Source organism: Papio anubis, chromosome 13 (genome assembly GCF_008728515.1).
Source record: "Papio anubis isolate 15944 chromosome 13, Panubis1.0, whole genome shotgun sequence".
Classification (NCBI taxonomy): Eukaryota; Metazoa; Chordata; class Mammalia; order Primates; family Cercopithecidae; genus Papio; species Papio anubis.
This window is the reverse complement of record NC_044988.1, coordinates 25,751,788-25,823,876: the sequence shown is the minus strand read 5'-3', so window position 1 is coordinate 25,823,876 and position 72,089 is coordinate 25,751,788. Positions and strand designations below refer to the sequence as shown.

The 72,089-nt window shown below is 39.5% G+C and overlaps 1 long non-coding RNA gene and 1 pseudogene across 1 annotated transcript; one reads left to right on the top strand and one right to left on the bottom strand.

The window, feature by feature from the left end:
* Positions 1–18,936: 18,936 nt before the first annotated feature.
* LOC110741441 lies at positions 18,937–53,650 on the bottom strand. The gene is made up of 3 exons (XR_002517634.2): positions 53,279–53,650; positions 21,362–21,633; positions 18,937–19,925 (listed from the first exon to the last, which is right to left on the bottom strand). It is a non-coding gene; the product is annotated as an uncharacterized LOC110741441 (long non-coding RNA).
* Positions 53,651–56,102: 2,452 nt separating this feature from the next.
* Positions 56,103–57,351, top strand: LOC116270004 (annotated as a pseudogene).
* The last annotated feature ends 14,738 nt before the right edge of the window (positions 57,352–72,089 follow it).

Genomic DNA, 72,089 nt, shown 5'->3' with positions numbered 1-72,089 from the left:
AGCAGGCCCTTTTCCTCAGCCTATTACAACCTATTATTTTGTATTCCCTCACCTTCCTGCCTTCCGAACTGGAAAAACTCACTAGTCTTATTTTAGCAAGTTAAGTTTAAAGCTTTACAAAGAAGGTAAAGGGGTCATTCCATCATTTTCTTTCCTGTATGAACATGATTTTACTTCCCTTTCAGGACCCCTTCTGCCATAACTGCCTCACATCCTAGGCATTGACCAGTAAGACTGATATCCAATTTCCTCAAGAAATATTTCAATCATCTTCCTTTGGGTTCCATCTTCCATCACTATATTAAGATTCATTGAAGAACGAAATAAGACAAAATGATTATCTGCTAGGAAGAAGGAAAAATTTGCCAATCTAATAAATAAAGACCTAACTAGATTGACAACCAAGGCCTGAGTATAATTTCTGGCAACCCACGAACAGAGATTTACCTCATGGTTCCCAAGTGGACAAAAAAGTGTATACGCTTTGGAATAAATTGGCTTAACAAGTTCGCCCGAGATCAGCACACTCATACTCCGACAGGCGCAGTCACAAATGAAGTGTCCAGGCCAGGACATCTGAGTTGCCTGACTGGACAAGATGACAGGGGCTTCCTTTCAGGAACATTTTCCAGTACAAGATTCACCCATTTGAGGAGTTACTGAGCCCATGGTGGTTCCGTGAGAGTGTGTGTGTGTGTGTGTGTGTGTGTGTGTGTGTGTGTGTGTGTAGGGGGCATGGAATTTGGAAGTGTGTGGGAGCTGTTGAGATAGTCACAGTGACGCTGAGGCCAGAGGGAAGGACAGTAAACATCACAACTGCTTCAATGCAAATGCTTCAAATTGTCTTCAAACATTTTTGCTAAATCTCATTGCTGAGTATATGTTCAAAAGAAAATAAATTATTTTTCCAAAAAGACACGTGCATTTGCATATTCATCACAGCACTGTTCACCATAGCAAAGACATGGAATCAACCACAGTACCCACCAGTGGTGAACTGGATAAAGATAATGTGGCACATACGCACCATGGAATACTACACATCCATAAAAAAGAACAAAATCATAACCTTTGCAGCAACACAGATGGAGCTGAAGGCCAACATCCTAACCAAATTAGCACAGGAAAAGAAAACCAAACACTGCAAGTTCTCACTTATAAGTAGGAACTAACATTGGGCACTCATGGATATAAAGATGGCAACAATAGTTCCCACAAAGATGGGAACTAATAGAAAGGGGAAGAAGAAAAGGGGGCAATGGTTGAAAAGCTAACTTGGGGTACTATGCTCACTATCTAGGTGATGGGATATTCATATCCCAAACCTAAGCATCACACAATATATCCAGCTAACAAACCTGAACATGTGCCCCTTCAATCTAAAAGTTAAAATTATAGAAAAAATTGCTAAAATAATTGGAAAAAGTCATGTACCACTTATGTATGTTTATGTTAACATTTTTCAGTAGTAATATGTTTAAAAGTTGCCACAGTTATAATTTAAAATGCACATGGGCTTAAAAACTTTTTTTTTTTCAATCCTAGAGCTGAAGATTTCACTCATTTGATTTAAGGAAAGTGTAATATCTGTCACGTAACCCAATTTGTAACACTGGTTCTCCTTGCCAAGCTCCTCAGACAAATCAGATTTCTTTTCCATCTCAATTCTAAGTTAGAAAGGGAGAGGGAGAAGCCACAGGACCTTACCAGTTTATTGCATGGTTGACGTGAGGTGCAGTCCCTTCACTATTTCCTACTGAAATCTTTTTTGCTTTGCTCTTACTACTTATTCCTTAAGGAGGCTTGCATGCTCAATTGTCTCTTTGTTTGGCATCTGGAAGTTTACCTAGCCTAGAGTCATTCACTATAGTAAGATTTAGGCAGGAGAAGATGTTTGCCTTCCTCTTGTAAAATAGGAAAGGGTAAGGTGACCATGCAATGCAGTTTTGTCCAAAGTACTATCAGTTCACACCGACGCCTGGGTATAAGTATTAACAGCGCCCTCATTCACTCTCAAAAGCACTGCAGTTGGATATAAACAATAGGGTAACCCTGGCCAGGCATAGTGGCTCATGTCTGTAATCCCAGCACTTTAGGAGGCCTAGATGTGAGAATTGCTTGAGTTCAAGAGTTTAAGACCAGCCTGGTCAATATAGTGAGCCCATATCTCTATAAAAAATATAATAATAGGCGGGGTACCGTGGCTCACACCTGTAATCCCAGCACTTTGGGAGGCCGAGGCAGGCGGATCGCCTGAGGTCAGGAGTTCAAGACCAGCCTGACCAATATGATGAAACCCCGCCTCTACTAAAAATACAAAATTAGCTGGGCATGGTTACATGTGCCTGTAATCCCGGCTACTCGGAAGGCTGAGACAGGAGAATCGCTTGAACCCAGGAGGAAGAGGTTGCAGTGAGCAGAGATCGCACCATTGCACTCCAACCTGGGCAACAAGAGTGAAACTCTGTCTCAAAAAATATATATATACATATATATGTATATACATTATATATGTATATATTATATATGTATATACTTTATATGTGTGTATATATTTTTACATGTGTGTGTGTATATATGTATGTATGTATGTAATAATAGGGTAACCCCAGGGAAAGGCAAGCATAGAGGGGGGAACACATCAATTTTAGGAAAAAGCATGTATGAATTAAGAGTGTGATATCTTTATGTACCCCAGGGTTTGTATGAACACCAATGAGAAGATAGCTGTCTTGGAACATTATTTTATCTGACCAGAACTTTGCTCTTAAATTTTTCTATACAGGGCCTAAAAGTACAGACAAGGCACAAGTATAACCTAAACCAATGCCAAAGCCAATTATTTATTTAGAATCACTAAGAAGGCATCTGAAAAACTTAGTTCTTATCCCCGAGATGAAATCATACCCAAAGTATTTTGCCAAAATCCAAGGATGATGGGGTCTTTCAAGACCCTAATAACATTCATCCAGCAGTGCTAGCTGGTTACTAAATAGGCATTCCCTACACGTTTGTTTTTCAACTATTTTTAGGCAGAGTCCGCTACTAAAACCCACACGGATCCACCTCCCTAAAGATCACGGCTAATAACCAGCACACGATGAAGGATAAGGCCCCTCCCGCTGTGTGGAGAGGACACAGAGCATCCCCAGCATCCCCAAGTACTGGTGCCAAAACAGAGGCCAGCAGAAAAGACAGGCTGGGAAGTCTAAGCCAAAGCTGGCAACTCTTGGTCTGGAGTGTCTTCCTTTTTTGCCACAAAGCAAAATGGTCCCCCAGATGAGATAACGACAATAAAAAGCAACTTCAGACACAGATCAGTTTTACATTACCCCGTAAGTCAGCACAACTTGTACACACATTGCCATGGGCCACATGCTCAGTCTCAGCCCAGAACACCTATCCTGCCCATGACCACAGAGTGACCAACAGATCACGACACATACGCCCTCTCCCCAATCCCCCAACACACGTACCGTATAGAGAGGGGCTACAGTGTTGAGGAAAAATAAAACATTATTAAGCTGGAATCCCAGGAAACTAGAAATGCATTCTGGCCATCCCAGTTGCTAACTGTGTGTCTTTGGGAGATGGAACCTCACTGACTGCCAGTTTTCATCATCAGGAACATGGACACAGTCGTGCCCACTTCATGGGGTACTGGATGATTTCCACAAAATGGTGTCTAGGCAAGTATTCTGCAGCCTGAGCAGGGAGGCAGAACTCCAAAGAGTTTTCTTAATCATGCATGTAACTTCCTTTTGGCTTCATGGAAAAAAAAAAAAAATGCCCTCCTGCCTTAAATGAGTGGACAGTCTCCAGTCAGTGACCTCTGTGTTAGATGGAATATGGCTCTGTGTTTTGGAACGGCTCTAACTGAAATAAGATAAACTTAAGAACACTGTACCATGGAGTAATTTACAAAAGCCACCCTGAGGACTTTCACTACATGTGCAGATTTAATGACCCTATGAGAAGTTCCTGGGATACCCCAATCTACCAGCTTGGCTTTGGTAGTGGTGAAGCTGTGTGGGAGATGCTCAGCTAGAACAATGTGCTATGGTCAAGAAATTTCACATCATAAGAAATATGACACCACAGAGCAGGTTTTTAAAAGTCCCCAGGAACCTTAGAATTTTTGATCCCACGAACATGAAATAGGCACTAGCCATTTGTATTTTTTACAGATGCCCCCTGATATTTCTAACACAAGGCTAATTGCAGATATACTGCTCTAGGGAATGGCAATTTAAAATAGCCACCCAGAAACAGGGACTTCAGATGGAACTGAAATTGGTTAATGTCAGACAGCAGCACAGAAGAGAGACAGTCAAGCCACAAACTAGTTCCCACTAAAAGGTCTAAGGTCGGCCGGGCGCGGTGGCTCACGCCTGTAATCCCAGCACTTTGGGAGGCTGAGGCAGGCAGATCACGAGGTCAGGAGATCGAGACCATCCTGGCTAACATGGTGAAACCCCGTCTCTACTAAAAACACAAAAAGTTAGCCAGGCGTGGTGGCGGGCACCTGTAGTCCCAGCTACTCGGGAGACTCTGAGGCAGGAGAATGGCCTGAACCCACGAGGCGGAGGTTGCAGTGAGCCGAGATCGAGCCACTGCACTCCAGCCTGGGCGACAGAGTGAGATTCCATCTCAAAAAAAAAAAAAAAGTCTAAGGTCATGTAACCTAGTCAACCAGGGATGAGACAGTGAAATATTGGGATGGCTGTACACATAGAGCTTCCTCTAACAGCAACTGCACATATCACTCCGGCTTAGTATTGAATACTTTTTAAAACTTCATATATATGCTGACTATACCCATATTTCAAGAACTTTATGGCTTGGGAGAGTAGGTCTCACATGTGCTGGACCCCAGGTATAGTTGTCCAAGTGATGCATTGCACAACTCTAGAGATTGACACACACTTTCTTAATGAGAATGCCCCCCGAGTTATGTGATGCAAAATCTATACCAGCTTACACAAGAACCCTGCATGGAGTGGGAGAGTACCATGAAAAACATGCCTTTCTAGAAAGACAAGAAGAGCACTCTTAATTTGTACTTACTTTTATGAAGAATATTTAACACATCATTTTCAAATATTCTTTCAAAGCTATGGAATATCAATAGAATAAAGTAAAAGTTGAAAATGTCTCCAACAATGTACCTGCTTTATTTGGATAAGGAACCAAAATAAAATTTAGAATCAGAGTTACTTAGTTAAAGACTGCATTAGTTACACAAAGGTGTCTAGATATCTATCAAATAGGAGAGCTAGAGATACAAGAATCTGTAGTCATGTCTAGCAGATAGTGGATGCTTGATTTATTCATTCAGATGCTTATAGTCTCAACAAATGATTTTTGAGCATATACTTTGTACTCCTGGCTTTCCTCCCCAATACATATTGGCTCCTCATCCCTGCTATGAAACACACAAAGAATACCTGTAGCCTTGACTCAAACCCATAGGCCTCTTTCCTTTTCTGTTCTCAGCTTTATGAGCAGCCTTCCCGTCCATCCAAGTTTCATGGGCAAGACCCCAAATAGGGCGCTATGGAAAGAGACTTGAAGCATAACACAAATAAAGATAGCCTCCAAATAAGAAATGTTAGCTACATTATAAACCACACAGGTGCAGCCATGAGAAGCAGAAGTCTATGAAATTTTAGGAAGTTGATTCTTCACACTTATTTGCAAGACTTCATTGTAATATTATAGCACCTTCTTCCATCTGCTCTTAGCATCGTAGTGTGAAAGCTTACAGAACCACAAGGAGTAGTCCCTAACAATAATCAAAGCTGTATCTGAGCTCTAAGAAAAAGGCCATGGTAACTGATTTTGCATTAAAAGTAGTAATAAGTGAAAATTGTCTGCTGATAATTCTTAGCAAACTCCCTGATTTTGTGCATGCATTTATACAATTATGCTGATTATCAATGAAAAATGTAGTTTACATGAAAATACTATTATGCCTTTTAAATGTTAGTTTAAAATGGTGATTCTACTTGGGATTAAATAAATATTTCAAAACTTTGTATTTCAAAATGTCTTTAACTCAACATAGCTTATTAATGGAACTACTAAAGCTTGATTCCATGAGATTTCTTCAATATTAGGAAATCGATTGCATTTTGAAATCGGAAAAGAACAGTCTCTCATCAACATTTGGAACACAACTAGCATACAGAGAGCAGTGTAAAGACAGGCATATATGTAAGATTGAGGTTGGGGACAATGAAAGGAAGACTGGGAATGATCAAGAAATAGAAGGCAGAATTTCTGACAAAAAATGCATGAAATCTAGCTGTGGACTCAGAACACAAAGTCATGAAGGAAAACACATTCGTAATACAACCAAATCTACAGTGCTTATTATTCATGTTATACACAAGGGAGGTGTAGATCACAGGCATGAACAGTAACAACGTGCAGCATCTGGTAGTGTTTGCATATGCTGACTGACATCATCTTAATCCCTAGTACAGGGATGACGAAACCAAAGCTTAGAAAGTCAAGTATTGATATGTTAACAGTTGAGTTTGAATCTTAACCAAGTCTGCCTGACTTCACAGCCTATGCCCAGTCCACTAGACAATACTACCTACTCAGAGGCAAGCAAATTTTAACCATGTATCAAAAGAATTAAGAAACATGATAAGCCAACAGGAGGCAGAAGAATGAACATAACGTGGAAGGATTGACTTACCTGTTACGATAGCTCAATGTATACATTTTTGGAGGTAAGAAGGAAGTAGCAGCTCACTGACTGGACTTGTTGCTACTAACACCCAGAACACACCATGTGAGTAACAGTAACTGTAGACCTGCCTATCACATACAAGTCTGGGTTGAACCTCCCACAAAGTCTGTTCATGGCTTTACTCAGCATAATACCCACGTCCTTGCCTATACACTTGGAATCACTTGGAAAGCTTTTAAAAACTATAAATGCCTGAGCAAAACATCTAAGAATTCTCAGTAAATCCATCTGGGGTGGGTCCCAGGTGCTGATAGGATTTTAAAAAATTGCTCAGATGATTCTAATATATATCCAGGGCTGAGACACACTGTACCCTAACATATTGTTTTTCAAAGCATGCTTCAAAACACTGGTGGTATTCACAAGAACAGATGAAATAGCTTTCAACCTAAACAATGTTTTTCTAACTTTCAAAGAAAAACAATGGGTTAATGTTGAAAATATGTACTAAGTCAATCTCCTAACAATTTTTTCAACCTTCCGTTGCTGTTATCACTTAATTATAAGATAATCTAGTATGAGATAATGTGTGATTGCATTCTAAATATATATTTCATAATTTCAAATTTGTTTTATCATTACTATGCTGTGCCATAAAGAACTCCCTAATGTTCAGGTTCTCAGCTATCTAAACAAGTTTGGAAATCATGGTTGCAGTGTCTCCAGGCAGCACCTGGTAGGGTGTACTTTTTCTGTGAAGAGGTGAAATTGTGGGACTGGAGAGAGGGATTGGTTTTATGTGAAACACAAATAGGAAGGACCCACAGTTAGACTGGCATACCTTATTAGTCTCAAATGATCTCTAATAACATATCAAAAGTTCAGGATGGCAGTTGGTTGCTCATCCCTCAAAAGACATTTTTCTACAAGATGCTTCACTAGTTCATTCAATCCATCAAATACTGTCAGCTCTTCCATAAGGAATTCTCATATGGGGTGAGTCAGAAAGACAATTGGATTGTGTTATTTTATGGCTTGATTGCTAAAATACTTGAAGATTTATGTGTAGAACCACCCTTAAAGGGATATATTTTGCTCTTGCTCTTACTATCTTAAAGTCAATTATAATTAATTCAGTTTCAGTAAGCATAATGCCAAAGCAATGTAGCTTAGATTATGAAGGTACATCTAGCTGATTAGAAATTTTATTCTTAATGCTAAAAATAATTTACATGAGAAAAGCACACTAAAAGCAGAAATAGCCATCAAAGCCAAGCAAAGAAATAGAGAATAATCACAAAGCTACACATTTCTTGCAAATCACCAGACCTTTTTGCCTTAGAAAGTCAGCCTTCTCCTTGTGGTTCTGTGTGATGCATATCATTGATAAATATGGAAATCATTGCTCCAATGATTGACAGACAGGGATCATCAGTCTTTCCTCTGAAGCTTGGTAAGTGTCACATGCAATGCTTGGACTGTGTTATACTCAATTAATTTTCAAGAGAGACATTTTATTTTTTCTTAATGTTCAGTTTTCTACATATAATAAGAAAGATCTCATCAGTAATGAAAGAGATGATGACAATTAAATGGTTATCTTCTAGCTCCTGCTTTCTAGAGGTTTCTACGATCTTTTTAACCATATACCTTGTACAGTAATTTTTAAAGAAAAGTAACCTTGTGATATCTCCTGTCATTCCTCTACTGTGTTTTTCAAATATTTAACATTTTTTTCTCTTACCCCAACTTCAGCTGAAATTAGACTTGCAATTTTAATATAACAACATTAGGTGGCAAGGCTGTCTGAGTCATATAATTCAAATTACATGGCAAGTGCCCTGCCGCAAATGCAAATGACTCTAGTCTGATCTACCTCAGAAAAGTATAGATTTTTCTACTTGTTAAAATGTGAAATTTGAGAAACTAAAACAAAAGTATTTATTAAATGAGCATCATGTTTAAAGTTTATGTGAGAAAGCAAACTTTTTTAACTTTAACTTTAAAGAAGTTCAATATAGGCAGGGCACAGTGGCTCACACCTGTAATCCCAGCACTTTGGGAGGCCAAGGGAGGAAGATCACAAGGTCAGGAGTTCAAGACCAGCCTGACTAACACGGTGAAACCCCCGTCTCTACTAAAAAATACAAAAATTAGCAGGGCATGGTGGCACATGCCTGTAATCCCAGCTACTCAAGAGGCAGAAAAAATAACTTGAACCTGGGAGGCAGAGATTGCAGTGAGCCAAGATCACCCCACTGCACTCCAGCCCGGCTGACAGAGTGAGGCTCCATCTGGAAAAAATAAATAAATAAATAAAAAAGCAAGAAGAAGTTAAATATGTTTCCCATTAATTCATAAGGTTTAGTTTCATAACTCAACCCAAATTTCCTTAATTTTAAGGGGAAATGCTTTCCCAGGAGGTCTGCCCTAAACTTTTAGTATGATTTAACATCAAATTGGCCTCAAGTTCCTTCCTATTTTCAGCCAGTTTTCTGTTCAATTAGCAATTAAAAGTTTAAACACCTCACCTAGCTTATTCCCTTTAAATGTGAGATCTTACCTTTTTTCTGTTTGTGAACTCTGTTTTTCTAATTATAGAAGAAATGTCCATGAAGGAAATAATTAAATACAACCAAGCAGCCAGTTCAATCAATACCACCAGCCTTCCTCAATAGAAAGACACGCAGTATTGTTAGCAGCCATACTCACTGTGTAGCCCATGTATTTTTCAGTATATGTGCTGTCAAAGCAGGCACTATCCCACGTTTTCTTAAATCTCGATCTATTATTTGAAGTACCTCTATGACATCCTTTCCCATTTACAAGAGCTTCACCTCAACACCACTCAACATCATTTCCAAGGCTATTTGCTTAAAGAATCTCTAGAACTTAAACAGAGTATATTGAACAGCATCACTGGAGGCATTTGATCAAAGCCCCATTGGGTTTCACTAAATCTATAGGATTTACATACAAAAACAGTTAGAAAACCGAGATATCCAAAACCACACACTAAAGCCAAATTCAACCAAGTGAGAAAATCATCTGAAACACACCTGATTCCCAAATCAATTATCATAAGGATCAACAACAATGACACCATGCTAACATTTCTTGAGCACATATTATCTAGAACCAGCTCAAGAGTCCTTAGTTCTGATTAATCTTCTAGAACCTCATCACACAAAGTTGAGAACTGTCTTCTTTCTCTTTTAACATGATTTGTGTGTCTAAAATGGCATTTTTCATATAGCATTGTAATTGTAGGGTTATTTGTAGTTAGTTGTGAGCTACTAAATTTAGGATCCCCAAGATCACCAAAATTTGCTTTTATCTGTCCTCCTGGAACCAATTAAACACTGTTACCTTCACGGACCACTCACTGCTTTATATACATATGCCTTAAATCATATATTTGATTGTACTGATAAATGTATTTTTTAAAAGTACCAACCCTGCAGATTTTGTAGTTTATGCTTCTCCTTCTTGTGATTACTTACCTCATTTTATTTTCTTCAGTATCATATTAAGATGAGGGATGGTATACTTACTTTTTGGATAAATATATAAACTATCCTTTTAGTTCGTGAAGATTCTCTCTGGCCAACAGTTAAATGACCAAAACTTCACTTGAAAATCATTAACACAACACAAGATCAGTCAAGATCTCCCCCACATTGTGGAAACCATTTAGACCTCCTAACTCAACTTTAAAAGCACAATGTGGCCGGGCACTGTAGTTCACACCTATAATCCCAACACTTTGAGAGGCTGAGGTGGGACATTTGCCTGAGCACAAGAATTTGAGGCCAGCCAGGGCAACAAAGTGAAACCCCATCTGTACAACAACAACAACAAAAAACCAGAAAGAAAAAAAACTTAAAAATTAGCTGGGCATGATGGTGTACGCCTGTGGTCCCAGGTATTCAGGATGGCTTGAGCATGGGAGGTAAAACCATTGGAGGTTCAACCATTATGAACCAATGGTTGGTTCAACCATTATGGAGGTTCATAACCTCCATTATGAACCAATGGAGGTTCAACCATTATGGAAAACAGTATGGCGATTCCTCAAGGATCTAGAACTAGAAGTACCATATGACCCAGCCATCCCATTACTGGGTATATACCCAAAGGATTATAAATTATGCTGCTATAAAGACACATGCACACGTATGTTTATTGCGGCACTATTCACAATAGCAAAGACTTGGAATCAACCCAAATGTCCATCAGTGACAGACTGGATTAAGAAAATGTGGCACATATACACCATGGAATACTATGCAGCCATAAAAAAGGATGAGTTTGTGTCCTTTGTAGGGACGTGGATGCAGCTGGAAACCATCATTCTCAGCAAACTATCGCAAGAACAGAAAACCAAACACCGCATGTTCTCACTCATAGTTGGGAACTGAACAATGAGATCACTTGGACTTGGGAAGGGGAACATCACACACCGAGGCCTGTCACAGGGAGGGGGGAGGGGTGAGGGATTGCATTGGGAGTTATACCTGATGTAAATGACAAGTTGATGGGTGCTGACGAGTTGATGGGTGCAGCACACCAACATGGCACAAGTGTACATATGTAACAAACCTGCACGTTATGCACATGTACCCTAGAACTTAAAGTATTAAAAAAAAAAAAAAAGCTGCAGTCAGCCATGCTCATGCATCTGTCTTACAGACTATGACTGAGCAAGACGCTGTTTCAAAAATAAATAAATAAATAAAAGCACAGTGTTTTAAATTGACATTGCTAATCATGATAATAATGACAGTGATTGACAATACTTGAAGAACTGACCTCTTATTTTTGAAACTGAGGAAATATCCTGAAGATTGTTTTCCTCCACAACTATCATGCCTATAATAATCATTTAGGGGTATTAAACAAGTTATACTACACGTCAGCTCTGCTTGAGCCTGTGGTAGCATTAAGCAAACTAGATTTCTAGACAATCCACATTGAGCCATCCAGGTTAATTTCTTCCACATGAAAACTTTTGTCAAAATTATTTGTGTGTAAGAGAGTAAAGAATGGGAGGAAGGTATGTTTCACTTCCTTTCACAGCATCTGAAACAGGAAGTGATGACTCCTGAAACACCTAAAACCTAAAGGACTCTTAAAGTTTACCTAATACTTAAATGACCATTGAAGTTTACCTGGCCGGGCACAGTGGTTCATGCCCATAATCTCAGCACTTTGGGAGGATGAGTCAAATGGATCACATGAGCTCAGGAGTTTGTGACCAGCCTGTGCAACATGCTGAAGTCCCATCCCTACAAAAAATATAAAAATTAGCCAGGCATGGTGGCGCATGCCTGTAGTCCCAGGTACTCGGGTGGGAGGTAGAAGGATCACTTGAACCCAGCAGGTGGAGGTTGCAGTGAGCCTAGATCGTGCCACTGCACTTCAGCCTAGGTGATAAAGAGTGTGATTCTGTCTAAAAACAAACAAAAAAAAGTTTACCTGTTGATGTCTATTGTAAAGGCAGATCCCAGGGTCCCACCTCCAGCAATTATGATTTTGCTCCTACTTTGATAGACAATGGAAGAGACTGCAAAATGAAATTTGAGCAGGAGGAGGCCTACATAAATCACAAATTAAAATCAGCCCAAATGGCCACTATAAAAAAAAAAAAAAGGTGAAAGTGTGTTCCAATCTTATATTCAATTTTAAAGTTTTTTATTTGGCCTAAATTCTGTAAGAGGGACAGTCATGACTGAGAAACAGTGAAAAATGAAAGGTTAGCATGGAGAAACCAGGAGCCATAGTTTGGTAGATTATGCTACACTTCTCCAAAATTTTTGCTGTAAATTAATAATTTCAAAGGCTTTTTTTCTTCAAACCCCACCAGATCAAATGGCACCCAGAAAATAGTTTGCCTGTGGCCTGTTAGCTTCTCTACAACAGTAATAATCCCCACGTTTGCCACATTTTCGATTTAGAACTGGCAAGATCTTCGAATGCTTACAGAGAAAGGTTTTGCTAGTGAATCATAACACACATCTACTGTAACCAAAGAGGCTAACAGAAATGGAATTAATCAACAAAGAATACAGAGAATGATAAAATAAATAGCCATCTCCTTAAAATTTCCAACTCAAATCTGTACATAATCTGGGGTTTTACACAATTCAAATCCTTTCAACTCTGCAAGTTGGGAAGTTTTCTCTAGGACTTTGGAGGCTTACTTAAAAGAAAAAGATATCTTTGGCTTGTGTTTTATTTTCCTGTACTAAAACCAAACTACACTGTTATTGTAGCAACTGTATTCAGATTGAAACAATTTAAAACAGTCCCTATTCTATTAGCTTCCTGAATCATCATCACTTGCAAATGTCTGTTCTTTGGATAGCTTCGCATCTGCAAATTTTCCTTTCAAAGGGATGCTTCTGGACTTTAAGGTAAAGAAACAGCACACCTGGACGCGTATGTGTGTAAGGAGTGAATACAGCAATCAAAACAATCGTGTGATAGTGCCCAAGCTGCAAAGATCCCTAGCTTTTCCACACTTACTCCAGGCCACTGCCAACAAATTGTTCTCCCACTGAGAATAGCTTAAAACAATTAAACCAGCTACTCACACCAGGCTTAAATAGTTATGGTATTTAGCCAAAGATACTCATCCTATTTGCTAGATTTGTATGATTTTAACGTCATATAAAAGTCCTAATTAAGAGCAAAGCCTCTATGGTAGTAGCCATGCCCTAAAAATTTGAAACAGGCTTATATTATTTATTTTGTTTTATCGATTACGGAATTTTTAGTAGGAAGGATTTCATGCCAAGCTGCAGAACACCTGTTGTAAATTGCCTGTGGTTTATTAGCGTGCACCTTTTAAACATATTATTTAGTAACTCCCATAAATTCTCATCTTGTATGTGAGTGCGAATTTGTCCCATGAGCCGATCCGAGGCAAGGAATGCATCTCCTAGTCCACACTCAACACAATTAATGTTGTACATTTTGGATGACAGGTTTAACGTGAAATCGATTTCCCAAACAAGGTTTTGTTCCTCAAACACTGAATGCCCCTGATTATTATGAATTCCTTTGTTTTCCTCTAAATTTTAAGGGAGAGTTTAAGGACTTTTAAAATAAAAATTTCCAAGGGACTATTTTAATCTAAAGAGAAGCTTCAAATTAATACAAAATCAAAGAGCAGTTAGCTGGGCATGGTGGTGCGTGCCTATAATCCTAGCTACTCGGGAGGCTGAGTGAGGCAGGAGAATCACTTGAGCCTAGGAGGCGGTGGTCACAGTGAGCCAAGATCACGCCACTGCGCTCCAGCCTGGGAGACAGAGTGAGACTCCATCAAAAAAAAAAAAAAAAAAAAAGCAGTAAAACCCTAGGTTTTCAAGATATGTTTCACATAATTAAATACAGAAGAAATTACCTTTATATTTACCAACAGCAAAACCAGAATTGCATTAGATAGGGTGTAGAATCTTAGTAAGCAGTTAATTCCTTAGGTGTAAGTCTTAAGAACCAGTTATTGAACCAAGAGTACCAAGATGAACTTAGACAATTTGCAAAAGCCCAATGTGTGTGCATCTTTACTGACCTAAGTTTTGAAAGTTATTTACTTTCAAAAATATCCTCCCCCTCAAATTTATTTTTATTTATAGACTCTAAAAGTCATTTCAAATACTATATGTTTCTACTTTATAGGCTCTCAAGCAAGTAATCTAATAACTTTCAGAAATTACCACGTGATTAATTTCCCTGATTCAATATTTTTAAATTTCCCAACAACTTGTGTATTTAACAGTGAATGTGTTTGTTTTATTAATTTCTATATAATTGCTCCATTACAGATACCTTTTCACAGTTATCTTTTAAACAAAGCTTTTGTATTCTTTGACCTTTTAAAACATGCACATACACACATACAAAAGCATGCAGAAATTTTTATGCACTATGAGAAAATGTTGGGTGTGTGATAAAATACTTCCTAGAGTCATAGTTACCCATAATATGACTTTTCATGTGCCTTTTCCTGATCCTTTTTTAAAAAATATAATAGATGAAGTCACCAATGACAAGTAGAAAACAGAGCTACAAAGAAAAGCCTTTAAAACTGAAATTTATTTGAAACAACTAGGAAAGGCATAATGATGTAGAGAATGCCTTCAGCCCATCTTCCGATGACTTAAAACCTGCTGATGCCTCAAAGAAATATTTAGAACAATATTGTGCTTGGAGGGGGTTTTATTTTATTTTTCATTTTGTACTGCATTCATCTGGAACAAATCTCCCTGGGTGTGTTACATCTTAAAAACACAATTAAAAACATTAATCGGATCTGGCCCACCAGATCACATAACCTTGATTGCCCGGCACACTATGACATTCTCTCACCAGAGCAAGAAGGAAATGATTGAGATTAAGAGTTGTTTCAGGTGTAGCTTCTGGTGCCACTATTCCAGGAAGGGAGAAAATCTGGTTGACCAAGCAATCCTGTTCTCCTCGCCACCATACTTAGCCAACTTGTACATGACAAGCCAAAATATGGCGGTCATCGAGACGAGACTTCAAAAGGAACATAGAACTGTTGGCATCTCTTATCAGACACCCTCACAAATTTGGAAAAAGTAACAGAGAGGCAGGAAAGATTTCAATTACATTGTTAGTGCACAAATAAATATAAAACTTATTTTTGTTATTTTTATTTTCTTACCTAAGGATAACCTTTACATTTCTGATTATAAAAATATTATGTGCAGATTATTTTTTAAATAAAAAAGTAAAATCAAAATTACTCATGATCCCACAATTATACTATCCAGAGAATGGCCAGATTGTCTTCCCTCCAGTATTCTTAAAATGTGTGTTATTTCGTGGAATTGTACTCGATCTCAATAAGAAGAGTTTAGCCAGGTGTTTGCCAACAGACAAGGAGGTATTAAGAATTTCTCTTGGCCTCACTGTTGGTCCAGTTGGGGGCTGGACACATCCCCTTCTCAGATCTGCTGCTGGGAGGTAGACTGATTTGCACAGCCCTGGCACCAATTTCTAGGGTCTAGCAGTATTCCCTCCTGCCCCCCACCCCATGGTTCTGCTGGCCTTGGTGAGTATTACTTGCACGTACATGGTCTGAGTTTCCTGTGCCCTAAAAGACAAGGAGCTTTGTATGAGGCACGCACACAAACACACATACACACACAAATTTCAAAAAGGAGATTCTTTTTGAAAGAGCCGCATCGGCCCTGTTTGTTTGAGGCAGAGCACAAACTGGACAGCCCTAACTCAGGTAGCCCTGACTGAAGAAACAGAATACATTAAATCCCTTAATCCCATATGCACTGCTCTTAAATTCTTCTGTCTCTATGCCTGACTGCAGAGCCTACAAAGGTGCGTGGGGCACTATCAGCTTTGTTTATCTTCCATCCTCTTTCCCTGCAATTGTCTTCTATCTCTGATGGTTTTAGAAAGAGAAATGCTAATATCTAGGAGAAGCAGGTAGAGAAAGTACTTTGGCTTCCTCAAAAGCGGCACCAGGTTAAGGGGTGAAGATTCAGTTCCTTTTTTTATATAGACTGTGAGGTTGTAAATTAGGAGTTAATAACAAGAAAGGTACAAAGTGTATTTTTTTTCTATTTTCTGATCACATTGAGACTTAAATCACTGCTATGTTCTAGTCCAGGGAAATTTCTCCTAGATACTGGCAATAGTTCAACTATCAGTGTTGGTCTTTGAAAGTATTATAAATTCATTTTTTAAAACACATTCCTAGGAGTTTAGTGGAAAGTGCGGAACTGTTGAGTTAAGGACTGCTAGCCAGATGCTATTTTAAGCTAGTAGCTGATAATTAGTTTTTAAAAATCCATTGCCCCCTACTAATTTCATAATCCATCTGAAACCACAGTCCTCAGTTGACACTACTACTGTTATATTAGAGGTAGTAGTAGTAGTATCAAAAGTACTTTGAGAATTTTAATAAAGCCAAATATCCTATTTGCTTGCAAATATACTAGTATGATGGTACTCTTTGGGGAGAAAAATGTTTGAAATGATTTTGAAAGGAGAATCTTTACAAGGTGCTCCCTTGGTGTATTAATGGCTTATCAAGTCTTTTTAAATGAATCTTGTAGAACTCAGTCAACATTAGCCATAATAAAAGATGTTTGCAATGCTTATCAAATTAAAATGAAGGAGTATAAATCACTTTAAGAGTCTCTCTTACCCATTTCCATAATGAAGTATTCCATTTTGGGGAATTGAAAATATCCAGACTTGGAGAATATAAAAGAGCCAGTGTTTTGAATATCTAAAACACATTGTACCAAGAAATTGGGTTGTATCCTCTTAATAGAAAATGAACTTTTAAATATCAACAAAGGAATTTTTAAAGTTATGGTTTATCTGGACACAAAAAGGGGAAACATAGACACCACGTGAGAATGGAGGGTAGGAAGAGGGCGAGAGTCAAAAAAACACCTAGTGGGTACTATGCTCACTACCTGGGTGATGAAATCATTTGTACATCAAACCCCAGTGACACACAATTTACCCATGTAACAAACCTGCACATATACCCCCGAATTTAAACGTTGAAAAAGAAAAACTAAATGAATAAAACGAAATTATGGTTTATCCACTTTGTAGAATATTATACAGTTACTAAAAATAGCCCAGAATGCTTTAAAGTAGTTAATGTTTTATGGGGGGAAAAAGCAGAATAGAGTTTGCATACAGTATAATTCCAATTTTAAAAATATATATGTATTTTATACTAGCAAATATACCATGATATTTAATAGTTGTTTGTGCCTGTTGAGACTGGGTGGTTTTTATAAACATTTCTGTACTTTTCTGTATCTTCTCATTTCTCTACAATAAACACATTTCATGTTTAAGATTGTTTTTCAAATGTCACATGTATTAATATTTTGCTTTGAATTTAAAAGCAACTACCTGACAAAGTTTTCAACTCTTATGCCCATGTTCCTTGTGAAAAATAAACCTCAGTCAAATGTCCAGTGAAATTTATTTTTAAACATTAGAAGCTCTATTTTAGAAACTGAATGGCTTTATTCTAAAATATATAAATTAGAAAATAAAAACTTTAATTATGCCAAATTAATAGAAATGGAGGAATTTAGTACGCAAGGTAGAAGACGGACAATCATACTCCTTTCCAACAGTCAAAACATATTCCAATGACCAAATGAAAGTGTTTGTAAATAAATCGTCATATTTGAGGGGAAACAAAAATGACTTTTTTGGTGAATGACTATAAACTTTTTAAAGTTTTATTTCCAGAGATTCTATACACGTCATTTAAAAACTAGATAGATACAAGTAATCAGTTGCTTTCCACTTGAGAACAAACCAATGCCACATCTCAGTAATTTGACAAGACAGGGTACCCAACCCGCACCTCATTTGGAATTCTTCTGGTAAGCTGCCTGGTATGAAGCTGAAATAAAAACCTACCTTTGGGGGATCCTGTCCTCAAACCTACCTTTTATGGAGCTAACATCCCAGAGGCTAAGAAAATGAAAATCAGGTCAACAGAAGAACAAATATGACAAGGAGGTTAAGATTTATTAGAGAAAGAGACCAATGTCCATAGTCAGCTGCAATTTAGAATTATGATGATGACAGTCACGAGTGTTTGATGTTTAACCTTTATACATTTTTAATTCAAGAGCCTCTTCCACACTCAGTTTCTCTTTCCCCCTCCTAAGCCCCTTAAATGCTGTCAAAATAAGATTCAAATTTGACTAAATAACTAAGTATTAAACAGTTCTCAAAGTTATGGATTAAAACAATCCCAGATGGAAAATAATTTTTTAGATACATTATTGTAGCCAGGAAAAAACAAATAGTTAATTGAAAGCAACTAATTGAGCCTGAAGAACAAATAGGGGGAAAAAAAAATCTCAGAATAACCGAAATAGATTTTATCACAAATACAAAAATTATAAACAACAATACAACAAAAATATACTAGTGAGCACATTTGCTTTAGTTCTATTTATATAGCATTTAAAATTTTTCTGCTACTAAGTAGAGGAGCAAAATGGATCAAGAAGTCGTTTAAAACATGTTCAAAGTAAAGAAAATGACTTTAAAGTACATACGATTTACATACTAGCCTACTAACTAATTCTGACCAAAGTAAAACTGAAATTGTGACTTTAAATATATGTTTAAGATTTTTATGTTCAGAAAATTATAATATTCAAATACTATTTTTTCTATTGTAACCCACAATGAAAATTAATTTTACATTATTTTAAAAGTAAAATGCTAAGAAAATTAACAACAGCTAAGGCACCAATACAAAATAATACACATTTTGTTTGCCCCAATTATTTGAAGTGTAAGCTATTTAAAATATTGCAATGTACACTGAAAATAATATGCCAGTTATTTTACCTACATAATGCCTTGATATTTTTAAGAGACAACCTCAAACTTGGGAGTTAAGATTCAATTTCATTTTACTCAAAGTACTGAAATTATTGAATGCTTCAGAATATATTTCTCTCTAATAGACAATTCACAGGCAATAGTCATAGTAACTTATTTCTCTATTAAAGAAATGTTTTTCTACTTTGCACTTGAGTCCAATCACCCAAAACACAACCTCTGAGCTCACTACACTATCACATTCTCCACAGAAATCTGCAATGAACACACAATGAGCTTTACAAAGAACTTTTCACAACTCAGACGAGTTTGATACACCTAATCCTCTTCTGTAACTTCCTTCTAAAGTTTGCTAACAAATCTCCACCAAGGATCAAACCAGCAAGAAGAACACTTTGGTGTCTTGAATTTAAAAGGCTCCTTTGATCTCCTACACAACTTAGCAGCTGCATTTCTGTACACTTAAAAGAAACACGAAACTCACCAGATTTGTTTGTTTGTTTTTCATTTGGGCAACCTTCAAACAGATGAACTATAATGACTCCAGCTGTCTCCTCATTTCATTCTGCCAAACCCGGGAGGTGCGACAGGTGCGGGGAAAGCTGCAGCCAGCCACGTCGCTGTGCAGGATTGAGGGGGAGGGATCTCACTCCAAGGGCAGTGGGAGAGCCTGGGCAGGGGAGGCTGCCACAGGTTGCAGTGGTTGGCTTTGGCAGCCCGTCTTCTAGCTTTGCTTCCAGTCGGTGGTGAGTTTGCAAATGACAGCTAACCCCTGTGCTCCAAGGACTGACTCCTAGAGTAAGCGCCAGTGCCTGTGTCAACGGTGGAGCTAAATCAATGCAAGGGGGGGAAATTAAATTAATCAAGAATCCTCCATCCGGTCACACCAACTGCCACCAAAAGCAAAGGAAATCACTTCTTGGTTTCCTCAGGATTTCATTGATTTTCCTAACTGGATAATAATTACCCCAACCCTTACCTTATACTGTCTGTGTAGTGCATTGATTATTAATACTTGCAGAAAACGTTTCCTGACCCAGGTCCTATTTATAGCCAAAGTCTCCTTTGTTGACAGCGCCTTGTGGGATCAGGAGGGAATATACCATTTACCCTGCACAGCATGGAGCTTTGCCTCACCGAGGCTCATTACTTGCACTGACTATGAAATATGATGGTTCATAATAATGACAAAACACAATAAAACAGCTGGTGACTTCTTCATTGCTCACTTTACTTGTTTACGCATAAGAAAGTGCACACCGTTAAGGTGAATCAGCTGAACCCCCAGCATCCTGATGGTGATGAGAAGGTGCTGCCTTCTGATGTAAAAATCTCACCTTGGGAGTGTACTCAGTTCTCGCCAAGAGTTTGCTCCATTTTTCTCCATTATGTAATGCTCCAGAAATAGGGGCAGGAATCTCATCTAACTCGTCTTTCACATTCCTAAGAAAGTAAAATTCCCATCTTCTTTTTGAAACAGAGTTTCACTCTATCTTGCCCAGGCTGGAGTGCAATGGCACAATCTTGGCTCACTGCAGCCTCTGCCTCCCAACTTCAAGCAAAGTGATTGTCCTGCCTCAGCCTCCCGAGTAGCCGGGATTACAGGCACCCACCACCACGCCAGGCTAATTTTTGTATTTCAGGGTTCCACCATGTTGGGCAGGTTGGTCTTGAACTCCTGACCTCAGGTGATCCGCCCTCCTCGGCCTCCCAAACTGCTGGGGATTACAGGCATGAGCCACCGCACCTGGCCAGATCACCATACAATTTTTCTTAAGCACCTTCTGAACTGATCCTTAGACCTCTTCCTGCCTTTTTAAATCAAAATCCAAGAATGCTGATTTTAATGAACTATTTAGAGTGTTCGGAGAACGATGACAAAAAATCAAGAGTAGACCAGACTAAAGCATATGGCAATAATATGCAGTATATTTGGTATGGCTAACAATCCTATAGCAATTCATTTCAACATTAGTCAAATGATTGTAGTAGCAAGACCATAAAGAGATCTTAAAAAGGCCCACATTTCCCATACCAGGTCACCAAAGCTCCCAAAGGCTGAGGGACTTGCTTGATGCTCCATAGCAAGTCACTGGGACAAAAGGGGTGAGCCTATGTCTCCTATGTTCCAGAACTGTGTTCTTCCTATGACCTCATGCTTTGTGCTTACTAAATATTATGCTTCTTTTATAATAATTTAGTGGCTTAAAAGATAGGTGACTTATCTCATAGTTTCCATGGGTCAGGAGTCCAGGCATGGCCTACCTGGATCGCCTGCTCAGAGTCTCACAAGGCTGCAATCAAGGTGTTGGTCAGACAGCATTCCTTTTTGGAGCTCAAGGTCTTCTCCAAAACCCGTGTGGCTGTTGGCAGAATTTAGATCCTTGAGATTGTACGACTGATGTCATTTTTCTTGCTGGCTGCCAGCAGGTAACATTCTCAGTTGCTAGAGGCTACGCACATATCCTTGCTGTATGATCCCCTCACTACGTGGCAGCTTATTTCCTGTAGAACAATGGAGAGTCTCTCTCTCCAGTCTGCTAAAAAAGAAAAAAGAAGAAAAATGGCTTATATATCATAATTGTGTCATGGGTGTGACTATCCCATCACCTTTACCATATTCCAATGACTAGAAGCAAGTCCAAATTTTTGCCTGGATTCAAGGGAATGGGATTATACAAGGCCATCACTCATTGGAGGTCATCTTATAATTGTCTACCACAAATATTATTTAAGAAAACAAAAAAGCACAGACATATATGTGCAATAGTCCTACCACTTCTTAAAAGCCAAAGCTAAAAGGCTAGTTGTGTCAATTATTTCTGTTCAGCGGTTGTACCTTATATTTTGGTTCTTTTTCTGTTTTTGTTTGTTTTCATTATAGTAGCCTTCTTACTTATGTAGGGCCCTTGTATTCATTCTGGGTTGTTGTCGTTGTTGTTGTTGTTGTTAGCACTCAGGTCAAGAAAACCCTGGCCATGGTCTAGCTTAAGGATCAGGCTATTTTGCTTGAAACAGAAGGGACAAGTCTTTTTTTGATGCCATGCTGAGGAACCCAAATGTTTTCACAAATGGGTAGGATTTAGCCACGCGGAGAGGAGAGGGCATCGGAGATGGAAAAAAATGGCAAATAAACGAAAATTTCACTGTGTGACCTGAGCAGCTTTATGCCCATCCATGCTCATCCATGGGTGAGTGCTGGGTTTTAGAAGAAGATAGGAAAACACCTGCTTAGTAGCACTTGTGATATAATTAAAAGAAAAATAAATGAAATTTGAGATCTGAGTTTAGCTTTACGAACTTTGGAAAGTCAATGAAGCCTTTTGATTCCCTCCTTCATATATGTAAATATGGGATTAATAACTTCTCAGGCTGCTGGTGAGAAGTAGAGGAGGAAGTTAATGGCGTCTTAGCTATCACTTAGCATAAAGAAAGTACATTTCACTTTGGGACAAAGTCAGAGTCTGGCTTAGGTAATGTTGGCCGTAGCCGCCAGGGTTGGTATATTATTTGATTGAATCAACATCTTTATGGAGTATGGAAGTTATACATATGTAAGGTAGTATCACTTAAGTTCACTTGTTGTGTTATAAATTACAAAGTTAACACAAGCTTCGTGTAACAAGTAAAACAACGCATAATGAAAACAAAGATCTCATCCTGTGCTTGCTGTACATTCCTACTGCCTAAAGTATATGACATTAAGTCTAGCATATACTTTTCCACACCCTTGCACATATGTGTGTGCATCAATATATACACATATATGTAGAAATGTATATACACACATATAGGTGATTCTTTGTCTTAATAAAGTTAAAATTACACTGCACAAACCACTCTACAAACTGAAACTTGCCAAAATATCATAGGCCATTCACATAGGTTTATACATACAGAGCTAGATTTATCTTTTCCCCCTAATTTGTGAGTGTGCATGTTTGGGGATCATACATCTGTTTTTTAGTCCAGATATTTTTCACTTGCTTTCCATCCATCAACTTTCCTTTGCCCTCATCCTCATCACCACCACCCCCACCCCCCTGCCCACGTAACCCATGTTAAAACCTAGTATGTATCTCTCTAGTCACATATGCATACCTACACACAGGCTCTTCCATGGCAGAGTTGCTATTATTTTATAAAAACTGGATCCTATTATGCACATTTCTCCAAATCTTTGAACAGTCAATAGTATTTCATGGAAATCCCACCAAGCTAAGACTAATAGAGCTCTAATTCATTCCTTTTAATAGATGTATAACTTTCCACGCTATGAATGTGTCATAATCTATTTAACTATCACAATGTGGTAATAACCGTCCTTGTATATATTTCCATTTGTAGTTAACTCTTTATTTCTATGGAATATATTTCTATAAGTGAACTTGCTAGGCCAACAAATATGTGTGTTTACTTTTAATTTTAATAGATATTGCCACCTCTCTTTCTAAATATTGTAACAAACTCTATCATGGGGACATGAATGTACTCTTTTAGGTGTTTGTCCCATAAGACAGGCCTTTAAATTGTGTGTCTGTTTAATTTTGCCAGTCTAATGCCAATAAATTGACATATCATGTCAGCTTTTCATGTGTTTATTGAACATATACATTTTTCATATTTCTAGTGACTTGTCCTTTTCAAGTTTTAATTGCCCTATGTAAGAGTATGTTTATAAATCCTTTGCCATTTGTATTACCAACACTTTTTCCAAACCCATCACCTGTTTTTTACTTTGTTCATGATATTACATATTATAATTGTTTTTTAACTTTTAATAAATACATCTCTATTTTTCTTCTATATGTTCTGAGTTTCTAGTCCTGATTATAAAGCTCTCTTCTACCCCTATATATTGTCTGGGTTTTCCCGCAATTTTTTATTTGTGTATTTATTTGCATTTCCATCTTTAATCATGGTGCAGAAACATACATAGCTTTAAGCTCTAAGCTCATTCTAGCTTCATATTTATAAACTCATTCCAATTACTAGAGTGAATTCCTAAAGCCATTCAAATATTCTGTGTTGGACTGATTCCTTTTTCCTTCTAACTACTAGCCTCATAGAAATATTACAACTCTGATTAAATCTGATATTTTATGCTCATTTTAAAGATTATCAACATATTCATTCCTAAAACTCTTTCATTAAACTTAGGTAAAATAAGTGAAATGTAATTCAAAATACTTTATTGTTTCATTGTATTATGGCATAATTATAACTGCTCCCATTTATTTAATGCATAGCAAGATAATTTCTTAAGATGCTAAGGTATGTTTTGATTTTGCTGCAGCAGGCCTTTGCTTAAACACAAGAGGCATTCCGCAGAAAGCAGAAAGTTGCCAACATCAATCTTCCTTACTGGTTTTTGTTTCCAGAGTGTGATCTCCTACAGGAGATAATGTTGAGTTGGCCCAGAGGAAAAGGGAGGGAGTGTTTTTGGGCGGGAGACAGAGACATGAGAGACATCTGTACGGCTGTAGGTTTAGGGAAGGTTGGAACTGCTCCCTCCTCCCTGCCTCCCACATAGGAAAGCTGGGCTAGAAATTCTGAGGTTCCCAGCATTGGCCAACGAAGTCTCAAAGCCCTGCCTAGCCTAGAGGCAGCACAGGGTCATGTGGAATGACGATAGAGAGAGACACACACATGAACTGTCAAATATGTTAGCAATTAAAGACCTCCATATTCTTTACTCAACTCTAGACACAGGGAAGGAAACCCATGACAGAGGTTGGAGCTTAAATAATTTAACAGAAGGCAGGCTCCAAAGAGATGAATACTGCTTAGAAAACTATAGTGTGGCTTACATATATGCTTCTATTTCTTGAAGTAAAAGTCATGCCAAATATAAATAATGTGTACCGGGCATTATGCTAATATCTTTATATGGATGAAGTTTTATTTAACACTGATTACAGCTTTATGAGTATGGTACTGTTATAATGTCCTTTTTTCTGCATGCTACAGACGAAGAAAGTTAAATTAGCTCATCCAACATCACATCACTGGTGAGCGGCTGAACCATGATCACTTTTAATCATTATTCTATACTGCTTCAAGACGACATAAACAAAAGCCCTTTGTCTACTATGAAGCTTTATAGAACATAAATGCCATGTAAGTTATTGCTGCAAATGGAGTAGGATAATATTTGGGGCTGTGAAATTTTCTTCCTTGCCTGCCCTCACCCACCTGTCTTCTTTGAACTTGTTATCCTTTCCACTAGTAAAGCTGAGCCATGAACAGGAGGCTCAGTTCCCTGGTTAAGGAGAGGGCAGATACCTCCTTTAACAAAGAAGTCATTACTTGGCTTTGAGTTTCAAATAAAATGTTTTTATACCCAAAGGAAAAATTATTCTCCAAAAGCCAAAACACTTTTGACTATTCAGAGCTAGGCACTAAGGTGAAAAAGAGTTATATTTTCAATTGGAAAAAAAAAATTTAAGAAAAGCTTAGAAGACTGAGCTCAGAGAGTTTATAAAATGAAGTCATAAAGTATAGAAGAGAGAGAAGGGTTTAGAAGATGCAAGACCAGGGTTAACATGCTATGTAGGTCACTAAGACAGTTTCCAATATCCCATTTCACTGGGTCTTGGCTATGGGGAATATAAAATAATAGGACCCCCAAGGAGGCTTAGTGGAATAACAGAGAAAGTCAGCTGGGCCTGGCTTTCCAGGGAATATCTTGGAAAGAGTGTAAGCTGCCTCAAGGGAGCCTGGCCTTTAGCCTGGCAATGTAAAAACATGGTGCTTACGTGATAAAAATAGCACATGTGCATGGACCCACGGGATCCTGAGAGACCTGCACACTCTGAGATGGTGCAGAGAAGGCAGCTCAGGTTTCTTGGTTTCTTGGGCTTTCTTTCTTTTTTTTTTTCTTTTTTCTGTTTATGGAGTTTTGCTCTTATTGCCCAGGTTGAAGTGTAATGGTGTGATCTCGGCTCACCACAACCTCCACCTCCCAGGTTCAAGTGATTCTCCTGCCTCAGCCTCCCGAGTAGCTGGGATTACAGGCAGACACCACCACGCCTGGCTAATTTTGTATTTTTAGTAGAGATGGGGTTTCTCCATGTTGGTCAGGCTGGTCTCAAACTCCCGACTTCAGGTGATCCACCCGCCTCTGCTTCCCAAAGTGCTGGGATTACAGGTGTGAGCCACCGCACCCGGCTCTTGAGCTTTCTAGAGGCTAAGAGATATTGTGAACCAGAAAAGATATAAATTTGAGAGGAGCGACATGCAAAATATAAGGCCCTCAGGATCATACGCATGTCAGGACCTGGACACCATCAGAGATGCCAGCTGATGGCCAGTAACCAGGCAGGTACCAGTACAAGATGCCCAGTGGCCAAGCAGGACAAATAGCACCATAGCAGGAGCCAAGGGTCACAAGATGACTGCAGAGCAGATGCTCCCCTTCTAATGGCAAAGGTACTTAAACCACCCCAACTGAGTGGACTGCCCCCCTCCCTGCAGAAGAACAGCTTTTCCTTCCCCAAAGAGATTGAGCTAAAATGGAAGAGACAAAGTCATAAACTGGAAATTGCTGAGTGACCATGAAAAGACAAGTAAGGGCACAAGAGTCCACTATATATAAAGTTTCACTTATGCATATTTTAGTCATAATATCAATACATAGATCTTATTAAACAAGATTTCCTATTGAAGTACTAGGTCCTGTTTTAGTGTCTGAGGACTATAACCGGATATTTTGTCACTGATGGAAGCATCTGCCTTAGGCTCATTGGAGTGAAAGCTGTGGCCCCTCTTTTTAAATCTGATTTCAAATCATGCTTTAAATAGTTATCGAGCACCTGTGTGTTGGACTCTGTAGTAGGTACTGAAGATAGCGTGGTGACATGACAGAAATTTCCTTCCCTCATGGAGCTTACATACCAGTAAGGAAGAAAGACATAGAGCTGCTTTGTGGCCCAGCATGGGAGTTACAATAATGAGAGGGCACCAGCAGCTATGGAAGAACACAGACGGACCACTGAAGCGTCTTAGAGACAAACGAAGCCTTCCTGGAGTACGTGAGCCCTTGCTAAACCCCAAAGGGAAAATCAGCCCTTCGGTGGAGGTGGACAGGTGGAGAGAGGAGAAAGACTGCTCTGGAAGTAAGAACAGCAGGTGCAAAGGCTGGGGCTGCACATGAGCTTGCCATATGTAAGCAGCTGAGAGTTTCAGTTTGGCTAAAGTGTTCAGTTTGGCTACTGCATACATACATATACACTCCTCCAGATTTCTCCTCCTTTCAAACAGCGGCCTTCGCAAATGAATCACTAAAATCTGAACGCACCACTCTCCAGGATCTACAAATGTTATTTTGAGTTTCTTAGGAAAGATTTCTCCTATTCTCTTTGCATTCTCCTCACTGCCCAATTCTCATAGCCCAAACTTGAGTTCAGTAATTCTTAGGTAAAATGCGATGATGGCGGGCAGGAAGTTAGCTGCCAAGACACTGAAGAATTAACCTCCCTAGGTATTCTCTATCTATAAGGCCACAGTGGGTACTAATATCAATAAGGCTTAATATTAGAGGTTCTCAAACTTTCTCAGTTCACTTAGTGTCTTAGAAATTTTTTCACAGCTCCTCTAGACACAGATATACCCCACATTCACTAAAGTGGTTAGGTCACAGCAAGTGCAAGACATCAAAAAGGAATGTAGCACATCTAATGTTAAATCTGTAAACTACCACAAGCTAATATTTCATGTGGTAGCCAACTGATTTTTTTTTTTTTTCCTAACAGAGTCTCGCTATGTTGCCCAGGCTGGAGTGCAATGGCATGATCTAGGCTCACTGCCAACTCTGCCTCCCAGGTTCACGCCATTCTCCTGCCTCAGCCTCCCGAATAGCTGGGACTACAGGTGCACACCACCACGCCAGGCTAATTTTTTGTGTGTGTGTATTTTTAGTAGAGACAGGGTTTCACCGTGTTAGCCAGGATGGTCTCGATCTCCTGAGCTCATGATCTGCCCACCTCGGCCTCCCAAAGTGCTGGGATTACAGGCGTGAGCCACTACGCCTGGCTGTATCCAACTGATAATAAGTATCACTGCATTAACCTCAAAAAGTGTAAAATCTCCTGTGGCATCTCTGTAAGCTCACTACAGCACTCTAGGACCCCTTGCTGCAGATCTTATGCAATACATATTAACATATACCAGTGCTAGGGAACTGCTTGCCCTCAAATCCATTACTTGCTTTTCTCCCACTCTGCTCAGTCTTGTAGGAGGGCTGACTCTTACAGGCTCCCTTGTCAACTGACTTCCAGCAAGAGAAATTGGACTGTCTACTTTGGCGTAGGGCAAGGTGGGGAGGAAACCAGGTTTTTCTCCCATTTTCTCTCTGCTCATGTAGCATTTCTGGCAGCAAGTAAGCCTTTCCATGGCTCTAGCCCCCGCCAGACAGCCTACCATGGACCAGCTTCCGTCAGTCACCCCATTCACTAGGCTCTTTAACGTTGTCTCCTCCCATTGTCTTCCAGACTAACGGCGTATGGGAGTCAGCCTCGAAGATGGCCTCTAATGATGTGCATGGTTCTAAATTGTGTCCCCCACAAAAAAAAAAAAAGAAAAAATTTATACTGAAGTCCTAACCCTCAGTCCTGTGAATGTGACCTTATTTGAAAATAGGGTCTTTTCAGATGTAGTCAAGATGAGGTCACTCAAGTGGGCCCTAATCCAGTATGACGGTCATCCTTATAAAAAGAGGAAATTTGGACACAGAGACAAACACACTCACAGGGAGAGTGCCAAGTGAAGATGAAGGCAGAGAACAGGGCAATGCATCTGCAAGCCAAGGAAGGCCAAAAATCACCAGCAAATCACCAGAAGCTCAGAGAGAGGCATGAAACAGATCCTTCCTCACACCCCACAGAAGGAGTCAACCCTGCCAAGACCCTGGTCTTACTTCTAGGCTCCAGAACGGAGACAATAACTTTCTTTTACACCACCCAGTGTGTGACACTTTGTAACAGCAGCCCTAGCAAGCTAATAGTCCCGTCTTCTGGTATCCCCACCCTTGTGGAATCCAGTCTGTGTGGACTGGACTTTGGGACTGACTTATAACAAATAAAAAACGAAGTGAGGGGATATTGCTTCAGATATTAAAATATGAGAATATGTCTTGAGCGTCTCCCTTACTCTCTTAAACTAGTTGTTTTGGGAAGCCAATTGCCATGACATCAGCCTACCCTGTGGAGAGGCTCACATCGCAAGGGACCAAAGCTTACCAACCATCACCTAAGTGAGCTTGGAAGCGGATCCCTCGCCCAGTCAAGCACCAGTAGGTGAGGCTGCAGCCCCAGTCAGTAGCTTGATTACAACTTCATAAAAGACTTCGAGCCACAGAAACCCACCTAACCTACACTCAGATTCTTGACCCTCAGAACCTTTGTGAGATAGTATTTTGTTGTCTGAAGCCAGTAAGTTTCGGATCATTTGTTACACAGTAATAGATAACTAATATCAGGTAGCAATGGCTTCCTGCTGTTATCAACCTTTAGATTGATAAGGATTTTGTTTCTCAGTTTTCCTGTCACCTGTGTAGCCAATCTGGCATTATATTTCCTCTACTTTAAACTCACAGTAGTTTCTATTTGGAGTTTGGCTGGTATTTATGTGCAATTATCATCTACTCTAAAGTGTAGGAATAATATAGCTGCTAAATTGCATCCATACCTATTTTAGATATACAAAGGCAAGCCTCTTCTGAGAATTTTAATAAACCCTCCAAATAATCAGAATAGCATTCCTACCTTTCTTTTCTTATAGCCAAGGAAAAATGTCATGAACTTGGTGTCTTATTAAGTGAACTTAGTGGCATGAACTTAGTGTCTCCTAGAAGCAATGTTCATTTCCACTTTGATTGGTCAGAAAAAATCTTCAAATAACTGCGAATGAGAGCCAACATTTCTAAGATCATTTCAGCATCTCAGGCTTTTAGATATAAAATGAAGCAAACATTAATAATTTATGTACTGTCACAGTTATGTATGGTCATAAACAATAGCTGACATTCCACAAGGTCTTTTCCAAATTCCAAAGAGCTCTATGAAAAAATTACATCTAGTGCCAACTCTAATGTCTTTGTTTTTTTAGACTAGTAGTTTCTATCTGGCCAGCTTCACACCAATTTGAAATGAAGAAGGAAGAAGTTGTTTTGTTTTTATTATTAATCTAAAAAGGTATTTGGGGACATTTGTCTCCTCTTTGAATTCCTTATAACTGGGAGTTTGCAAAGGAACTTTGGGACTGCATGTCAATATATTACTTTCTGAGATATTTCCACAGGCTATTAATCTGCCCATAATCACTCTTTTTCATTTTTCCAGGCCTCAAACCAGTGCGCTTCAATTTCTGGGGAGCCGAATTACTAATCTGAACATCGCATTTCACATGCAGGAGCCGCATTTTAGATTTTTCCTCATTTTTTTCTTCTTCTCACAGAATTCTTCAGCTTCTGCTATTTTTCCAGTGATTCCCTTTTCTTAGGTACCTTGTTATACAACCCCATTTTACAGGCATGGCAGTCTGAAAAAAATTAGACTTTGCCAGAAAGGTGACAACAGCATTCAAAGCATTGAGACATATTTTTTGCATTAGGACTGAATTTTTCCATCATTATCTGTTTGCATTTCATTATTAGAAACCTCCAGACTACATTCTTGATTCTATAGGTCAATATATAGTAGCTCATTAAAACTGCATGTTTTGGAAGGCGGTTGGAAATGAAGAGTTCTGAAGACTAGGCAGTGGTTGTGATGGTGATTTTTTTTTTTTCAGGATAATTAATACATCCTAGAAAGTTGAAATTATCTCCAGCTGTGGCGTATTTGTGGGCAAACCTCAGAAGCAAAGAATCTTCTGCTAGTTTCTTCTTTACATAAATGTCATCCTTTCTCATTGAACCACAAGTACAAAGTGGTGCTCTGAAATGTTCAAAAGCTGAGCCACCTAAGAACGAAATAAACTAGAGGTAAAACAGCCTCTGGTGAAGAAATTAACATGAGTCAAGCCTCAGAAAATCCACAAGGGAAAAGAAGCTGCTCCCATATCTTTATGTTTGCTCCTTTTTCACTGAGAATGGCTTCTGGTGCTATTTGTGTTCCTTTGGTTCCCTGGGATTCAAAATCACCCTCCACAGTCTGGAAAGCCCATATCTAGCAGCAGCACCTTGACAAAGGTGAAGACTACTAGTTCATGTGGCTTGTTCGTGAGATCTTTTTCACCTCTTTTGTGATCACCAAAGAGATTAAAATGATTTGATTGTGAATCATTCTCAAAAGGTAAATATTAACATTCTCAGGCCATTTGGCCATGTGTCATCCCAGACCAGCTCCCAAGGGAGGCCAGGGGATATCCTGCACACTCTTCACAAGTACTCTGAAACAAAAAGATGGTGAATTTTAACAAGTAAGTAGCCTCTCATAGATCTGAGGTATCACTCAAATACAAGTGGTTTCCAAGTACAGAACTCCAGAGTGGTTTCTTTAAGGAGAAGTCATATGTTGGAAATAAATAAATGTAACTCAAGGGCTATGTATAATATCTTTGTTTATCACAAAACTTTTTACTAGTGGCCAAAGTTATGATTGCTTTTACATGGCTCATGCCATCATTATGTATTCTGTATATAATAAAGGAAATCAAGAACATATTGAATTTGGAGCACAATTCTGGTTAATGTATCAGGATCAAAAGTTGTAAATTTTTAAAACGCTAATTTTAAAATCTTTGATGTTCACCTGAGCTTTTCCAATACTTTGAAGGCAAAAGGAAGATGACCTGTACTTAAACGAACGTAAAGCAATTGTGCTTATGAATTTTGTTTCTCAAGTAAAGCAAGAGCTAAGGATATGTAAAAGTAATTACCACTCTGCCCCAGCAAAGTTGTTAGGCCAGCAAGGTAGAAGAGGTTAGAATTGCTATATGTGGACTCTTTTTTATCAGTCTCAGGAGTAATGCTCCAAGTTCCATAAGAAGGGAGAATAAGGAAATGAAAAAGTCTCACCTCTAAAATTTATATTACTCCCAGTTGGAAATAATACTATGGATTTCCAGAACACATGGCCACACCCCATATGAACAAGATCTTGGAAGTCAGACCAACTGGATTTCTAATGTGCATTGTATCTTTTTTTTTTTTTTTTGTCTGTTTTTCAGCAATTTCTCTCAGCCACAGTTTCTTCATCTGTAAAATGGTGATAATATAATTCCAAGAAAATTTCCAAAATGAAATTAAATCATACATACACAATGTTTAATTCTGGTACCTAAAAACCATTGTTTGTCTGATAGATAAGTTTATTTTCCAGTAGAAATATAAAACAAAAGTGCAACAGCATATATTATGTTTATATTACTCAATATTTGGATATTATCACACTTTTTCTCATCTCCATTAATATTGATAATTAACAGTTAACTTTAAAGTATAACAGCCTTAGAGATTTTGCCATTTTAAAATCCTCTTTGGATTCAAAGTGAGTCAAATTGTTTACTTTCTTTTTGAAATAAGGAACTTGCTCTGCATCTCACTGATCAATATTTTTATGGATGTAATAACCAAGTCACACCAGCTACATAAATAGTCTCACAGTTAACATGATACAGGTCATTCATATGAAATCAGAAAAAAATCTAATTAAATTCATAGGTTAGTGAAAGGAAAATAAAAAAGAACACTAATTCCCTGTGCCAAAAAGAAAAAAAAAATAAAGCTGAAAGCTGAGTCATGCAAGAAACTGCCTTTCCCTTTGTTCCTAGGCAGATAACTACAGATAAAAGGTTAAAGATCTCTACAGATAGCCACTTTATGTTCACCTTGTCTTATGTGAAGTGCTGATTTACCGAGCATGAGACAAACACATAATTCACTATTCCCCTACCCCTTCTCTCTTGCAACATGTGGATTCAGTAATGTGACCATACCCTCCCTCTTTCCTCCCTAGCCTGCTTTTCTCCTTTAAATACTGAAGCCCTCAAAATCATCTTTGGAGAAAAACACAGTCCACAGGACTGTTTCTGTGGTTTTGTATTCCTTTCTTCCAGGCATGTCCTCAACCTTGGCAAAACAAACTTCTAAGTTCATTGAGATCTGTCTCGGGTATTTTTTGGTTTATATGTTACTGCCATTTAAAAATATATTATATTGTATGTCATCAAAGTGTTACTTCTGATGTGATACTTCTGAAAAGAGGGAAAATAGGCCTGGGAAAGCAGGTCCTTTTTCCTCTAGCCATAAACTGGATTTATAAATAAAACACCTGCATCTTTCATGCTTCAAAAATATATAATCAGCTATGGGGTGATACAAAGGTCAAAATTCCTCTCCCCACTCCACCCACTGTCCCAAATAAAATAAGATCAAAACTGGAAAAAAATTATTCAAAACAATTACTTTGGGGCTCTGGCAATCAGTCAAAGACAGACAACAAATTGAGAAGCATTTATTCATTGAAATCTGCTTAACTTTGGGTAAGAACAGTAGAATTCCATCATTTTTTTGTCTAGGGCTGCTCCCATAACACCTCCCAGCCACCATCCCCCCCCCCCGCCCCCCTCCACATGCACACACACTTTACCCATGAAGTTGTTTTACAAGAGCTGAGTTGGCCAAGAAAACCAGCAGCTTTCTTCCAAAGGAGAAAGACTTGATTTGGGGTAGGAGGTGAAAAGCCACACCCAGTGAACCAAAATCATCTTTGGAGAAAAACGTGCTAGTAAAAGAGCCAAATTCAGCAGAAAATAAATGGAGCAAATCCATAGTTCTGCTAGCTTAAGATTGAAGTTAGAGCAAATGGTAAGCCAACCACAGAGTTAACAGGAAGAGCCTGGAAATGAGAGAGACATACAAGGGCTAGATAAGCAAGCTATACATCCTATATGACTGGTAACCTAAATATGCATGCGAGGGAAATTTGAAGTGGCTTGGTAGAAAGTAAAAGCTAAAGCAAAAGAATTACCTGAACTTTGGATATGCTCCCAAGCCCACAAACAGATCTACCAGCAGTAGATGGGAGATCATGGGTGCGAGATTTTTTAATACAACTTAAGCTCAAATCATTGGTTGGCAACTAAACTAAACAGACACAGGAACAACCATTAGGAAGCCAGACAAGAAATAAAAATAGAGTTTACAAACTGAGTGGAAACATTTGTGACCATATACAGGAGAAATTCTGCATTTCAAGTTCAAAAAAGTTACAAAATACAAAATAAAACCCTCAAAGGGAAAAATGAAAATTCAGGAGTACTATGATACACCATCTAAAATGTCAAGTTTTCAACCAAAAATTACAAGACATGCGAAGAAACAGGTACATGTGACTCATACCCAAGGGGGTCAGGGGAGGACAGGAAAAAAGAAATACTAACTAACTTTGAGTCAGTCCACATGCTGGATTTAGCTGACTATAATTTCAAAGCAGCTAATAAAATTATGTTTGAAGAATTGAAGAAACCACGTTTGAAGAATTAAAGGAAAATATGATGAGAATGAATCAACAAATTAGAAACTTCAATGGAGAAACAGAAATAAGAAAAAAGAAACAAATAGACACTTTAGACTTGAACAATGATCAAAATGAAACATTTAGTAGAAAGGCTGAATGGCATATTTGAAATGTCAGGGAAAAAAAATTAATGAACTTGACAATAGGTCAATAGAAATTATCTAATCTAAAACAAATTAATCTAAAGAATAGAAAGAAAAAGTTTAAAGAAAAATGACCAGAATCTCAGAGACTTATGGGACAACACCAAGTGTACCCAACATATGTGTAAGGGACGTTACAGAATGAGAAGAGGGAAAGAATGAGTAGAAAAACTACTTGAAAAAAATGGGTAAAAACTTCCTAAATTTGATTTTAAAATAACATTATTCTAACAATTCAAGAAACTCAACAAACACCAATTACTATAAACACAGAGATTCACACCTAGACACCTCACAGTTAAAAACCTGAAAGTCAAAGACAAATGTCAAAATCTCAAAAACAGTAAGAGAAAAATGACTTATCACTTACAAGGGACAGCAGTACAATTAATGGTTGACTTCATGTCAGAAATAATAAAATCCACAGGGCAATAGAATAACATATGCAAAATACTGAAAAAATAAACCCTGTCAACCAAGAAATCTGTATTTAGCAAAACCCTCCTTCAAAAATAAACAGGAAATAAAGATATTCCAAGATAAATTAAGACAGAAAAATCATTACTAGTAGACCTGCCTCATAAGAAATACTAAAGAAAATCCTTCATGCTGAAGGAAAATGATACCAGAGTTAACTCAGATACATAGAAAGAAATAAAGAGTACCAGAGTTGGTAAATATGCATGTAGGAATAAAAGGCTATATAAATATACATTTTTTTCTTTTCCTTTCTTGACTTATTTTAAAAACATAAGATTATATAAAACAGTAATTATAACACTGGATTATAAGGGGTTTATATATATATATATTGTATTTTTTATATACATATATAATAATAATAATACAAAGGAGTGGGGAGAAAAAGGAGTGGGAATAAAGTTACTATTTTGCACCTGAATTGAGCCAGTATTCACCTGAGTAGATTGTGATGAATTAAAAGTTCCTTCTGCCTGGCAGCTATGGCTGTGTGACCCCAGACCCAACTGTTTGAACCAGGGGTGGACAACTGTATTAGAGGTGATCCCTATATTGTCTAACTGTCACTTAAAGTTTTGCACAGAAAAAAGAAGATCTGGCCCATTTAGACCCTCTTTCAGGTATTTGAATTGGGAAACATAAATGTGATCAACTGCAGAAGTTGAAGAGGAGAATAAATGAGGGTAAATAGGAGCTGGAGTTGGCATCATTCAAGCCCAACTTATGGACAAGACAAAGTTATGGTGTGTAACACTGTTACACAGGGTGACAGAATTCTGAGTAAGCAGAGCAAGCCAACTGGAGGAAAGTGAGAAGGAGAAAAATGGAATGGGAATGCTGTGAGAAGCAAGCATGAGATACCAGGTGTTGTGGGTTGAATGCTGTACATCAAAAACACACGTTCAAATCCTAGCCTCCAGTACCCCTGAATGTGACCTTATTTGGAAATAGGGTCATCGCAGATGTAATCAAATTAAGATGAGATCGTACTGGATTACAGTGGATCCTAATCCATAATCCAATGATGGGTGTCCTTAAAGGAAGAGGTAAATGTGGACACAGAGAAACACAGAGAAGAAGGCCATGCAAAAGCAAAGACAGAGATTGGTGTCCCTTGCCACATGCCAAGGGATACCAAGGATGGCCAGCAACCACCAGAAGCTAGAAGAAGCAAGGAAAGATTCTTTCTGGAGCCTTTAGGGGAGCATGACCCTGCCAACACTTTGACTTCAGACTTTTAAGTCTCCAGATCTGTGAGAAAATAAATTTCTATGTTTTTAAGCCACTAAGTTTGTGATACTTGGTTATAGCAACCCTAGGAAACTAATATACCAGGTAATGCTTGAATGAAGAAGAGAACAGCTTCTATTCTTTAATCCAGCTCCCATGTAACCTGGCTGAGGCCACTCACCCTTAGAATCTCATGAGAGCTCCCTAAATCCTAAAAATAGGCTTGTCGTGTGAATATGAGTGGGCCTCTGCTTCTTGCATCAAAAAGAGCCAAAAGAAATATGGATGGCAACACAAGAAGAAATAAGCTTCTATTTCCAAGTCTAGCAGTACCAGTGATCGTGCTTTCCACAGTTTATAATTTATTTAAAATATAAAGTAGTTAAGGGGATAGAGATGTCCCTAGAAAAGGTATAGAAAGAAAGAAATCTACTTATAGCAAGTAAGCTGGCAAAGTCTCAAATATTGCCCAACTATATATTTTCATTGCTGAGGGAAAATCTATAAGAAACAGGACATTAAGACATCAACTAAGAAGCGCTTTCTCTTTGTTTTTCATGCTTCTCTAGCAAATTGGTTACTGATAATAAATTGAGACTGGGTTTATGGTCTGCTAATGGATGACTCAATAATCCACTCCTGCACAGGGATAATATAAATGTGTGAATTCACATCTATTAGGCACTGTTAATTATGTGTATAAATTTCTCTGGGCCACAGTGCCTAGATATTTGATCAAACGTTTTTCTGGGCATTTCTGTGAGGGTACTTTTCGATGAGATTTACTTTAAATCCATGAATTTTTTAGTAAATTCGGTTGCCCTCCATAATGTGGGTAAACCTCATCCAATCAGCTGATGGCCTGAGGACAATAAAAGACTGACTTCCCCCAAGCAAAAGTAAATTCTGCTAGTGTGACAGGAATTCAGACTCAAACTCTAACACTGGCTATTCTCTAGGCCTTTAGTCTACTGGCCTGCCCTGCAAATTTTGGACTTGCTACCCTCCAAAATTATGTAAGTCAATTCCTTAAAATATCTTTCTCTCTCTCATATAGATAGATACATACATACATATAATATACATGTAATATATGTGCGTACATATATATATACATATTATACAAATGTGTGTATACACACACACACACACACACACATCCTGTTGGTTCCATTTCCCTGAAAAACCCTAATACAGGCACTTTCTATGTGTAAGTAGCTTTTACTTAAAAATTCACTAATCCAAATTTTAACAAATGTTAACTAAGCATTTACTAGACACTGTACTAGGAGCTGAAAATGCAAGAAAGAGAAAATGAAGTTCAGAGAGGAAACAAAGAAAAGAAAAGAAAAAGGAAAAGGAAAAAGCCTCTGACCTCAAGAAACATGATCTCACCAAAATCTCACAATTGCTCTGTTATTATCCTTATTTCACGTAACAACACTTAGCTTTGGAGAGCATAATAACTTGGCAGACTCTAAGCACCCAAGCTAGGCTTTCAAAACTAGCACTGTAACTCCAAACCCTGGACTCTTTTAATTACTCTCCATTGCTTCCCTTGGATAAATTGAATAAACAAATAAATCCACAGACCCATTGCTAGATTCAATTCCAACTTAACTATTTCTGTGATTGAACTTTTTAAAAATTTGATAACAACATTCACTCTTCTTGGCCTCATTTGTCTTGAAAATGCTAGGGTAGAGAGGACAGGTGAAATAACATAAAATTATACAAGATACCAGTCTATTCTTACCGGGCTCGTCAGCCCCTAGAAAATTGTGAGTGATGAGGAGGACTCTCTTAGTCAATTTAGGTTGCTATAACAAAATACTATAGACTAGATGACTTTGACAACAAATCTTTTTTTTTCATAGTTGTAGAGGCTGTGAGGCCCACGATCAAGATGCTGGCAGATTCATTTATTGGCGTGGGACCTCTTCTTGGCTTGCAAACAGCTGTCTTCTCACTGTATCCTCACACGGCGGAGAGAGAGAGCACATTCTGGTGTCTCTTCCTCTTCTTATGAGGAAACTAAGCCAACCACAAGGGCCCCACCCTCAAAACTTCATCTCAACCTAAATACCTGCCAAAGACCCCATCTCCAAATGCCATCATGCTGAGGGTTATGGTTTCAACATGAATGTTCATATGTTGAAAATAACAAGTCCATAACAAGTACCCTCTACTGCTGTTTATTCAAAAAGAGAAAGTCAGGAACTATTACAAACTCACAATTAATTTACACTTTCCAGTCTTATTAATTCTTCCTATGTCACATTTATTTACTGTTCCTTCATTGCCCTTGGCTCAATAAAAACATAACTAAAAAAACCATGGCCAGAGAATTTAACTAGTTGCGGAGTGGGTTGGTTTATTTATTTATTTATTTATTTATTTATTTATTTATTTATTTATTTGTCATTTTGTGCAGTTTGCCACAAGGATAAATATTTCTTTTCAGTCAAAAATCAACTCACCTGATAGATTAAAAAACCCTACTCAATGGAAAGCTGTTCAAGCAAACACAAAAATCATTTCACCCTGAGTTTCATCCTGGTGGTATTCCAAGAAACTTTATCCCACAAATCTTATAAATGAAATTGGTAAGAGCATCCTAAGCCTCCAAGGAAGTGCTCAGAAACTTCTGAAATCGCTTTCTTCTATGAAGCTTTTTCTGCACACATATCTGCTCCTGTCTTGTGCAGACATAATTAAAACCTGCCACAGGGCATAGTACACACTGACGTGTAACACAAAATGGCAACTAATGTATTAGACATGCCTTTTCCCACTGATTTCATTTTCTAAACTTTTGTTGATTCATTTGCTTCATGTTTTTTGAAATATCTCTTCCATTGTCTATCTCCTGATGATCTGCCCACATAAACAAGCTCTGCCCTTGGACTACGCACTCCTAAAATGTCAATCAGAGCACCAACGAAGAAAGACATTGGCTATCCACATTCTATGCATTTTTCAAAGTCTAGCTCAAATCCTGCATCTTCACAGACTCTTCCTCTGACAACTCACCCATAACCATTTATTCTCTTTGAACACCTATCTACAACTTCTGTCACTTTGTGACTCACTCCAGCTATTAAACATATTTGTTTGTGCAGTGGCTCACACCTGCAATTCCAGCACTTTGGGAGGTCGAGGTGAGCAGATGGCTTGAGCTCACAAGTTTGGGACCAGTCTGGGCAACATGGTGAATCCCTGTCTCTACTAGAAAATACAAAAATTAGCCGGGCTTGGTGGTACATGCCTGTGATCCCAGCTACTTGGGAGACTGAGGTGGGAGAATGGCTTGAGCCTGGGAGGCGGAGGTCGCAGTGAGCTGAGATCATACCACTTCACTCTAGCCTCGGCAACAGAGTCAGGCCCCTTGTCTCATAAATATATATATATATTCACACACATATATATACACACACAAACAAACACACACATATAAACATATATATACACACATATGTATATATGTGTGTGTGTATATATATTTGTTTTTGGAGAGGGCCTCAGAATGGAAGACCAAGCTGAGAATGGCCATTGCATTTAGTGGAGTGTATGAAATTTGCCATTCGAGAGAGCTTAGAGGAAAGAATTTATATTAAGAGAAGGAGAATTGAGGTGGTACGTTTGGTTCAAGATCATTGGGTTTCTCCTGAGGGAGGGATGATTATATGTTTGTGTCTAACCCTCAAATTATTCACAGTACAGTTTTCAAGGTTCAGTTCCTGAGTCCTGGGGTGAGGAATGGAACTGCAATAAACATTACATTAAAATGAAACAACTGTATCATCTATTTGATAAGAAACTTTGGAGATTGAACTGCTTTTCAGCAGAGGGTAAAAATGAAGCAAAAGACATTTTCAGCATACCAGTAACATGATATTCAGGATTTTCCCTTAGAAACAACAGAGGATAAGGCCAGGCATGGTAGCTCATGCCTATAACTCCCTCAGGAGACCAAGACAGGAGAATCACTTAAGACCGGGAGTTTGAGACCAGCCTAGGCAACATAACAAGACCTCATCTCTGCAAAAAATAGGAAAATTAAAATAGTTGGGTGTGGTGGTGTGCATCTGTAGTCCCAGCTACTCAGGAGGCTGAGGTGGGAGGATCCCTTGAGCCTCAGAGGTAGAGGCTGCAGTGAGCTATGATTGTACCGCTGCACTCCAGCCTGGACAACAGAGCAAGACACTGTCTCCAAATAATAATGATAGTAATAAATTGAATTAAAAAGAAATAACAGAGGATATACAATCAGACGCTCCCAGCCTCAGGGTATTGTCCACACCCAGAAGTCAGGCTAGCAGGGTCTTCGGTGTTATGACCTCAGACAAGCTCAACAAGCTGTAGCAAAAATTTCGTGGTGTTAAGATGGAACTACAAAAGGGAGTATGTGTGAGAAATTCTTCATCAGCCTAGGGGGTTAAGAACTTCAGAGAAGCTGAAGCTTTTTAAATGATACAGCCCTGGAGGGAGAAAAATAAAGAAGGCATATAGGATATTTTTGTCGACCAATTCTGTTACCCTCTTGGACAGGTTGGGTGGCATAGTTACTCCTTTTTATTTTTATTTAAATATATTTGGGAGTATTCTTTAATTGTAAATTCTCTGAAGGTATATGCTTTATTGCACAGTCCTCCCTCAGTATCCAGGGATTGGTTCCAGGACCCCCAAGGATGCAAAATCTGTAGATATTCAAGTCCCTAGTATAAAATAGCATAGTATTTGCATATAGCTTGCTCACATATAACTTACTCCCATATACTTTTAATCATCTCCAGATTACTTAGAATACTTAACACAATGTAAGTCCTATGTAAATAGTTGTCATACTGTATCAGTTTTTTATTTATATTATTTTTATTGTTGTATTGTTACATTTTTTTCTAAATGTTTTAGATCTGTGGTTGGCTGGTATGCAGATGCACAACCTGTGGATACAGAAGGTGAACAGTACAGGCTTTTAGTACGTCACATACAACAGTGGTGGCTATTGAAAAACATGTGCACACATGCTCATTATTGGTTAAATTGAATTAAGAAATGCTTTATTATGATAGTGAGAATGCTGAGTTCTTCTGCTTGTCTACTTCTAATATAAGCTTCTACTGGTCTTGCTTTTGCATATACAGGATGTATAAGATTTGTGAGAAAATAAGCAAGTGGCAGAAAATTGATACAGCAGACAAAGCTAAGGGAAATTAGTTGGGCATCTTATGTAAAGCCTGCATTTTGGCTGATGTTCAACCCCATTTATTTTTTTTTCTCTTATTCATCTGGGTCTAAAATGTGTGTTCTCTCATTTCAAGAGTAAGAAAGCAAGAGCAAACAGAGAGATTGTTTGAGTCACAGCAAATATCTTTTCCAAAGAAAATTATATATGTCACTCACAAGTTAGATTTGAAGTGAATAGTGAAGGGAAGGGATTAGGAATTACATTACAAAACTACGAAGAGAAAAGATGAATTAAATAATGTGGAGGAGAGTAGTGAAATATTGAATCTATAAATTCTGACCAGTCTTATCCACATTTTATATTCTCGACTCTATAAATTGAAGATATTGCCACTTGAGTGGGGAAGGGGTATGAAAGGTTAGACCATGATATTTTAAAACAAAGTGGAAATGCAACAGAGGCTGTGATTTGCCTCATGAAAAGGTATTGAATCCTAGTTAGTTTGGAAACTATGAGAGAAGGAAAGAGCTAGGACACTTTCAAGCAGTGTTGGTAAACTATAGCCCATGGCTCAAATCCAGTCTACGCCTGATTTTGTTTAGCCCATAAACCCAAGAATCATTCTTACATTTTTAAATAGCTGAAAAAAATCAAAAGAGAAATAATATGTGTGACACATGAAATTATAAGAAATTTAAATTCCAGATTCCATAAATAAAATGTCATAGGAACATAGGCATACTCGTTTGTTTCTATAAGTGCTTTTGAACTATAATGGCAGACTTGAGCAGTTGCGCTAGAGACCATAGGATGTGCAAAGCCCTAACTATTCACTCTCTAGTTCTTTACAGAAAGTTGAATGACTCTCACTTTAGAGAATTTGGTTGGATAGCAAGTTTGCTTGATTTTAATCTTCACAACTTAACGAGGGCTTTATCCATCAGTACTTTTGTCAAATTAGAGTGGTTGCAGGAGGATCTTATTCCAGTAAACCAATCTGCCTGTTTCTGTATGAGTATTTGCCCTTTTGAGGAAAACTCAGTCCTCCTAAAGACCAAAGTGGTTATTTACAGTGATTTCTCTTCCTCCTACTAAGTATAAAAAGCATGATTTATTTTGATACCTCTCACCTACAACCATGTTGTCAAATAAAATTATCCCTGTTCTATAACATAATTATGTCATTACTTTTCACATACAACTATAACATCTTTCTGGGATGCAACAGACCTTCCAGACAAGAGAGTCGATGTGGATGTAGTTCATAACATAAATTAGTAAAATAGATGATGATAGAGTAGATTATTGATATTTTTTAACTCTTTGCCCATGTTTAAACTTCTGCATTTTCCTTCCAAGGTCCAAATAAATCCAAATATTTTACCACATTTAATATACCAACCTCAAACTTTTTAAATCTGGCAGTATATAATTAAGAAAATCTTTCTACTATTCTTGCCTCTCAATATGATGAGGTTTTTATGTAATATCCCTCCTTGCTTGTATCTTGCTTCTTATAGATTCCTTTTATTACCTATCAACTTTGATATTTCCCATGAGCATTTTTCTCCTCCTCCAAAGTTCAAATAACAGTAAACATTAAAGATAATTGTTGCTCCCGACACTACTTACTAATTCAGAGCAAATACCCAGTTGTACTTGTTAAAATTCAGGTTTCCAAACAAAAACTCCAAAGGAGTTTCAGAATTCTTTATTAAATTTAAAACAGTTACATTTTTCTCTGGGGATGGGTGCTATAATTTTGGGCTAAATATCTAGTCTCCCCACACTTGAATCCCAAATATTCAAATTATTAAGTTATAGAAACACAAAGCTATATAAGGCTTTTATCAGTTATTTAGCTCTAACTGAGAGAGATTTATCTTAATTTACCATGAGCTCTGCTCCTTAATATAAGGAATAAAACTAACTTGAATAGAGTTTGGCACAGTACCTAGCATAAAATAGATATATAATATATATACGAGTTATTTTTTCAAATGAGCAAAAGTAATTGCAATGAATGATTATGTAGTGCTGTTTTAACTTTCCAAAGCATTTTTCCATTTTTATACTTCACTGTCTCAGACATACGTAGATAGGTGTTCTCAAAGTAAAGCCCCAAAGGGTTGTTTCATTAGGCACAGTTTGGTGAACATTAGGAGTTACAATTTCAGATGTCCAGCTAAGGAGGTGGCTCAGATTTGTTCATTGTCTAAGCAAGAAAAGGAATTGAACCTTCTAGAAAATGTCTGGGATCACAGAGCTACCAAATGCCCCAGAGTAACCACTAGTGTCCCAGCAAAGCTAAATAAACCTAGAAATGCACTAATGTAATCAATGGCAAGTTAGCAAGTAATCTGAGATGGGTAGTGCAAGACACAAGTCACCCAAAGAACCACAAGGTACCCGTGTCACCTCAGGATACCAATCATGAGCTGGCATGAGAAAAAGAGATGGAATTACCTAGCCACAATTCCACACTTTCCTTTCTTCAGGGTGTGTGTATAGAAATGGAGTCTCTCACCTTGTTGCCCAGGCTGGTCTTGAACTCCCAGGCCCAAGTGATCCTCCCACCTCAGCCTTCCAAAGTCCTAGGATTACAGGTGTGAACCATCACATCCGGCCACACTTCCTTTTCTTAGAGAAGAATCTACCAGCCCACAGCCCTGGAATGCTCAGCCCTGTAAATAAACACATCTTGCCTCACTGGCCATACTCAGCTGGTCTACAGCTGAATGCCTGACTCAAAACAGATTGCTCGCTTTCATTCAGGTCTGAGGAAATAGGTTATTTAGTATAGTCACCTTTTGTTTTTGTTTTGGAATTTTGTTTTTTGTGTTTTTGTTTTTTGACTGCCAGGAATCTAAACCCTGTTGAGTTTGAGAAATTTCCTACCTCATGAGACATAGTGGGAAGCATATCCCTCTTTCCACAGTGGAACCTGAATTGCCCAATAATTGCTTTCCCAGCCTCCCTTGCAGCCAGGGAACTGGCACATGACCTAGGCTTGATCAATCAGAAATATCTGCCCTGAACTTTGGATTGGAACCTAGTGACGCACAGTGTGGGAATGCTAGAGAATTGTGTTTCAAGAGCACTGAAGAGGACAGCAGTGGAAGCAGCAATAGCAGAGCTCAGTGCCTTCAGTGTCAAAGGTGCAAACTCTGGGTACCTGACGCTCAACAGGCGGGGAGACTTCCCAGGACGTGACCTTAGCTGTCCTTCTGGTTGAGCAGTCTCCCTTGTTTCCTGCCTATTTTCCAAGCCTTCTCAACAATTCTAGGAGCTTTCCAATATCACCCAGTAAGTTCCTTTTTTGCTTAAATTAGCCATGATAGTTTCTGTTGCCTGCAACTAAGAAGAGTAACTGAGACACAGAGTCTAAGTCAGTTGGCTGCCAGCAACAGACCATAAGATAGGAAATGTGGGAGCCGAAGTTGTCATTTGAAAATGGGCACAACAGGCCATGCAAATAGCAAAAGACAATCTACAGGTGCTCCAAGAAAAGCAGACGCCAAAGACAGTGAGATATTGGAAAGAAAAAGTAAGAGAGTGTTCGCACCCTGCCTTAGTATTCTCAAGTCTCAATCCCACAACAACAGGCCACACTTCATTTCTTACCTGTGGATTGCCTTAAAATTACCTGTTGTATCCTTAAAATAAATCTCTCATTTTATAAAATTGAATTCATTTTTAAAAAGACTTGTATTCCTTGCAACCAAGTATGTCCTGATTAAGTCAACCAGAGAAGTAGAAAACCATAATTATCTGAGAATACACAAAACATCAAGATTAGGACACAGAGGGATTTAGGGTAGGTACAAACCATGAGAGGACCCTCTCTACCCTCCTTCTCATTTGGTGATGACTCTCCTTTCAGTTCATGGGTGCTAGAAACATATGCATCTGCTATTGTATTGAAACTTATTAATTAGTAAGTTATTTCTACTACTAGGTACATATGAAAATCATTAGGTCATATCTATATACTGCCCAATATAACCACTACTGTGATCTGGTTTTCACTTCAAACACCACTTCTGACATCAAATGTGTGGGAGACTTTTCCCACGCCAATCAATTGTCCAACTCTTGAAACACCAACTGGGTGTCCTACAATTCAATTCAATTATGATACTAACTACCTGGAGTTAGCACAAGACTGCCCCAACTTCAGATGACAATCACAAGCCTGAACCACCTGTACTTCTGACCAATGAGCTATAAGTCACGGGTTCCCATGATCCCCTCCTCAGTTTTGATAATTTGCTAGAACGATTCACAGAAGTCAGGGAAACATTTTACTTACATATATCAAACTTTTAAATAAAAGATAGAGCTCAGGAACAGCCAAATGAAAGAAACACATCGAGCAAGTTATGGGGGAAGAGTGTGCCACGCTTCCCACCCTGTCTGGGTGTGCCATTCGCTCAGCACCTTGATGTGTTCATCAACCCAGAAGCTTTTCAAACCCCACTGGTCAGAGGTTTTCTGGAAGCCCTATTATATTGACATGATTGATCAAATCATTGATCATTAACTCATTCTCTAGCCCCTCTCCCCTTCCTGAAGGTTGAGTTGGGGCAACAGCAATGAACATTCCAACCCTTAATTACATGGTTGATTCCTCTGGCTTCCAGCCCCCATCCTGAAGCCTAAAGGCCCACCAAGAGTCACCTCCTTAGCATAAACTCAGGTATGGTTGAAAGGGGCTTGCTATGAATAACAAAGAAATGCTTCCATCACTCAGAAAATTCCAAGGGTTTTAGGAAATCTGTGCCAGGAACTGGGAACAAATACCAAATACATATACATATATTTTTCATTATATCACAAAATCACAATAATAGAGAAAGATTTAGCTAAAACGTTAACTCTGAGTTGAAGGCTAAGAAGGCTCCCTGGAACACAAAAACAATTATAATACCACGTAAGAACCATCTGTCAAGATAGGCTCTGGATTACAGAGAAGATGGTGGTGAAGCCTACTGACAGATGGAGCCTCAGATCTACTCTAGGAGGAGCCATGGACAGCTGGCTCCTATGGCCCAGGCTTCTGGCCATTTTTTTCACACTCATGACTACTTCATGTCTACTCCCAAATGTGGACAAAAAGCTCTGAGCAAGCCACCCCAAAGTGGGCTGACAACAGCTGGGAACCCTACAAGGCCAGCACCACAGTCCACTCATGGCCCGTGAACCCAGAAAGTGCTCAGGTCTGTCCTGGAAGCGTGTCAGAAACCAAAGACAGATCATCTGCTCTTCCCTCTCTCTTCTGAGCCTTTCTGTCCTCTTTTGTTCTTTTCATTTTCCAGGTTAGTCAAGATGGAAAATAATGAAAACCCTTTAGAGAAGCCACTTTGCCTCTGCTTTTGCTCTTAAAGTATTCCTGAGTAACCTCTCAGCAAGGCTGCTTCTTATCAAAAGAAGCTAAGGAATGATAGTTTTGAAGATGAAGAAAGCTACAAACCTCTGTAAGTTCGTTTAAAAAAAAAATCTGTAAAATATTTCCAATATGAAAATGCTAAGAATCCAAGATTTTCTGCAGAAACTAGAAAATCCCACAAGGTCTCATAATATAAAAATAGCCCTATTTACCTCAATGATTTGTTGCAGGAATCAAGTGAATAAATGTGAGAGCAATTTGAAAGGTGCATAGTACTAAATAGTGACAAAAAAAGTACTAAAAAGTCATCATGGGGTAATGCTCATACTAGCAGACACAGTTATAGCCATTGAAATTAGCAAATTATCAGGATCCAGAAGTTGATCTTAGAAGATCATTGTCAAATGAATCCATTTATGGGATGCACTTAGAACAGTGCTCCATGGTAAGCACTTTCTAAATATTCGCTATTTTATTATGATGATTACTGGGAGTAACAGTGGGGGTGCTGCTGAAGATAGTGGTATATATTATATATTGATACCTTTATTCTTATCCATTTTTTTCAGTAATAGGATGGGGTCTTGGACTGTATTACACTATGTAACTTTCTCATCATTGAGACTTTGGGAATTATCAATCCCTTGTGCTATGATTACATTTACCAGTATTTTATACCCAAGGAAGCACTGTCTCACTACCACCCAGAGATCCCAAATTCAACATAACTGCTGCCAACAGACCAGTGATTACTGTTGCGTTTGGTTACGATCCCTTCCCAAAGCCTATTTTTGCCCCAGCTCCTCATAAAATCCCCAAAGCCATGCATTTCTTTTTAATTAAAATGAAAGAAAATTTTGTTCGGAGAATTTCACAATAGCCCTAAGGCATCATAAAACCCAACTGGAAGAATCACTGCCTAATAGCTAAATAGTCTTGAAGACAGCCAGAAATCTTTCTTACGTCGTTCTAGAGTGTCTCAAGACATAGTTAAAATACATGACAACTGACAAATTTTATGCACTATCATAGCCATAAAACCAACCTACATCACAACCTGCTACAGCAAAAGGTCACTTCATGGGTGGCCCAGGGCCCAGCCATTGAAATGAGCCTTCAAGTTAGTTTTACCCATTGGCAATACTAGCATTCAACTGTCACCTTCTCCTTACATTAGCATGCTGCGATTATTCCCAGCAGTGGAGCTGGGCCTCCATGGTAACGCTCTTCAGGGAGCTGGGGAAGCTCTTTAATTATTAAAATGAATAATTCTTACCAACACACTTAATTGGGAAATATTACATGTTAAAGGGGCACTAATGGAACAGCACTGAGAACCGAGCAGTGAAATAGAGTATGCTTTTTGATGTGAATTTTAGCAATAGTCTCCTCATCCCATCACATCATGCATTATTTAGTTGCTTTAAAAAAAAAACTATCATTTCATTTCTAAGTGGAGATGGAATTATTGAACCTGCAAAAGCAAAGCTTTGAATTACTCCCATGCATTTGAACCATAACCAGCCCACAAAAAAACAAATTCAGTGAATCATCATATTATCTCTGACTGCTAGGAAGTCAACCCAAAAAGACCCTGAATATTAACATCAACCAGTTGACACAGAGAGTTGAGATAGCCTTACAGAGAGGTAGCTGCAGTATTCCCCCTCTATTGGAAACAAAAATGTGTATATTGAAAGTATTTGTCTAACTTCACCCGCGAAAATTCTTTTTTTTTTTTTTTGAGATGGAGTCTCACTTTGTCGCCCAGGCTGGAGCGCAGTGGTGCCATCTCGGCTCACTGCAAGCTCCGCCTCCTGGGTTCACGCCATTCTCCTGACTCAGCTTCCCAAGTAGCTGGGACTACAGGCGCCCACCACCACACCAGGCTAATTTTTTGTATTTTTTAATAGGGACGGGGTTTCACCATGTTAGCCAGGATGGTCTCGATCTCCTGACCTTGTGATCCGCCCGCCTCAGCCTCCCAAAGTGCTGGGATTACAGGCGTGAGCCACCGTGCCAGGCCAAAAATTCTTAAACGTATTTGCCATAAGTGTGTATTTCTCTGCATTATGTTATGTATTCTCAGAGAAATAAGACTTATTCCAGAGGCAGATAAAAGAACTTAATCTTTTCATGAACATGTCACCCACAAATATAAATAATTTAAGTGCTGTGGCATGGTTCTCTTAATGTTCTTTAAAAAGACATTTTCCATCATTAAAGAAGAAAAAAAATCCAAGGGTGGTGTTCTTATTCATGATCACAAAATGAACTGAGATTACAAAATAAATTTCTATGACAGAGAAAATGATAGAAACACAGGGCATAAAAATACTGGGAAACTAAAGAATGAAAAGCAAACACTTAATACATTGACAAGAGCTTTTTGTGCATTCAGTTTAATTAACATAAGATTTCATAAGCATTGAGTGATCATTAACATCTCACATGCTGCCCACAGGAAAGATGATACCATACATCTTCTAAAAAATTCTCCAACGGTCACTGGCACTCCACCCACAGGCTCTTTGAGCGCTAGAAGGATCCCATAGGGAAACTGAAAGAGCTTGCAGCCCGTTAGTTTTTCCCTGACCTTGGCTGGTCCCCTGTCCACCAGTACAAATCCTCAGCATTGACTACGTCTGTGTTTCCCGGGATTCTTGATCCTTGCCTTCACCCCTCACTCACCCCTACCAGTTTGCCCCCATTGAATGTCGGTTTAGCAATTAAAAAGAATGACCAGTGTGCCCCTCAGATAATGCAAATGTCAAATTACACTGCTAACTCCAAATTCCCTAGCTGGCTTTCTAGATCCTCCGGCTTTCTGAATCACCCTCTTGTTTCACTGTATCTGTCAGGCTGCCTGGTCTCCAAATGCTGGAGGAAAATCAAAGAGTCGCTTGACTGGAAAGGGGTAATTACTATCAGTGACATTTCCATTAGGAAGTTTCCTACTGAGCTGCTCTCATCTTAATAACGAATACTCATATTAATGTCCCTCCCCAACTCAGGTCCCTATACTAATTTTTAAAATTAAAATTCGAATGATTTATAATGAATGACTGCTCACTGTCAGGCTGCAAAACCAATGACTCCGGGGTACCCACCTAGACTTCCATGTGCCTGATCTCTACTGTGTGTTTTATGTCATACCTCTCACTGTTTGGGAGATATCATATGATAAGCTTGCACAGTTTTTAGTTGTTTAACAGCGCATGCAACACAGAATACATGTAAACAAACAGAGCAGAGGTTTGCAAACCTGCTTTAGCAGCGGCTCTACTCTCAAGTGAATTTTTACAATAATCAAATATAAACACATTATTTATGATCATGTATTTATTAAATGTATGCGTTCATATATGTAACAATTATATTAAGTCAATAAGTTTGTTTTAATGAAAGAAAAAAGTGCAGAAATCAGAGATTTACATAAAAATTATGTAAATCTTTGCATCCAAGTTATTTGCATATTTTTTGTTTGTTTGCACAGATAACCTGTTCTGACAGCTTGTCTGTATTCTCAAGCTATTCTTTAATTAGTCAGAAATGGCAGCGGTTTTATTCCAAAGCCTAAAGAAAATCAAGATAACGTGGCACAATAAATTGTCATATATGTGGTCCCGAATGTGTAAAATTTGGTACACAACACACTTGAGTTATTTCACATATCATGTTTTAATAGTTGAAATATATTAAATATATATCACACATTTAGGAATCACTAAAATACAACCATGAAACACTAAGGCTCTGGAGAACACAATTTGAAAACCCAACTGATGCAGATTCCATTGATGTTTAGGGAAATGTAAGCAGCTGAAGAGATAAGGAAAAGGCTGTGGCCGTTACCCTTGGTAACTTCTTAATTCCCTGAGTACTTGGTTGTATCCACACTCCACACTCCAGCACTGATTACATTCTTCCATGCGTTGTAGGAAGGTGAGCATGTGGCTGTCCCCTCTAGGAGATCATATGCAACTCGAGACATTGTTGCATATCATCGCTATAGACTGAATTGTGTCTTCCCCAGCCCCACAGATTCGTACATCGAAGCACTAACCCCTACGTGACTCTAGAGATGGGACCCTTAAGAAGGTAATGAAGGTTAAGTCTAATACAATAGGACAGATGTCCTATAAGAAGAAGCGACACCAGAGAGCTCTCTCTCAACATGTGTGCCCCAGAGAGATGGGCAATGAGAGGACAGAGCAAGGAGGAGCTTGCGAGCTGAGGAGAAAGGCCTCACCAGAAACCAAGCCTGCTGGGACCTTGACCTTGGACTTCCAGATTTCCAATCTCCAGAACTTTGACAAAATATATGTCTGCCTTTTAAGTCACCCAGCCTGTAGTAGCATGTTATGGCAGCCCAGGCAGACTAATACAATCATGAAATGAATATTTCAGAAAACATTTTCAAAATGAACACCACAAAAGCAATTTCTTCTTTTATCATTGTGAGGTAACCTGAATATGATGCACTACAAAATGTTCAGTAGGATTACTTTGTAATGACTGTCATTATTCTTCTGTTTGAATAAAGGCAAAGGTTTTGGCAGTTAGGCTTGAAACATGGTTGTTCATGGGTTTGATGTGATCTCAGCTCTATCTAACAGCCCCATAGATCACTGTACAGGGCTTTACATACACTGTTAGACTGGTAACGTGCTAAATTGAGGAAAGTCATCTTTGATTTTGTTGAGGCTAATCCATTTGGTTTTTATAGTTTCTTTTTCTCGATTTATGGTTTTCTTGATTTATGTTTTTCCCATATTTTACACTAAGGATAACAAAAGCACTCCACAGGTATTGCCACTCCACTGCCAGTGCCTGTGACAACCAGGAACAATTGATCCTGACCCCTTCTCTCCTCTAGGTTTAAATATAGACTCAGAATCCTTTTTAACACAGTTCTTCAGGTAGCCACTATCAGTCATCAGTCATGGGAAAGGAAAATTATTTACCAACCCTGTGTTATGTCTTTTTGTTCAAATGTGGCTTTAGATCTCAATATTTGATAAAATTTCAATCTTTAATTATGGGTATGGCATTTACTCACTGGATGAGGTGACTTTAGTCTGATCAGAGCTGCTGACTTAACTCCAAGGGCATCATTCATCCCCCGGAGTTGTGTGATCCACAGATATGTGGCAGGTTTACCCCTCATTATTCACATTTTCATTTTATTTATCAGTTTTAACTCTTTTTAAACAAAATTCTTTTTTTTTTTTTTTTTTTGAGATGGAGTCTCACTCTATCACCCAGGCTGGAATGCAATGGCATGATCTCAGCTCACTGCAACCTCCGCTCCCAGGTTCAAGTGATTCTTCTGCTTCAGCCTCCAAGTAGCTGGGACTACAAGCACACACCACCACACCTGGCTATTTTTGTATTTTTAGTAGAGACGGAGTTTCACCGTATTGGCCAGGCTGGTCTCGATCTCCTGACCTCATGATCCGCCCGCCTCGGCCTCCCAAAGTGCTGGGATTACAGGCATGAGCCACTGTGCCAGGCTAAACAAAATTCTGAAATAGGAGATCTTACCCAGTAATGTTAACTTCTTGCTTATAAAAACAATTAATTTGTTTTTAAATACTTTCAATGAATTTAGTAATTTTTGAATAAACAAAATTTTTTACCATTATTAACTATTATTAAAAAGAACTTAAGATGAGCCCTTCAGTTTGGAATGGCAGCCCCAGCATAGACCCTCCAAGTTTTTCAACAAAATATCATTGTAAGTGGAAAAGATAAAAACATAATCTATTTCTAAAATCAAAGGCAGCTATAACACACTGCCAAGCCTGGACCATATTTGCTTTATCATTATAATTAATAAGAGAGATTAAAAATCATATTGATACCCAGAAACAGAGAAAATCTTGGAGGCCAAGAAGCTAGAAACAAACACCTCAACTTGCCCCCCAGCAGTGACACTAAAAGGGACATAAATGGCACTTAAGTGGACAGAACGGAGGCAAGGCCATCTGCATTTTCTCTTTCTTCAAGTATAACTAAGTAAGGACAGACACTAGGAGGTCTGGTCCTTTTGAAATATATTTTTTCTTCATGCAATCCTTTGAGAATAACATTTTTTCTCTGGATGATACTGTGGATTATTTTTCAAAGTTCTGCTCTTCCTCTGAGTCTGCCAGATATACTTGCCTCTCCCTTGTACTACAGGCTTCTTCCTTAACCTTAGATAGGCTAATTGTCATTACTCACCCTCAATCCAGGGATGATTTGCCTGGGCTCAGCAGCGCTTGCCAATGGACAAGCTGTGTAAATGACTGGTGGTCCTGCTCTCCATCCACTCATGCCCGGCCCCAGTCCAGATGCCGCGCTCATCCTGGCAAGTAGAAGGGAGCAACATTTTCACACTTACTGTTCTGGGCTTTTTAGCAAATTATTTATTTTTATTGTGTTCTATGTATTTAAGGTATACAACATGTTTTGATATACATATACATAGTGGAATCATTACTACAGCTAGCAAATTTATATCCATCTCCTCACAGAGTTACCTTTTTGTTTCCTTTTTCTTTGTGAGTAGGGGTGTGTGCGTGTGTGTGTGAGCGTGCACATACTGAGAACACCTAAAATCTACTCTAACTGCAAACCTCTGCCTCCCAGGTTCAAGTGATTCTCCTGCCTCAGCCCCTGGAGTAGCTGGGACTATAGGTGCCTGCTACCACACCTGGCTAATTTTTGTATTTTTAGTAGAGATGGGGTTTCACTATGTTGGCCAGGCTGGTCTGGAACACCTGACCTCAGGTGATCCACCCTCCTCGGCCTTCCAAAGTGCTGGGATTACAGGTGTGAGCCACCACACCTGGTCAGGGCCTAGTCCCTTTTAAGGACTCATCTGAGTAGGTCATATGCACCTAGAATATATTTCCCTTTCTTGAAGTCAACTGTGCCATACAAGATAACCTTGTCATGGAATGATATCTCATCATATTCATCTACTCACAGAGAGAGGAGATTATACAAGCACAAGGGTCACTGGGGTCATCTTAGAATTCTGCCTACCATACCTCCTTTCCCCAAGTGTATCAAAAGTCACAAAGAGATGCCTGATGAGGGCAAGGCCCCAACACCTCACCAGACATATCCAGACAGTCTCACTCGAGGTTCTTCAGTATTAATCAATATCTTTGATATGTTCATGCATTCCTCCTCATGGAAAAAATATTCATAGAAGTTGTATTGCAAGCCTGGCACTGTGTTAAGTGCTGGAGACACACAATGACAAGAGGTATGACCCTTGCCCTTGTTCAGTGGTGCAAAGTTAATCAAATAAACATATTATGTAAAATTGTATCTTCGATTAGTACAAGGGATATGAGGTATATGGTGCTATAAGATCCTATAAGGGGAAGATTTGACCTCATCAGAATAAAAGAACAGGAGCAGAGGCTGCTGGCTGCCCACCAAAACCCACTCTCAACTTCCATTAGAGAAGAAGGCACAGGGCTGCCCATCTGCACTGCACTTCCCAGCTTCTTTTGACTTTGGGAGTGGCTATGTAAAGAAATCCTCTCCAATGAATAGAAGTCAATAGTGCCACTTCCAGGCCTGGGCCATTAAACTCACTGTCACTCCTGTGAGTGACAAAGGCATTGCCCACAGCAACCATGAGTCACAAGTTAAGGATGGCAGAGCTTCAGTCAACTTAAGTCCTTCAACGACTCTATGGAGCAGAATCCTCAGCCACCACCAGACTACCAGTGCTCTCACCACCAAAACCAGTCTGGACTGTGATGTGAATAGGAATGAAACTCCTCTTTCATTGAAGACATTACTTTTTAGGTCCGTTTCAGCAATGTAGGCTTCCCCAAGTAACACAGAACTACATGCTGGCAAGCAAAAAAAAAAAAAAATGCTTTCTTATATTATGTTTATGTAATGTGTCTCTGAAAGGCTTTCACATCTACCAGGAGATGGAATTCTCTCAATAACCCTGTGAGACAGATAGTAGGCCATCTATTATAGGACCCATGCACCCATGCAGACGAGGCTCAGAGGAATTCAGTGACTCGGGGAGGGCCTCACAGCTCAGTAGTCATTCTGGAGTCTCCATCACTGATTCATCATTTGAATTTACACGGGTCACCTCTCTCTTTCATCACTGATAGGATATGGTCATCCCTGTCTTTCCACCTAAGAGAGAAAAATGCTACGGGGGCTGTTCTGTGAATCCCTTAGTAAAAAATGACACAAATGTGATATTCAGTTCCATAAGTTACACATGTAGGACAGATTAGCTATATTATTTGGCAATGCCTTCTTAATTCTTTACTCTTCAGTATCTTAGCTCCATTGGAAACAGACTGATAGGCAAAACCAAATATAGGCTGCTAAGCTACTATTGGTCTTAGATCTCTTAAATTGTAACATCTGAGGTAATGTCATTCTTGATCTCATTCTTGATGGAGATCTTTTGACTGTGTTTACTTACCTGTGTATGTTATCAGAAAATGTACCATTTCAAAATTTTTTATTCACTCATGTGTTCACCAAAAGTTATGAGCATTTTACTCTATTTAAAGTCATTATGTTAGGCCCTGGGTATCCAGTAGTAAACAATGTGGGCATAGTCCCTGCCCTCAAGAAGATTATAGTCTGATCAGAAAAGAGGACAACAAACAAGAAAATATGCAATCTTATTTAATTACAAATAGTGATTGATGGAAAGAAGGAATGAAGAAATGAAGATGATGAGAACTAAGACACACTTTTTATCTCTCTCTCTTTAAATCTTCTAAAATACATTCTGCAGGATTAGAATTACTGACAAATGTATTATTTCCAGCTTGCTAAGATAGTCCATTTTCTACAGTTGGACTGCTTAAGTAGTTTTGCTTCACTTCTAAGAAATGAAGAGGTACATTTGGCACTTAGCAATAGAAATGGCTGAACTTATGTTCCTAACTCAGCTATCTTTCTACTTCTTCCAAATTGTTTCTGCTTTATATTCTTTTTCAGGTGAGAAAAATACATATTTTGATCTCACTCTTTCATTTCAATCCCCTACTCATGCAGCGTTCCCATTTTTAAGCCTAGAAGATATCGTTCTGATGTTCCTTCCTTTATTTTGTTTTTCAGGTGAGAAAGGAAGGGAGGGAAGGAAGGAGGGCGGGGAACAAACACTGTAATAAATGAGGGCCTTGCTCTTTTGCACACAACATCCCAATGATCTGTCCTTGGGCCTTGACGGGGTGGCCTGATGTGACATGTGTGAGGAAACCCAGGCACTTCCGGTGGCTGAGGAAAAGAGAAATCCCAACTTAACACTCACAGACGACGGCTGAAGCAGACACAACCACAAGGGCAGAAATCTGACTGCGAGGAACCTGACTCTGACTCAAACACCTGCGAAGGACAGGGTTTGGGACCCTTACTTACATTACTGTATACCCAGGAGTTACAAACATTGCTCTTCCCGCCATCTTGGCTCCTGTAGAGGCCTGCAGGGAACAGGACTTCTAAAAGGAACTATGTCTGGAAGGCTGTGGTCCAAGGTCATTTTTGCCAGCTATAAGCGGAGTCTCCGGAACCAAAGGGAGAACACAGCTCTTCTAAAAATTGAAGGTGTTTATGCCCGAGATGAAACAGAATTCTATTTGGGCAAGAGATGCGCTTATGTATACAAAGCAAAGAACAACACAGTGACTCCTGGCAGCAAACCAAACAAAACCAGAGTCATCTGGGGAAAGGTAACTCGGGTCCACGGAAACAGTGGCCTGGTTCGTGCCAAATTCCGAAGCAATCTTCCTGCTAATGCTATTGGACACAGAATCCGAGTGATGCTGGACCCCTCAAGGATTTAAACTAATGAAAAGTCAATAAATAAACGTGGATTTGTGCTCTTGGGAAAAAAAAAAAAATCACTGACACTCTGAGTTGTGACTTTTCTGGCACCCCATTCAGATGTTCTATATGATGGATATAGTTTTTATTTGCTCTGTGGCCTTGGATGAGCCACTGAAAGGCCTTCATGGTTAAATTTCTATCCTGTCTCACAATGGCATCTTAACCCCTCAATAAAGTATTATATTTTTAAAATTAAAAAAAAAAAAATCTGAGAGATACTTCTGTTCAGGTTTAAAATACTCTAGAACCATCATTTAGTTTGAGAAAACTATGTCCTTGCCCTGAAGCCGGAGTAGAAACTGTGGCCCTGTTATCATAGTCCTGTTTCCACAAAGCCTGTTCTATATCCCCAAACAGGTTGGCAGAAGAGTTGGAAGGATCTGAGGGCCAGGGTGATGAGGGAAAAGATTTTAGGAAACAGAAAAAGAAAAACATTTATTGAGCGTTTATTATATATTCTAAGTGCTCTCATAGCATTCTCTCGTTAAATGCTCACAACTCTACAGTTCTAGCCTTCTCAGAGATTCCCCTAGCCTATACCACGTGGCCCGGAGAGGTAAGGTCTTATGTCATGTTCTCCCTTAAACTTCTCTGCATCTCTAAGCCCACGGGACAGAGGTGAGCCCTTCATGTAGGTAGCCTGGTGTCATTTTACATGTACTAATTTCCACATTTAACTAATAAAAAACTTGCCAGAAATTGGATTGGGATGTTTTTCTTCTTCTTCTTTTGACACAGAGTTTCACTCTGTTGCCTGGGCTGGAGTGCAATGGCACAATCTTGACTCACTGCAACCTCCGCCTCCCACATTCAAGCAATTCTCCTGCCTCAGCCTCCAAAGTAGCTGGGATTACAGGCAAGGACCACCACGCCCAGCTAATTTTTTGTATTTAATAGAGACATGGTTTCACCATGTTGGTCCGGCTGGTCTCAAACTCCTGACCTCAGGTGATCTACCCGCCTGGGTTTCCCAAAGTGCTGGGATTACAGGCATGAGCCACTCGGATTTTCAGCAGATTATAGGCTCAGGGCCATATGACAATGAGAATAAAACTTTAGGGTTATCTATTTTAAACTCAGTCTTTTGTTTCAATCCCTTGCTCATGCAATGTTCCCCATTTTTAAGCCAAGGAAATATCACTCTGATGTCCCTGGCTCCCTACACAACAATGAGACGTACCACCTCAGAGCTGAAACCTTGGGGGAACTCAGGCCCCAAACATTCAAGAATAGAATGTATGGCTTCGCTGAAGCGGAGTGGTACAATGACATGTGTCTTTACAAATTTAACAGGCTATAATCAGCTACAGCTGCCATGCGATGGTCTGTCTTGGCATCCACCAGCCTCTGTCCATAACAGAGCTTCTCATATGGTTTACGTATGGGAACCACACAGCTTCTAAAGTGAAGGAGGTTTCTCCTGCAGAATTGAATGGCATATTCAGATGTTGGGTGAGGATTCATAATATTTAGCTATTTTTTTGATTAATATAACAGTAATTTCTTTATTCAGTCACAGAAACATCAATGTATCTATGCTGAGGCATCATAACTTTATAAGCACAGTTATTGGGGGGGAAATGTTACCTTTTTGTCCTAAGAAGACTCTCCAGGTACATAGCTAGGGAAAGGTAAGGTCAGCGGCAGAGTTATATGCACACCTCCACCACCACCATCACCACTACCTCCTCCTTCATCTCTCATCCAGGTCTGTCTTAGGTCCTTTTTTTCCTTTCCTTTTTTTTTTTCCTTTTTCCAAGACAGGGTCTCACTCTGTCACCCAGGCTGGAGTGTGGTCGCACAATCTTGACTCACTGCAACCTCTGCCGCCCCGCCTCAAGTGATCCTCCCACCACCTCAGCCTCCCAAGTAGCTAGGACTACAGGCATGTACCACCAAACCTGGCCACTTTTCATATTTCTTTTTGTAGAAATGGGGCTTTACTATGTTGTCCAGTCTGGTCTCAAGCAATCCACCTGTCTCAGCCTCCCAAAGTGCTGGGATTACAGGAGTAAGCCACCACACCCGGCCTGTCTGAGACCCTTTAACCCATTTATGCCTGAGGTTGCACTTTTTTTAATTTTCGCAATCAGACCTTGGCAATAATCTTGAGCAGTAGGATATAAATAACTCCCACATATGGGAGGTCGAGGTGGGCAGATGAGGTCAGGAGTTGGAGACCAGCCTGGCCAACGTGGTAAAACTCCATCTCTATTAAAAATACAAAAATTAGCCAGGTGTGGTGGTGCGCATCTGTAATCCCAGCTACTCAAGAAGCTGAGGCGGGAGAATTGCTGGAACGTGGGAGGCAGAGGGAGGTTGCAGTGAGCTGAGATCATGCCATTGCACTCCAGCCTGGGCAACAAAGCAAGACTCCATCTAAAAAAAAAAAAAAAAAAAACACAACTCCCACATACTTAGAGTTCCAATAATGGAACACTAGGCATAAATGGGTTTAACCTTGGGGGTTTTAAGTGCTCCCATGGCAATGATCCATCAGAGCATTTATCATTCTGTTGTGACTCTATTTTCACTTGCCCATATCCTCCCTAATACAGAAGGTTGTTGAGGACAGAAACCACATTAATATTGTTGACCATTGCATTCCCAATACCTCACTTAGAACCTGACACATAACAGGCACTTATTAAGTATTTGCTGAATGAACAAATACATTTCTTCTGCTGTTAGTCCCTCCAGGTTTCATCTCCCCTTTGCCCCTACCTCCTTGAGGTATGCTTCCTGACCTCAGACTTTACTTTCCGCCAGATGGCTTCTCACGTGGATCGATAGCTTGATCTGTGATTCCTCACTTCGTGAATTTTTTCGGAATCCATATTTGCTACATACATGTGTTGATTGCCAAAGAAGTGCAATTAATGTACATGCAGTTGAGGAGTGGGTTTATTCATCACAACCTGGGTTGGAAGGGAGATTTACCTTTCCTTAAGGTCATAGGGAGATAGCAATATTTTAGGATCACCTAACATCTTAAACAATTATTCCAAAGGGTTTTTCCTCTGCCTGATTCATGCTGCTCAGCTCTTTTTCCATCTGACTTTTTCCTAAGTCCCTTTTTATTATTATGAAATTATTATTGCTCCTTGTTAAAATGATTTTTTTAAGTATAAAAAGTGAAAACAAGAGGAGTAATAAATCTCCCATGGTGTCCATGTCTACAGTCCCTATGAGCATGTTTCCATCAGACTTTCTACCCTAACTCTTCTTTCACAGTGGAGTCCTATGATCCAGTGCCTACTCCTTGAATGTGGGTTTTTTTTCTGAGGATTCTGTCATCTTTTTTTCATCTTTTCTCATTTTCTGTGGTCTCCCTGGGTATCATATTTACTTCCAAGGCTTTAGGTAACCTATGTGTTATTTTAGTGGCAGTAGAGGTTTGAACTGCCACTCTCCTCTCTCCAATTTCAAGGCCATGGCCAATGGAGTATGCCTACGAGGATCACTAGCCAAATAAAACACACTGTTTATTAATGGCATTAACAGAGCAGAGCTCTGGTAGAAGCTGGATTGAAAAAAAGAGCTTAGGCTCAGGATCATGGTGACACCTCCTGCTTCTCAGCCCTGAGACTCAGCTATGCCTGGAGTAGTTGAGCAACCAAGGCCAGCACTGCATGGCAACCCCGGTCCACTTACACAGCTACCCAAGTGGATGAGAATCAGAGGTCTACCCCCAGGTGCACTTACACAGCTACCCATGTGGATGAGAATCAGAGGTCTACCTTGCCAGCCCAGACACAGGAACAGAGAGACCACCCCAGAAAGAACATGCTTCCCTCCAAAGCTTTACTCTGAGCTGATGTTGCTTTGCAGTTTACAACTGGCCCAGCCAATCTGTTCGATGGGGGAAGACAGAGCAGAGAAAGGGAAGGACCACCCTTCACACAGGTAAAAGTCCTTGACACTCTAACCTGCCAGCAGCATAGGTCCAGAAAGTGGGAGGAAGAAGAGGGCATGCCACTAATGACACTCACCATTAATACAGTGGCCCTACCCACAGTAAAATGCTGCCCATTAATTTCAAATTTAGATTAACCTTTTCTCTGTCTTTTAGTAAGGAGTGAATGAGCGGTTGGTGAGAAGAGACAAAGCACCCTCCCTAGCACTCCCCCAGTAAGTCCAATTATCTATGGGCTAAAGCTGCAGTGAAAGGAGAACACTGCTCCCCTAAAATGTGCTGAGCACATAGAAAGAACTCCGTAGGCATTTGTTGAGTAAATCAATACATAAATACATAAATTCTGACTCTTGAATCTGTTTCTCTAGCTCAGCCCCCGTCACAAACTTCAGATGTATATATTTCTACTTCTCCCATGCTTGCTTTCTATAAACAAAAAATAAAATTCTAAGCCCCCTAACTGACCAATAGATCCCCCTTCTCAGCCAAGGGCATTCCAAAATAAACCTGAAAATCTAGTTCAGGTCATGATAGGAAGGTGGGGTCAGACATGCCTCATCATTCTACCCTCTCCTCTTGGGAATGTAGGCCCAACTGACCAGCATTAACATTAAAACAGAAATCTTAGAAATGAAAAACAAAAAGAGACTTTTTGTAGCAATAAAACACCAAATTCCAGCCTGACTGCATTATAGCATCAAATGACAAATAGCAGGCCCTGGAAGAAATTGAAGTATTTTACCTCAAAATATATTTCTTTGACATACTTTAAAATGGCACTATAAAGCTGCCTCTTATGGGGATAATCTCGATTCTGCAGAGAATCCCCTTTCCTTTCCAGGTCTTTCCTCAAATCAGTGAGAGAATTAACCAAGAGTCTGGCACCTTTTTAGGTCTAATAAGAGCTCTGAAGCCTGCTACTTGGGGGTTTCATCTGCATGATAAAACCTTGGTCTCCACCACCCCTTATCTTAACCCAGACATTCCATTCTATTGATTCCAGGTCTCTTTAGATGGTAACTCTTTCAACCAACTGCCAATCAGAAAATCTTTGAATCTGCCTGTGACTTAGAAACCCTCCCCCTAGGTTGTCTTGCCTTTCCAAACTGAACCAATATACATCTTAAATGTATTGACTGATGTCTTATGTCTCCCTAAAATGTATAAAACCAAGCAGTAGTCCGACCACTTGAAACTATGTTCTCAGGATCTTCTGAGGCTGTGTCACAGGCCACTGGTAACTCATACTTGCTTCAGAATAAATATCTTAAAATATTTTACAGAGTTCCACTGTTTTCATCAACATTTCTATTTCCCATCTTAGTAAATGGAACCATTATCCATGTAGTTATTCATATCATAATATTCATCCAGCTCTATATAACTCTCTACTAAATGCAGACCCCTCCAAAAAGAACTGGTTTATTACCCAGTAGTCAGAGTCTTTCTTTCTTTCTCTCTCTCTCTCTGCACTCTCCTTCTCTCTCACTCTCTCTTTTCCAAAGAAATGCAGGAGGAATGCACCACAGGCCATACATTTCAATCCCTGTATCTTTAACTTCCTTGTTAAGTTTGTCTCTTCCAGAATTGAAGCTGTAAAACTACAAATGGTTCTTCAAATGGAGCCCCAGATGCCGTCCATGACTAAGATCTACTGTGGACCTCTGAACCAGCCTGCTAGCCCATGCTCCGATGTTAATGACATCTAAGGCACCCCTTCTGAGGAAATCTCAACTGCACAACCTCTACTACACCCCAATTCAGCAGGAAGCAGTTACAGCGGTCATCAGCCAACCTCCCCAACAGCACTTGGGTTTTCCTGTTGAGAGTGGTGACTGAGAGACAGGACTAGCTGGATTTCCTAGGCCGACTAAAGATCCCTAAGCCTAGCTGGGAAGGTGACCACGTCCACCTTTAAACACATGGCTTGCAACTTAGCTCACACCCGACCAATCAGATAGTAAAGAGAGCTCACTAAAATGCTAATTAGGCAAAAACAGGAGGTAAAGAAATAGTCAATTACCTATCGCGTGAGAGCACAGTGGGAGGGACAATGATCAGGATACAAACCCAGGCATTCAAGCCAGCAGTGGTTACCCCCTTTGGGTCCCCTCCCTTTGTATGGGAGCTCTGTCTTCACTCTATTAAATCTTGCAACTGCATTTAAAAAAAAAAAAAAAAAAAGGATATGCAGGAGGAAAAAATTGTCTTATTCAAAGCAATTTATCTAGCCTCTTGATATCCAAGAAACATTCCTGGAAGACAACAAAGGTTGGACTTATTTCTTATATATTACCTCACTGTATTCCCTTACTTGATGGATAATTGACTGTAAACTTTCTTTCTTATATCTTAGAAATTATCTCTTTCAGAAAATATGTAAGGGCGGTTCCATCATGGCCGAATAGGAACAGTTCCAGTCTACAGCTCCCAGCATGAGTGACGCAGAAGGCGGGTGATTTATGCATTTCCAACTGAGGTACTGGGTTCATCTCACTGGGGCTTGTTAGACAGTGGGTGCAGCCCACAGAGTGTGAGCTGAAGCAGGGCAGGGCATTGCTTCACCTGGGAAGCACAAGGGGTCCAGGGATTCCCTTTGCTAGCCAAGGGAAGCTGTGACAGACAGTAACTGGAAAATCAGCACACTCCCACCCTAATACTGCATTTTTCCAATGGTCTTAGCAAACAGTACACCAGGAGATTATATCTCACGCATGGCTCAGAGGGTCCCATGCCCACGTAGCCTCGCTCACTGCTAGCATGCTAGCACAGCAGTCTAAGATCGAACTGCAAGGTGGCAGCGAGGCTAGGGGAGGGGCATCCACCATTGCTGAGGCTTGAGTAAGTAAACAAAGTGGCCGGGAAGCTCAAACTGGGTGGAGTCCACCGCAACTCAAGGAAGCCTGCTTGCCTCTGTAGACTTCACCTCTAGGAGCAGGGCATAGCTGCACAAAAGGCAAAAGAAACTTCTGCAGACTTAAATATCCCTGTCTGACAGCGCTGAAGAGAGTAGTGGTTCTCCCAGCATGGAGTTTGAGATCTGAGAATGGACAGACTGCCTCCTCAAGTGGGTCCCTGACCTCCGAGTAGCCTAACTGGGAGACACCTCCCAGTAGGGACCAACTGACACCTCATACAGCCAGGTGCCCCTCTGAGATGAAGCTTCCAGAGGGAGGATCAGGCAGCAACATCTACCATTCTGCAATATTTGCTGTTCTGCAGGCTCCGCTGATGATACCCAGGCAAAAAGGGTCTGGAGTGGACCTCCAGCAAACTCCAACAGACCTGCAACTGAGGGTCCTGACTGTTAGAAGGAAAACTAACAAACAGAAAGGACATCCACACCAAAACCCCATCTGTACATCACCATCATCAAAGACCAAAGGTGGATAAAAACCACAAAGATGGGGAGAAACCAGAGCAGAAAAGCTGAAAATTCTAAAAATCAGAGCACCTCTTCTCCTCCAAAGGATTGCAGCTCATCACCAGCAATGGAACAAAGCTGGATGGAGAATGATTTTGACAAGTTGACAGAAGAAGGCTTCAGATGATCAGTAATAACAAACTACTCCAAGCTAAAGGAGGATGTTCAAACCCATCGCAAAGAAGCTAAAACCCTTGGAAAAAGATTAGATGAATGACAAACTAGAATAAACAGTGTAAAGAAGACCTTAAATGACCTAATGGAGCTGAAAACCTTGGCACGAGAACTACGTGATGCATGCACAAGCTTCAGTGGCCAATTTAATCAAGTGGAAGAAAGGGTATCAGTGATTGAAGATCAAATGAATGAAATGAAGCGAGAAGAGAAGTTTAGAGAAAAAAGAGTAAAAAGAAATGAACAAAGCCTCCAAGAAATATGGGACCATGTGAAAAGACCAAATCTACGTCTGATTGGTGTACCTGAGAGTGACGGAGAGAATGGAACCAAGTTGGAAAACACTCTTCAGGATATCATCCAGGAGAACTTCCCCAACCTAGCAAGGCAGGCCAACTTTCAAATTCAGGAAATACAGAGAATGCCACAAAGATACTCCTCGAGAAGATCAACTCCAAGACACATAATTGTCAGATTCACCAAAGTTGAAATGAAGGAAAAAATGTTAAGAGCAGCCAGAGGGAAAGGCTGGATTACCCTTAAAGGAAAGCCCGTCAGACTAACAGCAGATCTCTCAGCAGAAACTCTACAAGCCAGAAGAGAGTGGGGGCCAATATTCAACATTCTTAAAGAAAGTAATTTTCAACCCAGAATTTCATATCCAGCCAAACTAAGCTTCATAACTGAAGGAGATATAAAATCCTTTACAGACAAGCAAATGCTGAGAGATTTTGTCACCACCAGGCCTGCCTTACAAGAACTCCTAAAGGAAGCACTAAACTTGGAAAGGAACAACTGGTACCAGCCACTGCAAAAACATGCCAAATTGTAAAGACCGTCGATGCTAGGAAGAAACTGCATCAACTAATGAGCAAAATAACCAGCTAACATCATAATAACAGGATCAAATTCACACATAACAATATTAACCTTAAATGTAAATGGGCTAAATGTTCCAATTAAAAGACTCAGACTGGCAAATTGGATAAAGAGTCAAGACTCATCAGTGTGCTATATTCAGGAGACCCATTTCACATGCAGACACACATAGGCTCAAAATAAAGGGATGGAGGAAGATCTACCAAGCAAATGGAAAACAAAAAAAGCAGGGGTTGCAATCCTAGTCTCTGATAAAACAGACTTTAAACCAACAAAGATCAAAAGAGACAAAGAAGGGCATTACATAATGGTAAAGGGATCAATTCAACAAGAAGAGCTAACTATCCTAAATATATATGCACCCAATACAGGAGCACCCAGATTCAAAAAGCAAGTCTTTAGAGACATACAAAGAGAACTAGACTCCCATACAATAATAATGGGAGACTTTAACACCCCACTGTCAACATTAGACAGATCAACCAGCCAGAAAGTTAACAATGATATCCAGCAATTGAACTCAGCTCTGCACCAAGCAGACCTAATAGACGTCTACAGAACTCTCCACCCCAAATCAACAGAATGTGCATTCTTCTCAGCACCACATCGCACTTATTCCAAAACTGACCACATAGTTCGAAGTAAAGCACTCTTCAGCAAATGTAAAAGAACAGAAATTATAACAAACTGTCTCTCAGACCACAATGCAATCAAATTAAAACTCAGGATTAAGAAACTCACTCAAAACCACTCAACTACATGGAAACTGAACAACTTGCTCCTGAATGACTACTGGCTACATAACGAAATGAAGACAGAAATAAAACAAAGACACAACATAACAGAATCTCTGGGACACATTTAAAGCAGTGTGTAGAGGGAAATTCATAGCACTAAATGCCCACAAGAGAAAGCAGGAAAGATCTAAAATTGACACCCTAACATCACAATTAAAAGAACTAGAGAAGCAAGAGCAAACATGAAAGGGTGGCCTGCCCCTCCACACCTGTGGGCATTTCTCGTTAGGTGGAACGAGAGACTTGAGAAAAGAAATGAGACACAGAGACAAAGTATAGAGAAAGAAAAAGTGGGCCCAGGGGACCAGCGCTCAGCATACAGAGGGCCTGCCAGCACTGGTCTCTGAGTTCCCTCAGTATTTATTGATCGTTATCTTTACCATCTTAGAGAAACGGAAGTGACAGGATAATAGGATCATCGTAGGGAGAAGATCAGCAGTAAAACATGTGAGTAAAGATCTCTGTGACATAAGTTTAAGGAAAAGTGCTGTGCCTTGATATGCATATGCAAACATCTCCATAAACCTTTTTAGTGCATAAAGAGCAGCATTGCACTAGGAAGTCCCACCTTTCGCCCTAAGGCGGTTTTCTCCTTTCTCAGTAAACAGAACATACAATCGGGTTTTACACCGAGATGTTCCATTGCCCAGGGATGGGCAGGAGACAGATGCTTTTCTCTATCTCAACTGCCAAGAGGCCTTCTTTCCTCTTGTATTAGTCCTCCTCAGCACAGCCCCTTCACGGGTGTCAGGCTGGGGGACGATCAGGTCTTTCCCTTCCCATGAGGCCATATTTCAGACTATCACATGGGGAGAAACCTTGGACAATACCTAGCTTTCCCAGGCAGAGGTCCCTGCGACCTTTGGCAGTGTGCTATCCCTGGGTACTTGAGATTAAGAGAATGGTGATGACTTTTAACCAGCAAGCTGCCTTCAGGCACTTGTTTAACAAAGCACACCCTGCACAGCCCAAAATCCTTTAAACCTTGAGTCACCATAGCACATGTCTCTTGCAAGGACAAGGTTGGGAGTAGGGTCACAGATTAACAGCATCTCAAATACAGAACAAAATGGAGTCTCTTATGTCTACTTCTTTCTATATAGACACAGTAACAGTCTGATCTTTCTTCAGTTCTTCTTTTTTTTTTTTTTTTTTTTTTTTTGACAGGGTCTTACTCTGTTTCCCAGGCTGGAGCACAGTGGCACCATCACTGCTCACTGCAGCCTCAGACTCCTGGACTCAAGGGATCCTCCCACCTCAGTCTCCTGAGTAGCTGGGACTAAAGTCATGTAACATGCAGCCCGCTAATTTTTGTATTTTGTAGAGATAGGGTTTCACCATGTTGGCCCAGGCTAGTCTTGAACTCCCGGGCTCATGTGATCTGCTCACCTCTATCTCCCAAAGTGCTGGGATTACAGGCATGAGCCACTGTGCCCAGCAGCAGTTTTGTATTGTGGGCTTCTACAAAAGATTTCTTGTAAAGCTCCCTTAAGCTAAACAAGAACCAAATACCAGGAAACAGGAAAAAGAAAAGCTGTATTTGGGGTAGAGTTAGGGAATAGGAAGTTAATTCTTTGCTTTCTTACTTCTATGATTATTTCTCAGTAACCTGTCTGAACTAAGTGAGTGAGTCAGCCCTGAAGTCATAGACACTCAGCTTTCTCTAATATAGAACCTGAGGAGGACCATAAGAGAAGGAGGAGTTTATCCTTTAACTATTTCTGAAAATAACCTTTAAAGGTAATACTATGTTAGGAAATGTTCATTCTAATCATTTTATATTTCAATATTAGAGAATTTGAATCAAATGCAAGTCTTGTTAACATATGCAAAATCTTTCCTGAAAAATACTTACTTTTAGAGATCAAATTGGCATCGTTAGCAGGGAAGCTATTAGAAAAACAATAGTACCCAAGATTTAAACAATAAAAAATTGTTTGGCTTCTTACCAGTTGTCCACTGTTGACTGTTAAAATGAACAGCTGTGAGCTCTGTGCTCACAGTTTTCACATGGCCTACATGTCCTTGGGGGAATCCTACAGTTGTCATTTAAACAAACATATCTTTGTCATGTTTGGAGAGGCATCTAATTTAATTCTGTTGGGGTAGTGTGAGCCTGGGTTTGAACTAGGTAATTGGAAGCATTCAGTAAAGCTCAGAGCACTGTAGGAATTGAGGTACTCCTTGTCCTCGACATCTACTACCTGAACTCCCTGAACATACTAAGTGCTAAGTACCATCATGGGGGAGAGGGGTGATTTTAAAGAAATATGAGGTGTGTTCCTGTTGCCTTCTTCCTACAGTCAAACTTGCTATAAGAGAAGTTTATTTTTTGGACTACTTTGATAAACACTGGCTCCTCAACTCCAACCCTGCCTCAATAGTGTTTATGTTCTTCAGGAGCTGCCCTATTGTTTTCAGGATCTACTCATTTTTCTGTATTCTGTACAAACCTTCAACATATCACTAGAAATAAATTTGAAGAAAATTGGATTTGGAGTCAGAAGACCTGGACTCTGGCTGGGCACAGTGGCTTATGCCTGCAATTCCAGCACTTTGGGAGGCTGAGGCAGGCGGATCACTCAAGGTCAGGAGTACAAGACCAGCCTGGCCAACATGGTGAAACCCTGTCTCTACTCAAAAACAAAGGGTGTGGGCCTGTGCCTTTAGTCCCAGCTACTGGGGAGGCTGAGGTAGGACAATCGCTTGAACCTGGGAGGCAGAGTTTGCAGCGAGCTGAGGATGCGCCACTGCACTTCAGCCTGGGCGACAGAGCGAGACTCTACCTCAAAAAAAAAAAGAAGACCTGGACTCTAGGTCTGACTTAAGGCTTATTCTATTGACAAATACAGATGTTCCTGGACTTACAGTGGGGTTATGTCCTGATAAACCAATCGTAAGTTGAAAATAGTGTGTATCAAAAATGCATTTGAGCCGGGCACGGTGGCTCAAGCCTGTAATCCCAGCACTTTGGGAGGCCGAGGCGGGTGGATCACGAGGTCAGGAGATCGAGACCATCCTGGCTAACATGGTGAAACCCCGTCTCTACTAAAAATACAAAAAAAACTAGCCGGGCGTGGTGGCGGGCGCCTGTAGTCCCAGCTACTCGGAGGCTGAGGCAGGAGAATGGCGTGAACCTGGGAGGCGGAGCTTGCAGTGAGCCAAGATCGGCCACTGCACTCCAGCCTGGGTGACACAGCGCGAGATTCCGTCTCAAAAAAAAAAAAAAAAATGCATTTGATATTGTCTAAGTCAATCATAATGACATAAAAAAAATAAGAAAAATACATTTAATAGACCTAACTAGGTATGGTTACTAAACACCATTGCTTAACCTAGCCTATCTTAAGTGTGTTCAGAACTCTTAAATTAGTCTACGGTTAGACAAAATAATCTGGCAACACAGTACACTGTAGAGTTGATTGTTTACTCTTGTGATTATGTGGCAGACTGGGAGTTGTGGCTCTCTGGCACTGCCTGGTATTGCATAACTTAGCATACTGCTTTCTGTTGAACGTGTATTGCTTTTGCACCATCATAAAGCCCAAAAACCCTAAGTAGAACCATTGTTAGTCAGGGACCATCTGTAGTAATAACACAACCACCATAGAATTGTGTTGGGGACCAAGTGAGATCACACCCTCCCAAGACTAAACCAGGAAGAAGGTTGAATCCCTGAATAGACCAATAACAGACTCTGAAATTGAGGCAATAATTAATAGCCTACCAACTGAAAAAAGTCCAGGACCAGACGGACTCACAGCTGAATTCTACCAGAGGTACAAAGAGGAGCTGGTACCATTCCTTCTGAAACTATTCCACTCAATAGAAAAAGAGGGAATCCTCCCTAACTCATTTTATGAGGCCAGCATCACCCTGATACCAAAGCCTGGCAGAGACACAACAAAAAAAGATAATTTTAGACCAATATCCCTGATGAACATTAATGCAAAAATCCTCAATAAAATACTGGCAAACCAAATCCAGCAGCACATCAAAAAGCGTATCCACCGTGATCAAGTTGGCTTCATCCCTGGGATGCAAGGCTGGTTCAACACATGCAAATCAATAAACGTAATCCATCATATAAACAGAACCAAAGACAAAACCACATGATTATCTCAACAGATGCAGAAAAGGCCTTCGACAAAATTCAACAGCTTCATGCTAAAAACTCTTAATAAACTAGGTATTGACGGGATATATCTCAAAATAATAAGAACTATATAAGACAAACCCACAGCCAGTATCATACTGAATGGGTCAAAACTGGAAGCATTCCCTTTGAAAACTGGCAGAAGACAGGGATGTCCTCTCTCACCACTCCTGTTCAACATAGTGTTGGAAGTTCTGGCCAGGGCAATCAGGCAGGAGAAAGAAATAAAGGGTATTCAATTAGGAAAAGAGGAAGTCAAATTGTCCCTGTTTGCAGATGACATCCTTGTATATTTAGAAAACCCCATCAGCTCAGCCCAAAATCTCCTTCAGCTGATAAGCAACTTCAGCAAAGTCTCAGGATACAAAATCAGTGTGCAAAAATCACAAGCATTACTATACAGCAAGAATAGACAGAGAGCCAAATCATGAGTGAACTCCCATTCACAATTGCTTCACAGAGAATAAAATACCTAGGAATCCAACTTACAAGGGATGTGAAGGACCTCTTCAAGGAGAACTACAAACCACTGCTCAACAAAATAAAAGAGGACACAAACAAATGGAAGAACATACCATGCTCATGGATAGGAAGAATCAATATCATGAAAATGGCCATACTGCCCAGGGTAATTTATAGATTCATTGCCATCCCCATTAAGCTACCAACGACTTTCTTCACAGAATTGGAAAAAAACTACTTTAAATTTCATATGGAACCAAAAAAGAGCCTGCATTGCCAAGACAATCCTAAGTCAAAAGAACAAAGCTGGAGTCATCAGGCTACTTGACTTCAAACTGTACTACAAGGCTACAGTAACCAAAGCAGCATGGTACTGTACCAAAACAGAGATATAGACCAATGGAACAGAATAGAGCCCTCAAAAATAATACCACACATCTACAACCATCTGATCTTTGACAAACCTGACAAAAACAAGACATGGGAAAAGGATGCCCTATTTAATAAATGGTGCTGGGAAAACAGGCTAGCCATAAGTAGAAAGCTGAAACTGGATCCCTTCCTTACACCTTATACAAACATTAATTCAAGATGGATTAAAGGCTTAAATGTTAGACCTAAAACCATAAAAACCCTAGAAGAAAACCTAGGCAATACCATTCAGGACATAGGCATGGGCAAGGACTTCATGACTAAAACACCAACAGCAATGGCAACAAAAGCCAAAATTGACAAACGGGATCTAATTAAACTAAAAAGCTTCTGCACAGCAAAAGAAACTACCATCAGAGTGAACAGGCAACCTACAGAATGGGAGAACATTTTGACAATCTACCCATCTGACAAAAGGCTAACACCCAGAATCTACAAAGAACTTAAACAAATTTACAAGAAAAAAATCAAACAACCCCATCAAAAAGTGGGTGAAGGATATGAATAGATACTTCTCAAAAGAAGACATTTATGCAGCCAACAGACACATGAAAAAATGCTCATCATCACTCGCCATCAGAGAAATGCAAATCAAAACCACAATGAGATACCATCTCACACCAGTTAGAATGACAATCATTAAAAAGTCAGGAAACAACAGGTGCTAGAGAGGATGTGGAGAAATAGGAACACTCTCACACTGTTGGTGGGACTGTAAACTAGTTCAACCATTGTGGAAAACAGTGTGGCGATTCCTCAAGGATCTAGAACTAGAAATACCATTTGACCCAGCCATCCCATTACTGGGTATATACCCAAAGGATTATAAATCATGATGCTATAAAGACACATGCACACGTATGTTAATTGCGGCACTATTCACAATAGCAAAGACTTGGAACCAACCCAAATGTCCATCA